Below are 72,089 nucleotides of genomic sequence, written 5' to 3' on the forward strand. Positions count from 1 at the left end.
AAAAGAGGTATCCTTGCTCTCTTCCTATAGCTTAGCGACGGCCGCAGAAACAGACGTCCAGCTTCCCTCTTGGTATTGGGAATATCAGGACGTTTTTTGTGAAAAGCTGGCAGACACTTTACCCCCACATATGCATTACGATTGCCGCATAGATCTGGTACCGGGGGCGTTGATACCCTGTGGACGCTTATATGCATTGACAGAGGCCGAGAACACCCACTTACGGGAATATTTAGACAAGTACCTAGAGAATGGGTTTATCCGTCCCTCAAGATCCCCGGCAGCCTCTCCCCTCTTTTTTATCCCTAAAGCCAACGGCGAAAAGAGGGCTTGTATAGACTATCGCGCCCTAAACGATATCACGATAAAGAACAGATACCCCTTACCATTGATACCTGTACTTTTAGAACAAGTCAAAACAGCCGTCATATACACTCAGCTTGATTTAAAAGGGGCATATCACCTAGTAAGGGTAAGAGAGGGGGACGAATGGAAGACTGCCTTTCGTACACGCTATGGTCTGTATGAATATACAGTAATGCCTTTCGGCCTGTGCAACGCCCCGCTGCTTTTCAATACTTCGTGAACGAGGTGTTGCGGGAGTTCTTGGACAGGTTCGTAGTGGCCTACATCGATGACATTCTCATTTACTCTTCCTCGGTTGAGGAGCATCGGGCGCATGTTTGTCAGGTGTTTGAGGCGTTACGAAGAAACAACTTGTATTGTAAACTCAGCAAATGCGAGTTCCACGTGGATAAGGTGGAGTTTCTAGGGGTAATGCTGACACCCACCGGGCAAGAAATGTCCGATAGGAAGATCTTGGCGGTAAAAGACTGGCCCAAACCTACCAACGTGAGGGATGTCCAATGTTTCCTTGGATTCGCGAATTTTTACCGCAGGTTTATTAACGGATTCTCTAACATGGTGGCACCCATTACAGCCCTATTACGAAAGAATGTATTGTTTTGCTGGTCTGCAGAAGCAGAACAATCCTTCCAATGCCTAAAAGATGCCTTTGTCACCGCTCCGGTGTTGGCTCACCCTGACCCTGAGCGTCCCTACATTGTAGAGGCGGACGCCTCGGATATCGCCATAGGAGCTATTCTTTCACAGAGGCATAAGGTCACTGGACAACTACATCCAGTGGCCTACCTGTCCAGGAAACTAAACCCTGCTGAAACCCGATACACCATAGCTGAAAAAGATCTCTTAGCCATCAAAGAAGCCTTCATGGACTGGAGGCACTGGTTATTAGGAGCCAAACATGTAGTCACGGTCTATACCGACCATCGCAACTTGCAATTTATGCGATCCACCCGCATGTTATCTCCTAGACAGTTGCGCTGGATGTTGTTTTTCTCAGAATTCCACTTCATAGTGACGTATCGCCCCGGGACAGACAACAGAAAGGCCGACGCCTTGTCAAGGCAGACGACCCCCCTAGAACCCAAGACAGAAGCGCAGCAGGCGATTTTGGACCCACAGAAGGTCATCGGAGTGCTACATACGGATGCCTTCCTCCAAAAGATAAGCATAGGAATCAAAACCAATTACTGGAGACAATGGTTGAAAGCACATCCACAATGGAGCCTCCACCAAGGTCTCCCGATGAAAGGCAACCAATTGCTTGTACCAACCCAGTCCTTGCGTAAGGAGGTATGGCACATGTGTCACTCTACACCCAGCGCTGGCCATAACGGAGTCAGAAAAACACTCGACCGAATCTCACGACAATTCTGGTGGCCATCCGTAGTGAAAGACACCACGGACATGGTAAAGCGCTGTGAGACTTGCGCTAAGGCCAAAACAGATCATGGGAAGACTCAAGGTCTATTGCAACCTCTACCCACACCATTGAAACCGTGGGAAACCATATCCATTGATTTTATCGTGGGTCTTCCAAAGGACCAAGGCTGTACCTCCATCGTGGTGGTGGTAGACAGCCTCACCAAGATGGGACATTTCATCGCGTGTGCCAAAGAACCAACGGCAGGGCACTTAGCCAAGTTACTTCTAGTCCACATTATAAGAGTACACGGACTCCCGGCAAATATCGTTTCAGATAGAGGCCCTCAATTTACAGCTAAGTTCTGGAAGGAGTGGTGTAAGGCGTTACACATGAAGTCCTCCAAATCAACTAGCTTCCACCCCCAATCCGATGGGCAAACGGAGCGACTAAATCAGAATCTAAAGCAGTATCTACAATGCTATGTTAAAGACAATTCTGATTCTTGGGTTGAATGGCTCTGTTTGGCCGAAGTGGCATACAATAGTGCCAAGCACCAATCTACACAGTTCACACCCTATTATAGCAACTATGGCTTTCATCCCCGTTTTACCTCTTTGATCCACCCCGTGGTAGGGCCTGAGGTACCGGAAGTCAGGACCCGAACCAAACACATCCGAAGGGTCCTACTGAGCACGTGCAAAAACTTGGCTAAAGCCAAAATAACGTACAAAAATATGGCGGATAAGCACCGTAAACCAAATCCTCCTTATCAGAAGGGTGATGTAGTATGGTTATCCACCAAAAACATTCGATTCAGGAGATACAGCATATTCAACCCAAGATACATTGGGCCCTACAAGATCAAGAAAGTTATCTCCCCGCGGGCTATGATGCTAGCGTTGCCAAAAACGCTAAAAATACATCCAGTGTTTCACGTATCGCTTCTAAAGCCATCCTACACTCCGGTAAAAAAGAATCCTTCTCCTGTCTGGATAGACAACCAACCCGAGTACGAAGTCCGGGCCATCCTCGACTCCAAAATGCGGGGGTCCAAACTCTGGTATCTGGTGTCTTGGAAAGGATACGGAATGGAAGACGATTCGTGGGAACCTGCCACAGGGGTACATGCTCCCCGGTGTGTAAAAGCCTTCCATGCGAAACATCCCCACAAACCTGGCTCCTGGCAGAGGTCTCGGGGAGAGGGATGTGCTGTCATGAACACTCACCGGACCTCTGCCCCCTCGACCTCCCTCATGGAAGACACGGGCCGTTGGTATCGGGCTGCGAACCAGTTCCGCGAGATGCGGGTCAAATGGGGGACTATCGCAGCCGCCACGGAACTTCAAATCCCAGCAGCCTATGGGCCGGCGACGCGCGGGTACAGGAAGTGACGCGGCGCAAAGAGCCAGGAACCCATTTAGCCGGAAAGCGAGGAGATACGCTCGCAGATTATCCTGGAGCCTGACCTGAACCTCGTCGCTGAATCGTGGTGTTCCCCGGGTGCGGTAAGGGTGTCAGTGACACCGCCAAGAGTCCTTTCGTGCACACGTTCGTGCTTTCCTCGAACTGGTAAACAGTAACTGCCTAACTGCCAAACTGCTTGATCGTGAGACTTTGTCAGGGAAATACTTCTCCTACATGAGTGAGTGCGTGGAGCGCTCTGAAACTAGTGACACTTACCAGGTGGTATGACTTAATACCACGCTGTGGATTTCATTGCTCAACATTGTTCTGCCTTATCAGATGTCAAAGCTCAACGCCTAATGTTATACGTGAAGCCTACCATGTACCACTGATATGTGTGTGTGTGTTTGTGTTGTCTTCTAGCTGGGGGTTTGTAGAGTGGCCGCTAGGCTGCAGCATAAGACCTTCTTTCCCCGGTGAGGCCTACCAGCACACCCTTTCTGGTGGGTACATGTGTTCACGCCTTATAAAAGAATCTAAGGTATATTCCTCTGTTGTACAAACAAGGGGGGGGTTTATGTGTTGTTTGTTTATCAACAGTTGTGCCCTTTGGGTAACTTATACAGACCTGAGGCGTCCTTGAGCACCCTGCATCTAGCTGGCCTTGAAGAGGCTTTGACAAATCTTAATCGCCCTTCTTCCGGCAAAGCTAGCTTTGGTTCTTTTCCTTTACAGGTAGACCTAATCGTTTAAAAGTGACAAGTGGGTGAGATTGTTGTTTAAGATAAAGACGGTATTGCTAACCAAGCCCTGTGCTTCCTTTACAGATCTCCCTCCCCGCTGTTCCCTTCCTTTCCTTCCCCCCGATTGATCCCCTTAAGCTTCCGTGCCTTTACGGCAACTCGGAATTAGGGTTGTCAATAGGGGGGCCCCCATTGAGCAACGAACCGATCCTGAGAGGCCTTCGCGGGACCTGACAATCTTCTTTTATATAATAAAACCTTTTCCAGTCAAGGGGAGGGTGGTTAGGCCTTATAGTTCTTTTCCCACTGTCGGTATATGATGACATCCCCCTTTTCCCCTGTTGTATAGTTCCTATATACCCTATACAGGATCTGCGTGTTTGGATAACATAAACTGTGGGATTGATGGCAGACTGATTCTGTGCACCCCCACCGGATACATTAGCCTGTCTGTATCAGATAGCTCACAGTGCCACTAGAATCTCCTTTTATCGGGGAGAGAATAGTTCTTGGCAACCTCAGAACATGACAACCCTGATCCCCCCAGGATTGTGGAAACAATGTACTACTTTTTGCTCAGTCACTCATGCGCACTTAGTTTGTCTCAGAGATACACAAAATAAACAGGCTGGGCATTTCAATAAGTATTTATTGAACAGTTGTTATTCTAGTGTAGAATATATGAGCTGCAACAACCATTAGACAGTAGCAGAGATATATGATTAGAAGCACTAAGAAAGTAAATGAATGGTATAGCTCTACCATCATGCAATAATCATGAATACATTCGAGTATATAAAACACATGATAAAAGGTGTGTACTCCTACAATGTCTCCCTAACTAGATATACCTAAATGTACCTAGCATCTATGTAGGTGTTATGCCAAGACTCCCTCTAGGATCTAGTCTACCCCATTACCTGAGAATGAGAAAATGTGAGACCCTGTCCTGGTCTTGAGTTACACACCCCATGGGAAGATCGTTTCAGGAATCCCTTTGGAGCCAGAAATAGCGCGGGGGTGACTGCTGGTGCCTTGCCCTGCCCTCATCCGCTCACCTAAGTGCCGCTGCTGTCCCGCTGGGTGTCCCTCTGCCGCTGCTGTTGCCGCAACGTCATTCTGCGGCCCCGGCGAGGGGAGACCACAACTCCCAGGCGCCCTAGCGCCATTTGACGTCAGCAAAGCGCCCGGAGGCGCTCAAAAGAACGCCGCTCCTTTGGTGGAGCGGGAAGATCGTTTCAGGAATCCCTTTGGAGCCAGAAATAGCGCGGGGGTGACTGATGGTGCCTTGCCCTGCCCTCATCCGCTCACATAAGTGCCGCTGCTGTCCCGCTGGGTGTCCCTCTGCCGCTGCTGTTGCCGCAACGTCATTCTGCGGCCCCGGCGAGGGGAGACCACAACTCCCAGGCGCCCTAGCGCCATTTGACGTCAGCAAAGCGCCCGGAGGCGCTCAAAAGAACGCCGCTCCTCCCGCGTCGCGGGACGCGCGCGGGCGGGCGCCGGACGAAGCCCGGACCAAGGGCGGGCCCGTTTGAGCCCGTTAGAGGCCGTGTAAGGTCGGGTCGGGCCCACCCTCTGCGAAGAAGTCAGGAGAACTTCACCAAGGTCAGTCACGCCAACTCAATCCTTTACAGTGTAATAGGTAGCCAAAGAGACTTGTAAAAGATGTCTGCTGTTCCCGACACGAGACGGAAGTCCCTGGTTGGCACACTTGATCAATTCCTTGTAAGGGTATCATCCATTCTGGACAAAGAGATTGACTACACCGAAAAACGTTTGTCGCTGGGTTCTCTCACAGACAAACGCTCCTCACTGGGGCATCTCACTCATGCTCATTCCCCGATGCATAATACAGATCAGATCCCAGATAACGATGTGAGCATAATGCTGGTTGCACCGGGTAACGACGATGATGATTCTTCCCCACAGAGAAATGTACCTCATTGCATTCCAGACTCTGAAGGAGTCAATCTCAATACCAGACAAAAAAGGGGTCAATTAAAGTCGCTACGAGAAACTGGTGTAACTGAGAGCGTAAAGACTCGCTCTACTATGAACCCTACACATAAGAAACCCTCCCCAAAGAGCAAGGAAAGTACGAAAACAGAGAGATCCAAAAGGAAACGCAGAGAACCACCAAATATTGGCCTAACTGCAAAGTCAAGGAAAATTACTCCAGCGGACATTGTTGAAAAATCAACCACATACCTAGAAGTAGCTTCGGAGAATGGGAAAGAGAGTGACCAAATGTTTCATGTATCAGCCCCCCCTAAGGAACAGCACAATGTGGGTGATGATTTCTGGGGAAAAATAGAGGCTATATTCTATAAAACGTGCCAACCAATCTATGATAGACTGGATGGGATTGAAAATAGACTGTCTTGTTTGGAGCTGCAGTATTCGGCAGCACAGTCTTGGCAGAAAAAAGCTAGTAAATGCCAGGCATGTGATAAATCACCAACAGTTATGCCCCCTAATAAGAGTGCCACTATTACCAATGCTATACCCACCACCTCTCTATCTAAAACAAATACCAACTCACAAGTGCCGGGTCTGGTTACCCGGGATACCACCAAGACCACTACACTAGGCAGCATAGCGAGTGGGGGGAATGGACCTGCAGGAGTAGATAGTAGCCCAGTATTAAAACATCCGGGTAGGGAAGCATACAGTAATTCGGCGACAAGAAAACTCCCAAACATACACCTCCCTTTAGAGTCTAGACCCTACGTGATAATACTGGCAGGAGTTAAGCCCTTGGGTACAGACACTAGGGAGGATTACGGCGAACTGAGGAACAAATGTGTTTATTGGTTAAATTGTAATCGCCCCCTGCCTCCAAATGTCTCAACAGAAATCCTCTTTGTGCGCCGAGTAAATTGGGTTGGTCCATCGAAGAAAACGATAGAAGGCGATTGTATTATAATTAACTTTAGAGATACAAAGGCAGTGGAGCACATCTGCCAATGGCGAAATCCAAGTTCCTGCAGTCCAATCCTTTCACTGCCTTTGTCCTTCTTCCATTGCGATCACCAACAATGCAATTTAGCGGGTTGTGGCCAGAGAGATCATAACTGGCGGCCTAGTAACCCCAGTGAACCTAATATGCAGCATAAGACAATTGGGTCCTCCGGATTGGAAGACTGTGATTGACGACTAAATCCTCACCGTAAAAAGAATAGTACATGTAAACCTGCTATAACCCCTGGGGAAAAACGGGTAGTATGTACTACCTTAACAGAGAAAGGTGAGTTCAGAAACAGCCCTTCCATGGAAATACCATTGGACCAGCACCAGAAGGGGGTAAAACCCCAATTAACAACTGAGACTGGGGTGATGGTATTGTCAAGTTGCACTGTAGCCTTAGTTGGCTTTGATGGGAAAGCCGTCTCTGGTGATACATCCAACGTGAGAACTACTGTTAGTAATGACTTGCTCTACCTGGAAAGAGAAAGCCCAAGTTCACCACGACTGAGCATAGGACTAGATAATGGAGGCTGCATTGAGAGTGGCCCATTGACCATAATATCTTGGAATATAGCCGGCCTAGGCCCAAAAATAGCAGATCCTGAATGGTTAGGTTTTATATCCAAATTTGACATATGTCTCTTTCGAGAGACATGGTTACTAGCCCCCCATGTATGCAATGGATTCCTTAACTTTCACATCCCAGCCATGAAAAGCAAAAGAGGCCGGCCGTCTGGCGGGCTAACTATATGGCTAAAGCAAAACTTAGGATGTCGAGCAACCCAAAGTCCTCGCATTAGTGACGATATTTTATCTGTAAAGATTGTCCCAAAGTCCGGGATTAACCTAGAAATTTTTAATGTCTATGCGCGAGGTCTCCCCGGGGGAAAAAGGTCTCCAGTTGTTCAATTACTGGAAGAAACAATCGACTCCCTGCCCCCTAACATCCTGCCTATTATAGCAGGTGATTTCAACACATCGTTTGAACAACTGTACTTAGATGACATATCACAGCTTACCGAGGAAGAAGATGTTAAATGGGGAATTCCACCACTCGAGATTGTACCAGCAAAAAGGTGGACGGAGGCCGCAATTCAATTAAATGGCCTCTGTTTAGGCAAGCACATGAGAGCAGCGAACGGCAGAAGTCCGTCCGATAAACAAGGTGCAAATACTTTTGATAACGGACGTAGGGCTAGTAGGATTGATTATTTACTGATCCATATACAACTCTGGACCCACTTTAAAGACATGGAGGTAATTAGTCGGCAAGAGAGCGATCATCATCCATTAGTCTCGTCATTTAATGCGTCCTTGCTTGGTTGTTCACCACCAGTGCAAGCTACGTATGAGTCTGAGCACCTCCTGTCTAATAATACACGCTACCTAAAATGGGACCGGATTGCTGAGGACCCAAAGACTGTACAGGCAATAAATGGAGAAGTAATCTCTGCTCTAGAAGTATTGGGTGTACAGGCTAAGGGCCCAAATCCACCTCATCTAGTGGCAGAAATCCATACCAGGCTTTTTGCGGGCCTGCGGAAATATTTTCTTAAACCTACCTCCGGTACAAATCCCAAACTTCATAAAAAAGAGGGCTGGTATAATAATGAGTGTCGGAAAGCCCGGATAGAGCTTGGCAGTGCACTCAAGTTGAAAGACACATCACTTGTAAGGACTGCCAGGTCCCGTTATGGGAAGATATTGAAAGAGGCAAAGGCAACCTGGGATACTGAAATGTGGAAGGACCTACTGGATGCTTCCAGGGATAAGAATAGTAAAGTTTTCTGGGATACATATAAATGGGACAGGGGTGGCATTGCAGAGCGGCCGCAAAACAACGTGGCACAAAATGCTTGGGTTGATTACTTCAAACCCCAGTATGCCGCACCGTGTGAAATCAGTCCTTTTGAGACCTCCCCATCTGTATGTTACACAGAGGCCCTATTTTCAATAAAAGACGTAAATAGAGCTTTGGATAAAGTGGTCAGAGGAAAAGCCCCTGGCATGGACGGAATCCCTGCAGACATGTTTGTTAACAATAGAAGTCTTTGGTCTTGCTACATTTTGCAACTTGCAAATGCAATTGCCCAGGGAGCCGTCATCCCGTGTTCATGGAAGGGCGCTGAAATCGTCCCAGTATATAAAAAGGGGGATAAAACAAAGGCAAGTAATTATAGGCCAATCAGTCTAATTGACTCGATCCAAAAGATTATAGGCCGCTTGTTCCTCCACAAAATCCAACTCTGGATCGACGACCATGATATTTTGAGCCCAATGCAGGCAGGGTTCCGTTCCCGGATAAGTACCATTGACCAAGTCTTCCGTTTTGTCAACATATACTGGAAGACCGTGGTCTTGGGGAAGGGTGCCCTTTATGCAGTATTCGTGGACCTAAGGGCCGCCTTTGACCTGGTCCCAAGGAGCAGGCTATGGCAGGTTTTGGGGGAAATGGGTATTGCTCCTGAGCTCCTTTCCGTGATTATCCGTTTACATGAGGGAAACGTTGCCCGAGTGTGGTGGGGGGCATGGGGGAGGTGACCGAGGACTTCCCGGTCGGCAGGGGAGTGCGGCAGGGGTGCGTCTTGGCGCCGACCCTGTTCTCACTGTTTGTCGACGGGGTGGCCGGTCGCCTCTCTCTGACCCCGACCGATGCACCTGCTTTGGCCGGCGAACGCATCCCTATCCTCATGTTCGCGGATGACACGTTGATTATCTTAAAGACCCCCAGTGGCCTATCGAAGGCCCTCCGGTGTTTTGAAGAATTTTGCACTGTAAGGGGTCTGGAAGTCAACACGGGAAAAACCAAATTTATGTCATTCAATGGATCAAAATCCTTCAAGGGGAAAATATTCATGAACAAGTTACCCTTGGAGGAGGTTACCTCATTTACTTACCTGGGGATAACTTTACAAAAAGACATGCGCTGGGATTGCCAACTTGACCGCGCCGTCTTGCAACACAAACAAAAGTCAGGGGCTCTTCTATCTAGATTTAAAAACTCACTCACTAAGCCAATCTCTCCAGCTCTAGAAATTTATGGAACGTCGGTCCTGGGCTCATGCCTTTACGGGGCCGAGCTCTGGGGCTTTGCCAATTTGAATAGGCTGAAGGTCCTAGAAAATGCTTTTCTTCGCAAAATCACAAATCTTCCACCTAGTACGCCATTGCGTCCCTTACTATTGGATCTTGGCAAAAAACCCCTAGAACATCTGGCGAGGTTACGTCCAATATTATATTGGCGTAGACTCTGGTGCACAGATGAACTCATGCACTATAGGAGTGGTTTTGTGGATATAATTGAATCCGACAGGTCCCAAAAAATAATCTGGTTGCTTGAGATCAAATCCCTACTAGGCAGTTTAGGCCTGATTGAACTCTGGAAAAATCCTACACGTGCAGTTTTTCCTTCCAAAGAAAAGCTGAAAATGATGTACTGGGAATGGGTTTATAAACTAGAAATTGCCCAAGGCCTTTCCTCTCATCTAACGTCCCGCTTCCTAGAGTTTAAAGTCCAACCCCTCAAAGAGAAGTTCTGGGACATCATTGAAAAAATCACTGATCGCAAGCTATACTTTCAACTGCGGGTGGGTACATTACCCGTTGCAGATTTCACCTCTAGATGGGGGGGAGCAGGCATTAACAAGGATAGGTGCTTTAGATGCGTAGATGAATGCGAAAACATAGGTCACGTACTATTCTTTTGTCCAATGTATGTAATACCGAGGGAAAAATGGATAAAACCAATTTGCAAGTCCATGGGCATTAGAAGATATGCTGTCGCCCTTCGCATTCTGTGCACCGATCCTGCACCCCCGATCTGTGTAGCAGTAGCTAAGTTTATAGGATGGGCCTGGGGCATAAGGTTAAAAGCTCTGAAACTCAATGTTAACTCCTTACCCATAAGCAACTCAACATCTTGTTAACATCACCCGCTGCCGTTATTATAAGTAGGTAATCAAGGTGCCCACAATGTTATATTATGTTATTCCCTGTGCAATTTAAGCTGATATGAGCTGGTTCGAATTTTATGATTGTGGTTTTTTATTCTTCTTAAAGCATGAATTAGCTTGACAGACATTGAAAAATTTAATTGGAATTTTACTCATTTTTTAGGTAATTTATATAACTGTAAATAATGTTTGTAAATGTGCTTTTATGTCTTAATTGCCGAATAAAGCTGATTGATTTACACACCCCATGAGGGATGTTAGACCACTGCTAGCTGGAGTGTCTGCATGCAGGGACCTCAGTGTCTCCGGTCAGTGCGTCACCTGGAAAGTCACAGTCTCCTCCTTCTTCCTAAGCAAGATGTGACGTATTTATACCCATAGGTCTCCCCAGGGGTCCTAACTTGCTGTGTTACTGTGTCGGCCTAAAGGATAACGTCGGGCATGAACTTTATACAGAGATATTATACAGGAGATGGTAATCCTGCTGTTAGTCCTGCTGTGCTTTCAAGAAGCCTCATGCATAATGTATGAGAATCGAACTAGGGAAAACCCTCGTTCTGACTGCAGGGTCATATCTGGGTAAAAGGTCAGTCCCCAAGAACCGTTATGTATGTAATGAAGGAAAGGATATAGGTGAAATGTTATAATGTTATCTGAGCCTATATAGGATACCTATATGGAATATAACACCCACTCCTCTTCCGACTGGACGACATATGTAACTAAGTTCCGTATAACTAATCTAACTAGATAGTTGTCCGCATACTCAAAAAAAGTCTCAAAAACATAGATTTTGCTAAAATGTTTAAAAACTTCTAAAACATATTTCTAAAAAGACGTAAAAATGTTTACATCTTTCAAGCCATCGCTCTAAAGTGTCCGTAGCTATATAGTCCGAACCACTATAAGCATTTAAAAGCCATGTATGCCCAATAATGAAAGGAATGTCAATTTTGTTTTTGAGTTCCAAATCGAGTTTGTTTTAAAAAAGGTTGAATTTCTTCCCAGCACACAACAAGCCAAATTAGTCAAATGGCTGGTAGACGCAACATTTCCGTTGTTTGCTTCCACAGTAGACGGCCCCTGTAGCACCTTGCAGAGAACGTCAATTGAGCACAGATGATGTTGAAGTACCGGGGATTTTAGGACTCCAGCGGTGCCAGGGATAGCACCCTATGACTTCGGGTTATCCTGTTGCTGTAGTATTATAAAAGACGCTCTCATGGTAATGTAACAAAGAACTTGGCAGAAGAAGCTGAAATATGAAAAAGACATCTTTATTAAACTCAAATGAGTGAGACTATGTCGCACAGAAGCCTTAGCAACTGAATGAGGCAGTCTGCAGAACAAAAACCAGTCTTCTATTTTATACAGAATATTACACTTTGGGCAACACCGCCCCTGTTTTACAAGTGGTCATTCACATATTTTGGCTTCAAAAAAAAGGCAGAGTCATGGTGACAATCCCACATTCCTGTTCAACCAGCCCACAATTATTTACCCAGCGAGGCTCAGATCCCACATCAGATATCGATAGGCCCCAATAAACATGAGCATCTCCTGTTTGGGAAACAAGCCATAAAGCAGGAACAGTCAGGTGTGAAAGAGATTAGCTGGAGGCTCGTGTTTAATGTACAGGCTTTATGGTGTGTCAAGCCCTGATGCTAATCACAGGTGGCCAGAGGACGGGGAGCTCGTGAGACCGGACTGACCTGGGGCAGCAGAGCCAAGCTGCCCAGGTCATAGAGAAGTCAAAGGAAGGCACATGTGCTCTAAAGGCCCGCATTTGCTTCATAATATGTAGCCTATGTGAGGGCAACCATAAGATGGCCACCTCTCTAAGATGGAACCCACGTAGTGATGTATAATATCGTATACATAGTGCATTTATCAATGAAACGTTATATAAGGCACTTGTACATACCACATTGGCCATTCGCGGTTTGCTAATACCGGAAGAGACAGGGGTAGGGCCCTGCCTCCTACGCGGTCCCAAATTTTAAAGTACCACAGACCCTCCTTTTGCCCTTACATAGGCAATAACTATACTCTCATCAATCCGAGTCTAGGTCAATATTCATGAAGTCATGGAGATGTTGCTGTAGCATCATCCTATTACTTAGCTCGTTTTCTGATACATGTTTCCTTACACATGTAGTAGCACAAAGGCCACATATGGCGGGACAAAATAAGGAATACCTCTGTCTGTAGTAGGCGGCATAAGATCACACACCCAATAATTAGTGATGTTCACTACTAACTAATGTTGATGCAGAAGCTGTACAAAAGAATTGCTTACGAATTCTAATCTTTAAACCTGCCCATGTTCAGGATAGGGTGAAAAGAGTACAAAGAAGCAGTGGTAGGAAAAGACATAGGTTGGGAAGCGGGTGCAGAAATCAATTGAGTAGAGAAAAACATTCCCACCCATAAATGACAATGTCATGCTTGAAAAGACACTAGAAAACACGTTATTAAGAACATATAAACAACGGGAGAAAGTAGTAACCACTATTGCAAATGAAATAATAGTTTTTCACAACCCTAAGCAAAAAGCAAATCCCAAAATTATCTAGTAACATTTTTAGGGCTCAGTAATTTCAGTAATTCTTGTATGTTCAGGTGAAACAGTGGTGACCCTCATCAATGCTCTAAGGTGAAAAGGGGGTACTCTTTCCACAGAAAATGGACTTTATTCTGCTTATACTAAACAGAATAGTACTTTAAAACAATGCCAGCAAAAAAATCTGTCTCCTTAACACCTACTCTATACAATCACACGGAAACCTCTTGTGAAACCACCTATGCCCAGAGTCCGTTCAAAAAGCCTCTCTGGCAGGCTTCTATTGTCCATCAAATCTTCTTCTGTTGTTTTCTTTTGCATGGGCCTCTTCATTCAAGCCTTACATGAGAAAAGTACTGCTTAGTTGGAGTGCCCTCCTGGCAAACACCCACAGCTCACTCGAGAGTCTCAATGTCTCAAGGCAGTGCGCCAGTATCTTTCCTTTGCGGCAGGCACTACAGGTAGTGTGCTCTCCATTGATCAAGGGCATAGGTCATCTCGTGCAGACCTGGGACCATTCTCAGGCTCCAACACTCATCATTCAGTGTCAGAGGACGCTCGGGCTGTTCTTCCATGGGCCCTAGAATTAGTGCCTTTTGTCAATCTCGGATCCGCCGGTGCACTGCACTTCCATTGGAGCAAAGGAAAGGGGGGTGTGTGGCCAAAAACTCAGGCCCAGGGGCTCAAGGGACTGCACACTGTCAGAGGTTACCAGCACATGACAGGTGCTCTTGTGCACTGAAATTCTGGTTCTGTGGCAAAACCAGCTCCTCCATCTTTTCTGATGTTGAATGCCTTCTGATGAAGCAAGTGCAATGCTTTAAACAGTTCATTGTATAACAAGGGGACTGCAAACAGGTGGCCTGCAGTCTTTCAAAGGAGTGGCCACACGCCATGGGACAATTTTGGTCTAGAATACACTGTCATTCTCACAAAGCAATACAAATATAAAGGCAGTAGGTAAAACAGCATCTCTAATCTTTTCAATTGGGTTTCCGTGTGAGAGCCTCCATCATTTAAGGGTAGATAACTACACGAGAATTCTGTCTACATGGATGTCTTCACATATGGTGGCATTGTGTAATGGGGCAAACACATTTTTTTTTCAATGATTAGGTGTTCCTAAATTCCTTATCTAGAACATCTCAATAGAGAAATCACATGGTACAGATTATCATGGGCATGTAGAAAACTTTCACATCAGGTGCAATATGCAATACACAGGCTAATAGTCAAATATGCAAACAAAAGACAAGAACTAGAGGGTCCTGATATTTGCATGATTAGAACACATCTGATCCCACCAAAAATTAAAGCAGCAGGAACAAAAGGGTAAAAACCACATTAAAAATAGACATTGAAAATTCGTCATGTTCAAAAAGTAAACGTAAGATATCTCCTTTTGAGATGGAAAACTTGTCTTACTATTGAGTCAGTTAACCAGTCTATCGCTACTCTGAGAGTCAGGCTGGAAAACATTGAAGCAGGCCTAAGGAAAATTCTTGGAAACCAGTCTGGTCATACAAAAGGGAATTATACATAATATGGGGAGCCCTGGTGCATCACTGCAGTCTGGAAGTGTGTACAATACACCTACAATAATAAATGGGCTGACTGGTGAAAGGAATACGGAAAAGGGAATTGGAACTAGGACACAACTAAAATCCACAATAACTAAGCATGATGCGACATCGGTCAGGGGAGAAACAACAAAAGAAAAAAAAATCTATAGGAAGCACAAAAATTATTTGGGTGATAGTCAGGCATGTGACACAACATCAAGAGTACGGATGATACACAAAAGGCCGGAGTTACACACATTTTAACTCTACCGCTGGTGACTACACCATATACGATACTCCTAGGTAATATTCCAGTTCCTTCTTCAGGAAAAAATGAAAACCTGTTTTTTTTTTTTTAGGAACAAGAGCCATATGCTACTTAGGAAACAGAACATCATAAACTAATGTAATATAGAAATTAGGCCACCTTGAGTCACAGATCTATAATTTCATCCTTAGGTCCAATCAAGGATACATAAATGTAAGGCTGCCTGTTCCTTTAAGGGAAGGGGCAGTAACGTGACTAACTACAGGTGACACACTTTGATCCTGTATATCTCTTTTATTTCCCTTCAATACAATTATAGCCAAATAGACATGCACTGGTAAAGTGTTGTCTCTCATGTTCACAGCATGAAATATCATTAGCTGTGGAATTTAGTAACCAGAACAAGTTCAACCAATTGTTGCGTAGCGATGGGCATCGTCATGACCATCCCCTCACAACACAGGTAAACTTGTAATAGTATCAAAAGCAGCAACAAAAACAACGAAAACATGCAAAAAAAAATAAAAAACGCACAAAACGTCAAGCCATCAGATATACTTGCTGTATATCAAGCACAAAAAGCATAGGCAAATTTCAATAGCATATGTGAGTAAGCGGTGACACACAAACACCACGTCATGTACTTTATGCACTGTAAAACTGCAGCCCAAAACCCAATATTTGGGCCTGTTTAATTTGTCAGGTTTAAAATCCTTACCCTCCTTTTTGACAGTAGATCCCCAGTCAATGGAAATCTGCTGTCAAACATAACTTTACTGTCTCTCTTCTAACATACAGGACCAGCAAGAACAATTCATGATAGGACCAAATACACAAAAATAAATTTCCATTACTTAACTGTTACCCTCTTGTTGCAACATCAAGCCACCGTAGTTTTACCTTTCTGAAAGTAAAAATCGTTACATGACACTCCATATTAATTTGGCACCTACAATTTCCACTGTGAAAAAAAAAAAGGTCTTAATTGGCAATGCGTTCTCACGTAGGCATGTAGCCTTAAAAAACTTTTTGAAAAAGGCTGCATCTTGTTTTCTGTCTAAGACTTAATGCAACACTTCGTTTTCTGTTAAATAACACAAATGTATCAGTTCTGCAAAGCATTTAACATGATGTTTGGGCTTTCAAAGAAAACCCCTTTTCTATATTTTCCCTTTGGAATTAAGTTCTTTAGTTTTAGTGATGTTGTTATGGAGAAACCAGAAACCCCAGCTTTAGAGGCCCGTGTGGCAAGGTCATTCTGCATTCCACAGAGGCAAGGCCCTAATTTAAAAGGTCATAAATGTCAACTCCATTGTTTACGGGAAAGATAGCATCTCAGCAGCGTGACCGAGCCAGCCTCTGCAGCTCTCCCAGCCCCCAGCTTCTGCCACTCTGAATTTGTCAAAGCCAGAAGGCCTTCCTAATTCCTCCTAACTTGCAATAATTCACTCTATTTTGAAAAATAATTTCTCCTTTTTAGGCGCTAAAAAAATTATCCCTATTCCCAGATTGTTAAACTACATGTACTGTGAATAATTCGCAAAACTTAATAACACACATACCAGTTTTTAGAATAAATGCTTGTTGCAATCCTATGCAATGGTACACATTTCATCAACTTTAAATTAATGAACTTCTCAGTAGGCCCAGCTGAAGTTAGAACCTTCAACCCTGATATTAAAACAAGCCGTTGTACTGGCATATTAACTCATTGAATCATAAGAAGGCACAACCTGTAAATATATATCAAACCTAAATGTATGTATTTACTGAAGCCTGAGACACTTTAAAAAGTACTCTGAATGAAAGAAAATGCAGTTAAAACAGCGCTTTTACCCAAATTCGACTTTGATATTTTAGGTATTAAAAAATGAGTATCCTACAATTTTCTTGCATAATATGCATTACCAGAATGTCCATTACATAACCCATGAGTCAGGCATTGGAAATAATGACTTATACTTTATAAAAATGAGCTTGTTTGCGCCTGCGCCAAGGGAAAATTGTACACACGAATGCTTGCCATTTTAGTGATGCAACACAACTCAAATCAAATCAAATTTTAATGCTAGGAGGCCATAGTATGAGTATTAAGCTTTATAAATATCAAAAAACGATTTTGAAAAGCACTTATTGTTTTTTAAATAATTTTTCCATGATTAATAATTTTCTTTAAAAAAAAAAACCAATTATTCGTTTTTGTGATAATTCCATGTATAAAAAACAAGCTGCATCCCTTGCCTATCATTTTGGACACATTTAACTCACAAGCCTAAGCGCATAAGCCCAATTTGAAACGCGTCACATTTTTGCGCCACTTTCATTTAAAAGGACGGTTATGCAAAATTCCACCCGTGTTTAACTGGGAAAGTGCTGGCTGAATGAACATTCCTATCAAATATACTGCAGCTGAAAAGTTTGCCTGTGAACATCTAATACAATGCATCTAAGGAAAATGCTGTAAATTTATTTACTTTTGCAAAAATAGATAATTTCGTTTTTGGGACCTTATTTATATCTATTGAATGTGGTTCTAATTTTATCCTTGAAGCATTTAACGGCAGTTTTGTGTATGTGCACAACTGCTCATTCTATAAATTAAATAGCAACACATAGCTATTTTAGCACATCACATTGTTCATTTCTGGATTTTTCCTAAGTTTCTACTTAACATTAATTAACCAACATTTTGCTTAACAGACTGAAAACATCAGAAGACCCACAAACACATATTGAGCTCATTTCAGACATAAACGGAAAGGGGGGTCAAACAGACAATACAGCGTGCTTTAGCCATTTTTCATAAATAGCACCGTCGCAATTTACTTACGGAAGTTGCACTAATGAGAAAACCACATAGACATTTAAACACACAGTTGACTTGCAAATCAATACGCATGACAGAAAGAAAGAACAGCTCACAGACTATACTTGAACCAAACCATTTGCAAATACTAGTTGTAAGTCATATTTACAAGAAACGCTTCTCAATAGTATTCCAAAAGGCTGCATAAACAGCCCAACAAACAGCTGTATGTCCAAGAAGTAGTGAGTGCGCTCAATTCACTAGCTTTGCCTAGTAGAACACCACACAAAATCGTTCTGCATATCTTTATTCATGAAACTGCGCAGAACGAAGGATCCTTGTTTTGTATTATGTCATATTTTAATTCCCTGGGGATACAAAATCACCAAGGAAGAAATATGTTTTCAAATCTAACCGATTTTAACTATGGTACCGTCCAAAAAAAGCAACACATTTTTCCATGTGAGCTTACAAACAGGCATGCAACTAAACCAAATGGAGAAATATCTCCTCATTACCTGCCTACACAAATTGCAATTCGCATATCCAAACCTATACAAACCAAAAGTTGGCCAACACAAATTTCTACATTTCAAACTTGCTAAGATCAGGCATCTTATAGCTCACTAATCTAACTTCAAACTTCAAGGGGTTATCTCTATCAATACACTCGCAAATATACGAGACCCTTGGCTATGGTAATTGCAATGACCAAATTAAAAACCAAGAAACCAATCCCCCGGCTTTGGTAATTGCGATAACCAAATCAAAGACCCAAAGAACCAAAGGAGTGGGAGCGACCCACTTATACTTAACTCTTACTTTTATTAATCAAAAGGTTATCCAAATTCTAACTGTCAAGTTCTTCATAACAAAACGTCTTTTATAATACTCACGCCAAAAAGGGTTCTAATCGGGAGTGACATCTTTTGGAGAGTCAAAGTCAGAAAGATCAGAGATATACTGGGCTGCAGAGACAAAGAATCCCCCAGAACCTCGGTACCTGCTTAGTGTATTTCTGTCCTGTTCTCCCCAGTAGATCTCTGTCCTCTGACAAGATCGCTCCTCCAGATAGTCACTTGTATTGATGCCGCGCTGTCGGGCGCCAACTGAAGTACCGGGGATTTTAGGACCCCAGCGGTGCCAGGGATAGCACCCTATGACTTCGGGTTATCCTGTTGCTGTAGTATTATAAAAGACGCTCTCATGGTAATGTAACAAAGAACTTGGCAGAAGAAGCTGAAATATGAAAAAGACATCTTTATTAAACTCAAATGAGTGAGACTATGTCGCACAGAAGCCTTAGCAACTGAATGAGGCAGTCTGCAGAACAAAAACCAGTCTTCTATTTTATACAGAATATTACGCTTTGGGCAACACCGCCCCTGTTTTACAAGTGGTCATTCACATATTTTGGCTTCAAAGAAAAGGCAGAGTCATGGTGACAATCCCACATTCCTGTTCAACCAGCCCACAATTATTTACCCAGCGAGGCTCAGATCCCACATCAGATATCGATAGGCCCCAATAAACATGAGCATCTCCTGTTTGGGAAACAAGCCATAAAGCAGGAACAGTCAGGTGTGAAAGAGATTAGCTAGAGGCTCGTGTTTAATGTAAAGGCTTTATGGTGTGTCAAGCCCTGATGCTAATCACAGGTGGCCAGAGGATGGGGAGCTCGTGAGACCGGACTGACCTGGGGCAGCAGAGCCAAGCTGCCCAGGTCATAGAGAAGTCAAAGGAAGGCACATGTGCTCTAAAGGCCCGTATTTGCTTCATAATATGTAGCCTATGTGAGGGCAACCATAAGATGGCCACCACTCTAAGATGGAACCCACGTAGTGATGTATAATATCGTATACATAGTGCATTTATCAATGAAACGTTATATAAAGCACTTGTACATACCACATTGGCCATTCGCGGTTTGCTAATACCGGAAGAGACAGGGGTAGGGCCCTGCCTCCTACGCGGTCCCAAATTTTAAAGTACCACAATGTTCCACGCTGTACGCAGCCGGTGCTGGGGCAGCCTGTGCGCTGTCCAAAGCCTGGGTGTCAGTGGAGGAGCCGATGTCCATACCAACAGGTGCAGTTACTACCTGCGGTGGCTCAAGGAATGCCGCTATCAATTATTGGAATACACTGGGGACATTGCAGAACATGGGCCGTTCTCGGGTCCAGTAGAGCGTTCACATCCTGTTGCGCACATGATGGGAATGTCAAACAAAGGTCTAACACACAGTCTTCTGTGCAAAACAGGCATCGGAGGACAGGTAAGATGCAGTCCATCCAGACTGGTTGCAATGACAAGAACCAAGATGCACTTAGTTCTCTTAGGCGAGGCATGCCTTGATGTTCTACCATGTGATCACGGTATTTCCGCTCCAGGAGTGCTTTTTCCATCTCCTTGGTGACTGGGACGTCCATTGCGTAACAGATAGAAGACAATCGGGATACCTGCTATTAGAAACAGGATTAGCGGAAGTCCTCCAAAGATGTTTCCGAATACAGAGTGTATGAAGTTTGGTATAACTCCAAGTACCGTCTGAAAGGTGCCTCGAAGTCCAAAACCTATGGTCTTAAATAGGTGGACAATGCTTGTCGTTCCAGACATGTTAAAGATACGATTTACCATTTCTGCGAAATGGAAAGGGCAGTTTGTATGGATAAGCCCCTGTATCTCTGCTGAAGACCTTGCGATCTTGAGATCAAAAGTCTCTCGAGCGGAGGTTAAGGACACAGACTTCTGTAAAAGCATGGCATGCTTAGAGTATCAAAAAGTATTAGAGAAACATTCAGTGAAGACTATAGCGGTGCCTCCCTGACTGTATGTGTCAGTGTAAACAATACTTGCATACAACGAGTAACCCTGGAGCTCACGGTTACCAGCTATGCAATGCCCGGAAGCATTCGGCAGCAGCCTTGATTGTTCAGCATCAAGTAACTCCTATTTGAAAGAAGCCTGAATGCTGGAGTAATCACTGCAGCTGGGGAACCCCTCAGATGACAGGACAAGTTTGCTACATAACCATTACAAGCCCCCTGGAGTACTAAATCCTGACATATGAGTGATCCAATTAAAGCGTTCTCACAGTTTGCACCGCTTAGAAACACTTCTTGATCCCCACACTGGCATCGAAATATGTATGGTAATTTCCATGATTCCTTTATGTATTCCTTACCCATTTTTTCATATCTGCCTGCCTGCTTTTGTTCAAGGCAATACTGGAACTGAGAAGTAGTGATCGGTAGAGTTATGTGGCCATGGATTAGCCATTCCGTGGACGGTGATTCTTCCACTGTAAATGGTAATCTATCCAGTTTTTCGATACACAGCATTGTATATTGTGCTCCCCTTTGTGCCATTTCTATCTGTTTATCTGTTAGATTGTATTCAGAAAGATTGCAGCATCCAGTTTAACAACATGATAGAACGTAATTGAGATTGCCCGTGTTGTAATATGGCCAAATTGTGTTCTGGTATGTCTATCGCAGAAGATACAATGTTGCCTAAGGAGTATATCCTGGAGGTCAATGTAGTTAACCCATTGTCTACCACTGCAAGAGATTTTTCTACGTTTATACGGTCTATTTCCCGTAATCTCTCTGTGGCCTCTTGTTGGGATATTGTCCATATTTCATTATAGGCAGCATAAATGCCAGCATATATGAAATGTTTCTGACGTGGTATCCTGGGACCTAGTAAAAAATCCCTAAGATCTACATCTTGTGAGAGTAAGGATACGTGTTGTTTCATCTGTGTGAGTGTTGATGTTTCTAGCCAATCAAGGCACAACTTCCCAACACTGTAGAATGTCACAACCCGTGGATTTTCTCTTTGTACTTAACGTAGATCTGATCTATGGATACTAAATCCTTCAGTTCTACCCAAGAATCTTGCCTGACAACCATTGGTGTCTGTGGGTCAAATCAACCATTTCTTCCAATTGAGGTCTGATCTATTGTATTGTATGATGTCATCTAATGTAATCCCTTTTGTATTGTTCCGTTACCCTTGGTGTGTGATGGTAACCGAGGTGTGTTCAAGTCTTTGTTCTTGGGTAGTCCAAGGCAAGATGTCTGTTGCACTGTCTTGTTCAAAAACATGATCTGTTGAGGGATGAGGCATGCCCCAAATAAAGCTTCTGTTCCCTGCACCTGCCATTCTCTAGTACCCTAGGCTGATTTTAAGTCTATGGTGTCTTTCCATAAGTTGTAACCTTGTTCAGACAACTGGGCAATAAAGGATGCAGAGTAAATCTGGTTGGTGTTTGTCAACATATTTTTATGTGCTGATGTTGGTGCAACCTCATAATAATATGAGGCTGGGTCAGACATATTAAACCCTGAAAAATATGGAAACGTTTGTGAAAATGTTTTTGAACTGCCCTTCTGCGGTGTTGGACAATGTTCCCACTGGTGGTATGTGAACACATTTCTAGGATTAGCAGATTTATGTAAAAAAATGATGACCATATTGTTGAAAGCAATACATAGATTCGAAATCTGATGTGCTTTCCAGTGTTTCACTATTAGAAAATGTGGCAGATTTTTCTAAATCAGACAACATATTATTTACAGTTTCAAAATCCCAATCATCAGAAAATGTACTTGAGGTATGATATCACTTAACGATATTTTAAATATATGTGGAATCTTTAAAATTTCAGTGGGGCCAAATACATCGAAATCAACCTTGTCCCAAACTATACCATATTGTATAGGAACTGCTGTAATGTTCACTGATGACAAGTTTCTTCGTTCTAGATGAGATGATTGAAGTGGTTTTAAAATTAAATTCACATTTTGGGCTGCAGAGCTTTGCCCAATGTATTGTCCATTAATAATCATGTTAAAAACTATTTCTAAGCCTAACCAGAAAAGAAAGAAAAGTATCCTAGAAATTACTCAAAGTTCTACCCAGGTGAGTCTTTTTGAGAAGGTTCAGAAAGGCTTTAACTTGCTCCTTGCGTGATTGTTGGGCTGGCATCGTTTCACTTGGATCCAAAGAAAATGTATCAAAGTTTATGAAGTAGCCAGAAGCAGTTCGATCAGCTGTTGGAATTGCATCAGGATTTGTTGAAATCGTAGTTTGCTCTTGTCGAGGTATGTTGAAGTAGAAATCTGTATTTGGTAGAATAGCGATTTGTTTGTTATTTTGAGTTTGATTTTGAAGTTGAACTTCAAGTTCAAGAGGAACGAGTTCCATAGCATTGTTGCACAGTCCTTCATTCCTTACAGGGGACTCTTCGAACGTGATGAGTCTTTCCATTTGAACTTCTTGAATTGTAGCGAGAGGAGGGCGTCTGCTACTTTGGAGTCTATGTGGCCTACTGCTCAGTATAGGCCACATAGTGTGGTTTGATTAGGTCGATTGAGACAAATCTTTTCTCCTTTTTTGCGGCAAGAGGCGGTAGAAGTACAATTCTTGTTCCTTCAATTGCTAGGAGCGGTACAGGCTTTCTGTATGATGCAAAAAGAACAATTGATGGACAGAATGCAGAACAATGTCATACATTCTCCCCAGTACAGAGATCTGGGACTAAATCCATAATTTTGTTGCTTATAAATGCTTCTGTATGATGGCCCAAATTCTTTCTTGTCCGCTATTTTCTCTCTGACCAGATCCCCGACTTTTGGGATCCAGACAGATCTTGCCGTGACTGATTTGACTTCCCCAGTGGCAGTCTGCTTCAGGTGGACATTACTTTGTTGTGTCCTGGATTCATTTAAATCCTGTAAAACAGCCAAACGATCATGGATGTCAGAAGGCTTTTCATCCTCCACTGCGCCTTCACAATCAAGTACAGGTACCCACATTCTCGTCCCAAATAGGACCTCATATGGAGTGACACCCCCCCCTAGAGAACTTCTTGGCATGTTGTTCAAAGCTCGGAGGACTCCATACAGGTGTTTTACCCAACTTTCACCCGTGCCTAATACTCTAGTTGTTAAAGATTGCTTTAAGTCTCAGTTTTTTCTCTCCACAACCGAATTTCCCTTGGTATGGTACGGAGATGAGTACCGCAATGCTACACCCAATCCTCGCATGGCCTCCTTGTAAGCCCGAGAGCTAAATGCAGGACCCTGGTCAGAATGTAATGTGCCAATTGTGTATGTCTCTATAAAGACTCTCAAATATTTTATAATAGTTTGAGCCTCAGCCAAGCGCTGGGGCCACACCCATAGGAATCTTGAGCAGGAATCCACTGCAACCATGATATACCTGTAATCGCCATCTCTTTGTAAAGGTCTGCAGTGGTCCAAGTAAACACACGCTATTGGTTTGTCTGATATTAACCATTGTGTCTGCGCTGGACGTGTTACGGTGTAACCATTCATCTGCTGGCAGATGTCGCATTTCAAGACATAGTCTTTAGTCTGCTTTGTTAAACCAGGCCACGAATAGCATTGCTTCAACATAGAAACAGTCGCCGTAACTTGTGCATGTGCAGAACCTATCCCTTTGTGTGCTGCTAGTATTAAACCTAAACTACGATCCATGTTTGGAATTACTCTATCTCCCACTCCAGGAATTTGAGCAAATGGAATGTTATTGCCATCTAATTTGTAGGAGTATTTGAGTGGAAACGTTTTTGGTAATGTTTTGCTGTTTTTGCATGAAGCAATGACAGCTACAATAATCTCACCGTCTATTCTTGTTTTAGAACAAGTGATTGCAGCTACGGAAGCCTTGCGTACAGCCCCCTTTGCGGCTTTATCAGCCAATGAATTCCCTTCAACATGAACGCCATCATGCTGATGACTCACTGTGTGAATTACGTGAGCCCTCAGTGGTTCGGTTTTCAACTCCACTAACTGTTCCCATAGCATTTTATGCTTAATTGTGCCACCTTTTGCATCTTATCTGTAGATGCAAAACGCATCTCAGCATTTGTGTAAAATATGTGATTTGTATGCGATTGGTACTGTTTAACCTTCATTATATGTCAGATAGGTGTACCCAGATTGACCCTCAATTATACGTATTACCAGGTTGCGTGCGTTTACGCATGTTTGTAAGTATTTGGAAGATATCATGTCAGCTTGTAAGGAACGTAGTGTATCTGTGTGTTTCTGTGTCCATTGTCTTACTGAAAAGTCAGGTTTTATTAAATCGTAGAAAGGTTTTACTCTTTCTGCGTAATCTAAAATGTATGTTCTACCAAAATTTAGGAATTCCAGAATTGACTGTAGATTTCTTAATGATTTTGGAGGTTGGAGCAGTGCACATTTTTCTTAAAACTTGCCTGCCAGGCTTTTCCCTTCACTTGAAAGCTCATATCCTAAAAACAGGACACTGAGGTGGGAAATTTTTGTTTTTTTAAAGTTAGATTTGTAGCCCTCTAATGCAAAACCCCAAATTATGGTATTCACTCTGTTCAAGTGTTCCTCTAGGTCATCGTCCGTCATTTAAATATCATCCACATAGGACAATGCCTCTTCATCCAAATTTTGAAGTAACTAAGTTACTCTGGCTGAAAACAACCTCAGGCTGTTCTTATACCCCTGGGGTAGTCAACAAAATTGACCCTGCGTCCATAGCACTGAGAAGCCTGTTAAATACCTGCTTTCAGGCGCTATATTTTGGCAGAAAAATTCATTGTTGTTTTATATTTTTTCCACACAATTTTATTCATTAATTTGGCACTGTGTGCATTTTGGACTGCAAATGTCTTAGTGCAAGTGTTTAAATGTCTATAATCTAAAACTCGACGATATGTATTGTCAGGTTTCATGACTAGAAACAACGGATTGTTCATTTGAGAGGTGCAAATTTCAATCACCCCTTGGTATTCAAGTTGATATAAGATCTCCCTGACCTGGTTTTTAGCTTCTTGCTCTATTGGATACTGCCTCTGTGTAGTTGGAGTATTTTTTAAAGGGATGATGTGGTGAGTTGAATCCTCATAACACACAAGATGATGGACGGAATGTTGCACATTGGCAAAACATTCACCCCCAGTCACAGATCTGGGTTAAATCCATCGTTATTTTGCTCACCACACCAGCCCAGTTCAGACATGGCCATATGCAAATCAGTCTTGACCCTGTGCCTCAAGGGAACAGTCCAGCCCGAACTGCCAAACCATGTCTTCCCTGGACGGGAATCAAGCATCCTAGGACCGGTTTCGGGGTTTCACCCCTCTTCAGCTAGGATAGCTTGACTCCAGTGGTGTAGTGAGCACGCAAACCACTTCTGGGCATACCCTTCCCACATAGGGAGAACAGCAAAACACACAAGATGATGGACGGAATGTTGCACATTGGCAAAACATTCACCCCCAGTCACAGATCTGGGTTAAATCCATTGTTATTTTGCTCACCACACCACCCCTCTTCAGCCAGGATAGCTTGACTCCAGTGGTGTAGTGAGCACGGGACCCACGTCTGGGCATACCCTTCCCACCTGGCTGAAGAGGGGTGAAACCCCGAAACCGGTCCTAGGATGCTTGTTTCCAGTCCAGGGAGGACCTGGCTTTGCAGTTCGGGCTGGACTGTTCCCATGAGGCACAGGGTCAAGACTGATTTGCATATGGCTGGGTTCAAACTGGAACAGCATGGTGAGCAAAAAAACGATGGATTTAGGCCCAGATCTCTGTACTGGGGTGAATGTATGACATTGTTCTACATTCTGTCCAACAACTGTTTCTTTGCATTTGTCACCCCGAGTGGGAAGGGTATGCCCAGACGTGGGTCCCTTGCTCTCCATGCCACTGGAATCAAGCTATCCTGGCTGAAGAGGGGTGAAACCCCGAAACCGGTCCTAGGATGCTTGTTTCCAGTCCAGGGAGGACCTGGCTTTGCAGTTCGGGCTGGCCTGTTCCCATGAGACACAGGGTCAAGACTGATTTGCATATGGCTGGGTTTAAACTGGAACAGCATGGTGAGCAAAAAAACGATGGATTTAGGCCCAGATCTCTGTACTGGGGTGAATGTATGACATTGTTCTACATTCTGTCCAACAACTGTTTCTTTGCATTTGTCACCCCGAGTGGGAAGGGTATGCCCAGACGTGGGTCCCTTGCTCTCCATGCTACTGGAATCAAGCTATCCTGGCTGAAGAGGGGTGAAACCCCGAAACCGGTCCTAGGATGCTTGTTTCCAGTCCAGGGAGGACCTGGCTTTGCAGTTCGGGCTGGACTGTTCCCATGAGACACAGGGTCAAGACTGATTTGCATATGGCTGGGTTTAAACTGGAACGGCATGGTGAGCAAAAAAACAGTGGATTTAGGACCAGATCTCTGTACTGGGGTGAATGTATGACATTGTTCTACATTTTGTCCATTAACTGTTTTTTGGGGTTGAATCCTCATCCCATCTAACATGGTTCTTGTATGATGCTGGAACCTGGGCTACTGCCCACTCCTGCACATAAGTATGCTGTAAGTGCCTGGGAATATGGTCTGAGAATGCTGGTAGAATTACCGTTTCTCCCTTAGGGCAATCCATGACGAATGCTGGCGGCCAATCTCGTTCAGCTAACAAAATGTCATAGCTAAACGTAAAGTTCTCCCAAAAGAGACCTCTCACTGTTCTACTTTTGTCCCCCTCCATTTGGAGTGTTATTTCATATATTTTATGTGGGACACTTACCCTAGTATAGGGTGTTTCTACCATGATATAATCATTCAAGTCCGCTATCACCAGACATTCGTAAAGGTTCTGGCGAGCTATTGTTATTTCTGCTGCACTGTCTAGCATCGTCAGAGCCCATTCACCCGTCCAGTAGTCGAGTCCTCAGAATTCTGGGCATGTCTGATTTTTAGACCTGCAACCTTCTTCTTTTTGAACTGTGGCTTTTGCTTTGGTTTTTCTTCTTTTTTAGAAGTGTAATCTTGAGCATGCTGCTTGTCTCTGGACTTTGTACGCTCTTCTTGTCTTTCTGACCGTCCTTCCTTCTCTGAGTTTTTGGATGAACCCTGAAAGGAACGAGAGGAACGTGTATCAGTATTCTGGTACCTGTGAGGTTTCCTAATATTATCTCTATTTCTAAGATTATACCTCTTTTCGGAGGGCTCCTGTGGAGGAGATCTACTTTGGGATTGAGATCTGTTTCCTTTAAAAAAAAAAATATTGTCCCACTTCTTCTTTGTAGAATTAGGTGTCTGCTTGGAAGTGTCTTTTTCAGAACTGCCCATCAGTTGTGGTTTCAAAGCTTTCCCACCCAAACTGTCTCTGTCTAATTCTGCATTTGCAGTTTCAATTGTTTTGGGTAGTTTGTGTTCCTGTTCTAAAGGACTGAACACCCTTAGGCGATGGCGGATAGCCACCGAAGCTGCTTCCCCCTTAATATTAGCTAATATTATAGCTGATACCTGGGCATAGTTACCTAGTAACTTCATCCGTAAGTTTAGGGCAGGCTCTGCTCCGTACTCATTTTGTATTTGTCTTAATACATCAGGTACTACTGCTAATGATTGGATACCATGAGTTCTGGTATACATGGCAGCAACGACTGTACCCCAAGTGGTACAGTCCTCTACTTGTGGTGTTATCCCCATGGGCAAGCAGATTATTAGCATTCTGTGTTTTTCATACAGGGTAGTATTCGGGAAGACTGCCTCGAGCTGTGTTATTTTCGGAGCTACCCAGAATGGCATATATTCACATTTCGTAGGCATTTTGCCCATTACCGCGTGTAATGTATGTGGTGTGATTTTAGCTGTTGTACCCTGAGCTTGAGTTCCATTGGTTGCAAATATTTCTGGTTGCACTGTAAATGTCCTCATGGTGAATTACGTCAAGTTCCTATAGATTTTTATTAAATCTTTGTGTTGTATGAGTAAGTCTCCTGGTGGCATTGCGTTAATGCCAGGATGTGGTGTGGAGGCCGCTAATATCGGCCATGTTACCCCCTCTCCTCCGAGCGGACCAAGTCTTACTCTTCTTCCTATGTGGGGTAGGGCGCCTTTAAACCAGTATAGGTGTTCCTGGTACGTGAGCAGAACTTCAATGTCCTCAAACGCACAGTTTCCCACTGGTGTATCTCCTTCTGTGTAGGAGTGAAATGTTTTTGTTCTTGCATTTGCTGCTGGGAATTTAACCCACAAATAAAATACCTCTATTTTGCTTGATTCATGTGCCTCAATCACGAAAGCTACTAAGCCACCCCTAGGTGTCAATCCATGCTCTAGCAGTTTCAGGGTTACTGTATTTCAGAATTTTCCTGCAATCGGAATTACGTCTGTATCTTCTTCTCCGGCTGAGAGGTGCAGATCCACTTCTGTGTTATCTCCTGTCTCAGTCATTTTTGTAAAGAAGGCGTTTTGTCCAAGGGAACTAAGATAAGGTTATTTTATGCACAATTTTGGGAACACTGTGTCCTTCAAGCTTGATTAACCTATAGCCAATAAATAGGATTTTTTAGCCTACTCGGCTGTGGCGGAGTTTGTGCCCACCCACTCCAGACGGCTCTGGTGTTTTGTGAGTAGGGGTCTCTCAGAATAGCACAACTGAACTACTCAGAATCTACTGTTAAATAAGTAGCCATCCAACGTTGGGGGCCATGTCGTGTAGTTCCTATATACCCTATACAGGATCTGTGCGTTTGGATAACATAAACTGTGGGATTGGTGGCAAACTGATTTTGTGCACCCCCACATATGTTAGCCTGTCTGTATCAGCTAGCTCACAGTGCCACTAGAATCTCCTCTTACCGGGGAGAGAATAGTTCTTGGTAACCTCAGAACATGACAACCCTGATCCCCCAGGATCGTGGAAACAATGTACTACTTTTTACTCAGTCACTCGTGCTCACTTAGTTTGTCTCAGAGATACACAGAATAAACAGGCTGGGCATTTCAATAAGTATTTATTGAACAGTTGTTATTCTAGTGTAGAATATATGAGCTTTAACATCCATCAGACAGTAGCAGAGATATATGATTAGAAGCACTAAGAAAGTAAATGGATGGTATAGCTCTACAATCGTGCAATAATCATGAATACATACGAGTATATAAAACACATGTTAAAGGTGTGTACTCCTACGATGTCTCCCTAACTAGATGTACCTAAATATACCTAGCATCTGTGTAGGTGTTATGCCAAGAATCCCTCTAGGATCTAGTCCATCCCTTACCTGAGAATGAAAGAATATGCGACTCGGTCCTGTTCTCGAGCTGGACATCCTGCGAGGGATGTTAGACCACTGCTAGCTGGAGCGTCTGCATGCAGGAACCTCAGCGTCTCTGGTCAGTGTGACAGCAGGGAAGTCTCGGTCTCCTCTATCTTCCTAAGCAAGATGTGATGTATTTATACCCATAGGTCTCCCCAGGGGGCCTACCATGCTGTGTTACTGTGTCGGCCTAAAGGATGATGTTGGGCCTGAACTTTATACAGAGATATTATTCAGGAGATGGTATTCCTGCTGTTAGTCCTGCTGTGCTTTCAAGAAGCTTCATGCATAATGTATGAGAATCGAACTAGGGAAAACCCGCGTTCTGACTGCAGTGTCATATCTGGGTAAAAAGTCAGTCCCCAAGAACCGTTATGTATGTAATGTAGGGAGGGACATAGGTGAAAGGTTAACTGACCCTATATAGGGTACCTATATGGAATATAACAGAACTATTACAGTGACTCTGCCAATTCTTATTGTGGACAAGTATGACTGAGTGAGCGAAAGGGTATGTCTTGCTACCGTGATTCCTGAGAGAGTCAGGCGTGTTGTGTTCTGGGTTCTCTAATCATTTGTAGCTACGTGATTATGTAGGAGAACGAGTGAGACACTATAGCTAGTCGGTTTGGGGATATTGGGTACTAAGGTGGTAGGAAAGTACAACTCCTGTACACCAAGGTCTTGTTTTCCTGCGCATAGTTCTGTGTATTTGCAGAATCCCCACAGCAGTAGATATTCTACTCGAACAGCGGCTTCCTCAATTCGAGCAGCATATTTCTCAACGCTAACAGTCAGGACCTATGGCGACTGACCTCGTTGAGAAATTCCACCGTGGGGGAGGTCTAGTACGCGATTTTTCTTACTCGCCAACATTGGCGAGTCACGTGAGAGAAAAAACTCCGCTCCACATCACTTCTCAAGGTTTTGCTAAACTCCGTGCAGGGCATAGACTAGGCAAAAGTCAGCGAACTCCGCTGTTGGAGTGAAATTCTTCACCCACCCCTCGTTAGAACTCACTGAAATAGAGACCAGCTGCTGGGTCCAAGCAGATCCAGTTGGTACGACTCAGATATGCAGTTGCAGAGAAAACGCACCTGGAAACATGTTGTGGTCCCGTAGCTCAAACAGGAGGTCAGTCAACTGACCCTTAGAGACATTTCTGGGGTCCTGGGTGCAAAGCAAGCGGGTCCAGTCCTCCTTCAGGTTCATCAGACAGCAGGAAGCCCTTCTCCTTATTCTTTACTGGTCTAGGAAAGCTCTGAGGAATGGTCTATATTGTCCACTTTTATGCCTAGTGACAGTCTGTGGGTGGAGGGCAAGCCCTTGTCCACCCCCCTAAACCAGTTCTGGTCAGTTCCTCTACCCCCACTGGGTCTGGTGCCAGCCAGTCTAGAGAAATAAATGGGAGGCTGCTCCAGATGTGATCTTCATCTGCCTGTCATAAGGTAGGCATTCTTTAAAGCTCAGGAAGGGGATTGGCACAGTGCCCAGGACATCCTGTCAAGAAAGTAGTCTCCCACCCCAAACACAGAGCCCTTTAATGTATTGTCTGTGACCAATATGCATCTCACCACAGCGAAGACATCAGGGGCCAGGTGACAGCTGGACACTGTCAGGAAAGCCTTTTTAGCTTTAGGCAGGAAAATTAAAACTTTCTAAAAGTGTCATTTTCAGCATAGTAATATAAAATCCGCCTTGATCATTAAGTTGGATTTCCAATTAGTATTAAAATGAGTAATGTTGGACTTGGCCCTTTTTGCAGGGTTATTCCCAAACATTTTACTTCTTCCTCCTATTTTTTCCAGACCTGTTGTTGTTGGTTTTAGGACTCTGAGCACTTTACCACTGCTAATCAGTGCTAAAGTGCATATGCGCACTGTGTAAATTGTGAACATGATTGGTTATTCATGATTGGCATATTTGACTAAATGCTGCTAGTGAGCCTGCAGCACTGATTGTGCCACCCACATGAGTAGCTCTGAAAAGGTAACTACTGCAGTTTCTGTGTGCAGTTGTTAACTGCCATGTCAACTTGGCAAGTGCACCCACCTGCAAAGTCCTAACCTTCCCTTTTCTTACATGTCAGTCACCCCTAAGGTAGACCTAAGGTAGCCCCATGGGCAGGGTGCAGTGTATGTGAAAGGTAGGACATGCCCTGATGTGTGTGGCATGTCCTGATAGTGAATTACTGCCAATTTTGTTTTTCACTATTGCAAGCCTACCTGTTCCCTTAGGACTGAATGGAGAGTTTGTTTATAACATCTTATAAACATAACTGCCCCTGGGAGCAAGATGTAAAAAAAAGAGTTTAGGCTCTCTTAACTCAGAATTTCATATAACACATCTTTTACTAAAGATGGATTTTAAATTGTGTGTTTGAAAATGCCACTTTTAGAAAGGAGGCATTTTCTTGTGTAACCATTCTGTGTGCCTCTGCCTCTTTGTGTATTGACTGTCTGGTTTTGGAGGGACAGAGGCTGGGGAAGTGCATTCTCTCAGACAGCCACCAGGAGTTGGGGGGGGTTGATGTGTGTCCTGCCTTTCCTAAATGAGTCCGGGCTGGGCTGAATAGACCTGGGCTGCATTCAAAGTAGGGGGAGGAGTTCTCACTAGCACCTGAATAGGCCTGGTCTGCATTTAGAGTGGTGGGAGGAGATTTCCTTGCACCTGAAAAGGGCCTGTCTGCCTTACACAATGCTGTCTCCACGTCCTGCTGGCAGCTGCACCAGAGAGGGCAGAACGGGGTTGGACTGGGCTCAGAAACCCTTGCAGCTCAGAGACCCTTGCACAAAGAGAACAAAGACATTTTGGGGTATAAGTATTAGACCTAAATCCGCTGAACTTTAGACTACTTCTGGAATCAAGAGGAGCCTTTGCCAAGGAGAACAGCTGGAGAAACTGAGGAGAAGTACTGCCCTTGCTGTTTGTCTGGGGTTGGCCTGCAGTTGCTGTTTCTGCCAAGGAAAAGAGACAGACTTTTCTGTGTGCTGTGTCCCCTGCTTGAGGAAAGTGTCCAAGGGCTTGAGTAGAGCTTGCCACCTGTTTTGAAGTCTGAAGAACACAAAGACTTCTTCCCCTGCTCCCCTGACCTTCCTTGCTGGGAGTTCTGACCTGCCAAGAGGTGCCTGTGACTGTGTTGGGCCTCCGGAGGTTGTTTCTGCTATTGGGAGCTGGAAAAGCAACGCAACGACAAGGAAATCGACGCATCGCTCTTCTTGCGACAGTTTTCCGATGCAACACCATGCTGCGAGAAGAATCTCCCTGCATCGCCGCACCTGTTGCAGCGGCAAGAATCGACGCATCAAGTGATTTCGGCTGAAGAGGTCAATGCAGCGCTGCTCACCACCGCCGCATTGTTTGCCGACGCAGCCCGGATTTCCACGCATCGTCCCTTTGTGTTTTCCCCGATGCATCACCCAAGGAGCAGAGTCATGCCAGACCCGGCGCATCACTTCCTCATACAGACCGGACCCGACTCATCGCTCCCTTGTGTACAGCGGAACTATCGCATTGCACCCACAAGGGTCACAGGAACCGACGCATCACTTTGTTTTTTTATGCTTCCCAGCGCTGCGGCTGTTTGTTTTGGTGAATTTTGTTGCAATCACAGGTACTTTGCAAGAAATCACGCATCCATAGTTTTCTATGAACTCAGTTGCTAAAAATAGTCATCATAGTTAGCTACGGGGTGAGCAGGGGTTATCTAAAGTGTGTATCCCCCTTACGCTGACTAGAAGCAAGGGTCCCTATTTGGATAAAGGTGCCTATCTCTGCCAACTAGAGACCCCCATTTCTAACAGTGGTGGTCAGCCGTGAGGATTTGAACTTGTATTTGTACTTGACCCACAGTGATTGGCATACATCACTAATTTAGTGCAGACCACTACGCAACCACATACTGTGATTTATGTTTGGTTCTATTTTTGATCTTACCCTTGAGTTATCCATGCATCATGTCTCAGAATGGTAAAGCAGCATGTGAGGTTGCAGATTTGGAGTTTGACTTTGAATTGTTAAGCAGTTACAAGGTAGAGCAACTCAGGCAATTCTGCAAAAGCTTTGGTTGTCCCATGAAGAGCCACTTTAGAAAAGAGGAGCTACAGAAGGCCTTAGGGGCCTGGTGGGAGTCCAAAGAAGCTGGGGAGACAGATGATGCAGATGTGGATGGAATAGTGCCAGAAGGTTGTTTCAGATCCCAGGATTTGCCCGTTGAGAGAGCAGCCTCTAGGGCTGGCAGCAATCAGTCTTCCAGGAATTTTTCTCCAGAAGATTTGGAGGAAAGGCAAAGGGCCAGAGATCATGAGTTAGAGGTCATGAGAATAAAGGCAGAGGAGAGCAGGAACACTTATGCCTTGAAAGAGAAGAAATTCATCTTGGCACATGAACTGAGAATGAGAGAGCTTGATGAGGAGCTCAGAAGGCTTGAGGCCATGAGTGTCTTAGCTAAGAAAAAGGATATGTGTTTACCTCATGAAGTGAGCTTAGTTGGGTTGGAGGTGAAGTCCAGCTCAGGTGGTAGCAGCAAAAATGGAGTATCTAGTGCTAAGGGAGAAGTACACAAACCCAGAGTCTGACTTGAAAAAGGAGGTTGACATACACCAAGGGGTTCAAGGTTATGAGGTAGCTCCAGTGGTGTGCAGTGCCCCTGAGCTGGATTAGGGAACTGGCACAGGGGTTCATATTCCTAATGGTGGGAGGGACACTCTACTGACTCTAGATGAGAGGTGCAGGGAGAGGGGTTCCTCCATGAAAGCAGCCTTGATGTGTGAGTGTGGAGACCGCCCAAAAGAGTATGGGTTGAGTGACAGAGACAGTCACACACCGTCTTGCCAATCTCAGGAGAGTGGTGTGGGGTACTTGTGTGAGGCACTGGATGGTGAGGCAAAGGGTTGCTTGGTTAACACATCTGTGGGGCTGTGTGATTCAATTGTTGGAGAGCATATTTGAAGTCCCTGTTTTCCAGAGCTATGCCAACAGCCGGTGGAGTGTGAATTCTCTGACCCCAGGGAGCTTGCACTGAAGGCGGACCTTTTGGTGGATTCCAGAGGGTCTTAAGAAGCTTTTAAGAGTGATTATGAGGGGGGTGGCTTAGGTTTTCCCCAACCAAGTGAGGTAGGGAAGGTTGGTGGTAGCCCAAATAGGTTGCAGTGTGGTGGGAGGGGTGTAGGGTCCCACGCCCTGTCTCAGAGGAGAAGGAGTGGGAGTGGGCTGTTCGCCAAGGTGCCTGAAACCGAGTCCTAGGGCCTGGTTGTTTCATGTAGTGAACACCAGAAAGGGGGCCTAGTCTGTGCCGGGAGGCCATCCCCTGAGGGAGATGGGAGATCCCAAAGTGTCAGGTGAACTGGGGGGACTGCTGTAACAAGCATCCCAAAAGTTCTGGTGTCTGACAGCCCCGCTCCAGGGGGAAGGGTGCATGAGTCTAGAGAAAAGGGTGAGGGGGTATGAAGTCCCTAGTGGACGGACCAGTGGGTCAGGGGTGGCCAGCTCTGAGGTCAGAGCACCCCAGGACTGACCCTGGTGAGGCCACTGCTGGCCTGGGGGGTCTTCATGCTCTGTCAGATGGACAGGAGGTTGGAGACCTGCACCAGGCGGACTCTCACACAACTCATGACAAGTGTTTTTCCCTTGGAGGGGGGTCGGTGTACTCCCCTGGAAGTCCTGGCTTGTCAGGCACAGGTTCCGCCTAAGGGTATAGACCCTGGGTTGGAGGACCAGGTTCAGAGTGTCCCCCCTGACCTGAAGGAAGGGGCGACTGCTAACAGTGCCCCTACCAGTTTGTCTTCTGGGGGACCTGCTCCGGGTAGGGGGCTGCAGAGCACCAGCAAAGAGGACCGGGTGTGGGAGAACCCACCCCAGTCCCGTGTCCAGCCGCAGGGTACAGATCTTGGGCTGGTGTACCAGTTGCAGGATAGCACCCCTGAACTGGAGGGATGTTAGAAATTGGATTTTTGGTCAGCTAGGGCATGTGCCAAAGTCGGGCAGAAACCACCATTCTAGTGAGGATAAGGGAGTTACACTCCTATAATTACCCCTGCTCAACCCCCTTGGTAGCTTGGCACGAGCAGGCAGGCTTATCTTAGAGGTAGTGTGTAAAGCATTTGCACATAACCAACAGTAATACAGTGTAAGCACTACAAAAGGACACCACACCAGTTTAGAAAAATATCCAATATTTTTATACATTTAAAACAAGACCCAAAACGATAAAAATCCACAATACAGTACTTAAAAAAAATATTCTATCATCAAAATATGCTTGAAAAATAGTTCCCTGATGTCGATAGCTCCGTCCGGGGCTATCAAGGCATCGTGAGCAAACAAATCCAAACAGTTCTGGCTGACAGCGGCGTCGCGGACCAGCTACGGTGTCGGGAAGCCCCGCAAACAGTACCTTTTAGTAATGCAGGGTGTAGGCGACCTCTTGTTGAGCTTCCGAAAGCATGGCGTCTGCAGGTGTCGGTTACGGAGGTTGGAGCAGGAGTTGTCGGGGCCCTTGAAGTCACACGCGTTGCAGGTTGAACTCCCCTCTGTTGAAGGCAGGAGTGCTGGCTTCAGCAGGTGTCGGGTGCTGCGGTGTGAAGTGCGGTGCTCTCAGGTCACGGTGTGAGCAGCAGCTCGGTGGCAGCATCAGATAGCATTGTCGGTAAGACCAGGGTTGCGGTGCGAGGTGAAGGCGGTGCTTGTCCCGGTGCTGGCAGGTCACCGTGCACGCAGCGGCATCTTCGTGGCTGAAGTGCTTTTGTTGGCTGACGAAGTGGAGTCGATGGCGCCGGGAAGAGGTGTGGCGCAGCAGCCAGGGCGACTGACGCCGGATGCTGGGGATCACAGTTCGATCCCCGGCACCGGCGGCAGGTCAGCCCAGCACCATGTGACTCTGGGCAATAGCTCGCTTAATCTTCCAGACGGCCCCCAGTGCCGGGATGCCTATGGGTAGCTTTGCGCTTTACAAACACTGGATTTACATTTTTGAAGGCTGCGGTGCGGGATGAGGGCAACGCGGCCTCTAACTTTACGAGCAGTGCCCTCGAACCATGGTGCAAGCAGCTGCTTAGATTTCGGCGTGGATAGGCATCGTCGGGAATACCAAGATGTCGTCGTGAAGTGGGGCGGTGTGGAGTGCGGTGCCCACAGGTCGCGGTGCGAGCAGCAGCTTGGTGGCAGCATCAGCAGGTGTCGTCGGTGAGACCAGGGTCACGGTGCGGTGTTGCGGCGGTTCCCTCTGTGGTGCCTTCAGGACACGGAGTTGTCAGTGGCGTCGTAGACATTGTCGGGTCGCTTTTATCTGTGTTGCAGCACAAAACACACAGTCCCCAGTGCTAAGGGCAGAAGAGCTTGAAGTCTTTGCTGTTCCAGAGACTTCTTGAACAGTTGGCAACCTCTACCTCAAGCCCTTGGAGAAACTCACAATAGTAGATTGCAGAAAGTTCCGTCCAGTCCTTTCACTGCCCAAGACAGAAGCAGCCACTGCAGGCCAACACAGCAAAGCACACAGCAAAGTGGTAGTTCCTCCTCACAGCTTCTCCAGTTCTTCTTCTTGTCAGTCTTCTTGGTCCAAAAAATGTCTAACTTTCAGGGGTCTGGGCCCCAATATTTATATCCCCAAATCCTTTGATCCCTTAGGAGGAGAGTGTCTGTGCCCAGCCAGAACCAGTTCTGCCTTCTCTGGTGTGACTTCCTGGCAGGAGGTGGAGACGGCATGATCAGAGGTGGACCAGGCTCTTTGAGGTACAAGGAAATCTCCTCCCCCCTCCCCAATTGCAGCCCAGGTCTATTCAGCCCTTTCCTGACCCACCTAGACTATCTGGAGCCACTCCTGCTCACCAACCTTCTGTCATCCAAAACCCAGACAAGCAATCCACATTCCAGCAGAGGCACATGGGATGACTGAGCAAGAAAATACCTACTTTATAAAAGTGGTATTTTCAAACATAGAATGTAAAAATCACCTTCACTAAAAGATGCATCTTTAGATTCTGAGTTCAGGCATACTAAACTTTATTTTCCAACCTAATTCCCCAGGCCAGTTATGTTTATAAGATCTTATAAACAAACTCCCCATTCTATCCTGTAGGGAACAGGTAGCCTTGCAATAGTGAAAAATTAAATTGGCTGTAATTTGCTATTAGGACATGCCATACACCCGGGCGTGTCCTACCTTTCACATACACTGCACCCTGCCCACAGGGGTACCTTGGGCCTACCTTAGGGGTGCCTGACATGTAAGAAAAGGGAAGGTTAGGGACGGGCAAGCGTGGGCACTTGCCAGTCAACATGGCAGTACCAGACCGCACACAGGCTCTGCAATTCCAGGCCCGAGTTAACTTTTATGGGCCGTTCGTGTGGGTGGCACAATCCCGTGCTGCAGCCCACCAACGGCATTTGATTCACAGGCCCTGACACACATAGTGTACTTTACTAGGGACTGACACATAAATAAAACAGGCCAATCATGGAAACACCAATCCATAACACATTTTACCACAGGAGCACTTGCACTTTACCACTGATCAGCAGTGAGAAAAGTGTGCAGAAACACTAAGCCAGCACAAACAGAGTCGGAACCGGGAGGTCAGAAAGCAAAAACTCAGGGGAAAAACGCCAAAAGATGCCAAGTCTAACATGGGAGAATTGTGCAGAACACCTGCCACAGGTGCCCCGACAATTCTGGAATAGAAGAGGACTACTCCGGGTGGGGATGCAGAGCCCCGGTGAGGGGAACAGGGTATGGGAGAGCCCACCCCGTCTCCTGTCCAGTTGCAGGGTATGGACCCTGGGCTGGTGGGCCAGTGTCAGGATGCCATACCTGACTTGGCATGAGGGAGAGTGGACAAAAGGTGCCAGGCACCTGGGGCTACCACCCCCCACTTCCTGACACCACAGAGGTTAGAGAGGACTGAAAGGTATGAGGCCTGGCTCTCATCACTGACAGTTGTTAGTGGCCACTCTGGCTTGCTGTCCTGGAGGACAGAGTTGCCCCTGGGAGGGGAACAGGAGTCATACCCCAGGGGTGGACTGGGCCACAGAACTGTGTTGGCCATGTAGGTACTGTCTGCCTGTTGGGACACATCTGTGAGCAAAAAAAAGTTTAGGCGCTGCACAGATGGGTCCACAGGTGAGAAGAAGGGTCCCTCATGGGTTAGCTTAGTGGGCCCTGAGAGTATGGATAGAGGGATCCAACGTGGTTCAGAAAGGCGTAGAACAGGAATGGACATCTGCTGTTGTTGGCCAGGTTCCATGTTCTATCACACCAAGCAGGGATGTCCATTGGGGTATGGATTGGTCTACCCTGGCTTTAGGCTGCAAGGGGGTTGTGTTGGACTTGGCTCTTTTTGCAGGGTTATTCCCAAATGTTTTGCTTCTTCCTCCTATTTTTTCCTGACCTCTTGTTGTTGGTTTTAGGACTGTGAGCACTTTACCACTGCTAATCAGTGCTAAAGTGCATATGCTCTCTGTGTAACTTGTGAACATGATTGGTTATTCATGATTGGCATATTTGACTTACTCCCTAGTAAAGTGCACTAAGTGTGCCAAGGCTGGTAAATCAAATGCTACTAGTGGGCCTGCAGCACTGATTGTGCCACCCACATGAGTAGCTCTGAAAAGGTAACTCAGACCTGCCACTGCACTGTCTGTGCGCAGTTGTTAACTGCCATGTCGACTTGGCAAGTGCACCCACTTGCCAGGCCCTAGCCTTCCCCTTTCTTACATGTTAGTCACCCCTAAGGTAGGTCCAAGGTACCCCTGTGCGCAGGGTGCAGTGTATGTGAAAGGTAGGACATACCCTGATGTGTGTGGCATGTCCTAAAAGTGAATTACTGCCAATTTTGTTTTTCACTTTTGCAAGTCTACCTGTTCCCATAGGACTGAATGGGGAGTTTGTATATAACATCTTATAAACATACCTGCCCCAGGAAACAAGATAGAAAAATAAAGTTTACCATCTCTGAACTCAGAATTTAATAACACATATTTTACTAAAGATGGTTTTTAAATTGTGTTTTGAAAATGCCACTTTTAGAAAGTAGCTACACCAAAGGGGATGATGGATGGAGCGTTTGAGCTAATCAAACACTCACCCCCAGTCAACTGATCTCGGTTTAATCCATCATCATTCTTTAGCTCACTCCACCACCCCAGTTCAGACATGGCCATATGCAAATCAGTCTGACCCTGTGCCTCATGGGAACAGTCCAGCCCAAACTGCCAAGCCATGTCTTCCCTGGACCATAAACAAGCATCCTGGGACTGGTTTCGGGTTCATGACTCTCATCAGCCAGGCTATCTTGAATCCAGTGGCAAAGTGAGCAAGGGACCCACGTCTGGGCATACCCTGCCAACATAGGGCAAACAAAGCGATACCAAAGGGGATGATGGATGGAGCGTTTGAGCTAATCAAACACTCACCCCCAGTCAACTGATCTGGGTTTAATCCATCATCATTCTTTAGCTCACTCCACCACCCCAGTTCAGACATGGCCATATGCAAATCAGTCTGACCCTGTGCCTCATGGGAACAGTCCAGCCCGAACTGCCAAGCCATGTCTTCCCCTTTGGCATCACTTTTAGAAAGCAGGCATGTCCTTGTTTAACCATGCTGTGTGCCTCTGTCTGTTTGTATATTGACTGTCTAGTTTTGGAGTGACAGGAGCTGGGGAGGTGCATTCTCTCAGACAGCCTCCAAGGGGGTGGTTGATGTGTGTCCTGCCTTTCCTGAATGAGTCAGGGCTGGGCTGAATAAACCTGGGCTGCATTTAGAGTAGGGGGAGGAGTTCTCACTAGCACCTGGAATCATCCCGGTCTGGATTTAGAGTGGTGGGAGGAGATTTTCCTTGCAACTGAATAGGGCCTGTCTACCTTAAACAATACTGTCTCCACCTCCTGCCGGGCAGCTGCACCAAAGAGGACTGAACCGGTTTGGACTGGGCTCAGAGACCCTTGCACTAAGCGAACAAAGACATTTTGGGGTATAAGTATTAGATCTAAAACTTCAAACTTTAAACTACTTCTGGAATCAAGAGGAACCTTTGCCAAGGAGAAGAGCTGGAGAAACTGAGGAGAAGTACTGCCCTTGCTGTGTGTCTAGAGTTGGCCTGCAGTTGCTGTTTCTGCCAAGGAAAGGAGAAAGACTTTTCCGTGTGCTGTGTCCCCTGCTTGCGGAAAATCTCCAAGAGCTTGAACAGAGCTAGCCTCCTGTTTTGAAGTCTCAGGAACACAAAGACTTCACCCTCAGCTCCCCTGAACTTCCTTGCTGGGAGTTCTGACCTGCCAAGAGGTGCCTGTGTTGGGCCTCTGGAGGTTGTTTCTGCTGTTGGGAGCTGGAAAAGCAACACAACGACAAGAAAATGGATGCATTGCTCTTCTTGCGACAGTTTTCTGACACAACGCCGTGGTGCAAGCAGAATCTCCCCGCATCTCCACGGTGCAGCCGAAACCGACGCAGCACATGTCGCCATGGCAAAAATCAATGCATCGAGGAATTAAGGCTTAAGAGGTTGATGCAGCGCCACTCGCCGCATCATTCGCTGACGCATCCTGGATTTCCACGCATCGTCCCTGTGCGACAAGTTCTCTCTGACGCATCCACCGAAGAGGAGTAGTCCCCTACATACCGGACCTGATGCATCGCTCCCCTGTGTACAGCGGAATTGTCACATCACATACACGAGGGTTCCAGGAACCGACTCATCTCTTTGTTTTTTGATGCTTCCCATCGCTGCGGCTGTTTGTCTGCGTGAATTTTGTCCCAACCACAGGTACTTTGCAGGAAGTCACGCATCCATAGTTTTATATAGACTGAGTTGCTAAAACCTTTTGAATGTCATTTTTCCTAATACTTGTATGCTGTATTTTTGTCGTTTTGGTCTAGTTAAGTTTAGATAAAGATACTTTATTTTTGTAAACCGGTGTGGTGTCCATTTGTGGTGTTATCACTGTGTTACTGTAAGTGTTGGTACAAATGCTTTACACATTGCCTTAGGGATAAGCCTGTCTGCTCGTGCCAAGTTACCAATGGGTTGAGCAGAGTTATCTAAAGTGTACATCCCCCTTACCCTGACTAGAAGTAAGGGTCCCTATTTGGACAAAGGTACCTAACTCTGCCAACTAGATACCCCCATTTCTAACAGTAAGTGTACCATATTTTCAGTTACTCCCAAACTGAACTTAGCACTTATTAAATGTAAAAGTTTAACCATGTGTTAGCGCATGGAAGATCCTGCCTTGTCACAGTGAAAAAATGACTTTGGAGGTGCCAGGACATGTAAAACATTAAATATACATGTCACACTTTTTAAATACCATGCACCCTGCTCTATTGGCATTTAAGGCCTACTTTAGGGGTAACATAAAAGTATTAAAAAGGAAGGTTTAGGCCTGTCTAATGGTTCGTTTAGCCAGGTCGAAATGGCAGTTCAAACTGAACACCTAGACTGCAGTGACAAGCCGGAACAAATGTTTTACAGTACTTTATTAGGTGGCACAGTGATCGCTGCACTCCACTAGTAGAATTTTCTTTACTGGCCTGGGTAAAGTTTGTACCATAAACTAGGAACCCATAAGTAAATTAACCCGTTAACCCTGCCGTAAATTCCGCCACGGTGCGGGTGATTAATTGCGCGGGTGGGGCCGCGTCAGCCAACGGACGTGCGCAGCACTACCTCGGTAGTGCTCGCGACGGCCATTGGCCAACGCGCGCACGTGAGGGGTTGAAGGTGCCAATCAGGTGTATGCCAATTTGTGCATGTTTAAAAGGATGACACAAGCATGTGATCCTTTGAAGGACATGTATGAATGTGATTTGTATAAGAAAGGCAAGATGTTTGCCTAGTTGTAAGGTTAGTTCCAAGGCCAGACTGGCCATAGCGATACCGGGCATTTTCCTGGTGGACCACGGAAGGGGTGGGGTGGATTTCAAGTGATGGAGGCTGTTTTTGTTACTTGGGATGCTTTTGCAGCAGTGCAACAATAAGTGCCCCCTGTAAGTAACAGAACCAGCAACAGTGCTAAAGCGTAATCAGTGCTGCTTCTTGCTAGCCCCCCTACCCTCCCACCCCCCATGGATCCCGGTCGGGCAGATTTGCCAGGGCTGGTTTGTGTTGGAGAAAGGAGAGTGTTTGGGGCAGCAGTCTGCATGGTGCAAAGATCAGATCAGGCGTCATAGACAGGCAGGCTGGAGCTTTGTGTTGGCAGTTCCCCACAGGCTGTCGATGCTGCTGTGCGAAGAGACAGACAGCCCAAAAGCTTGATTTAAAGAGTCTGTGAGCCATACAAAGGGTCCAGGACCTGAGAGGCACTGCTTGGGAGTCAGGAACTTGCTGAAGACTGGTCCAGGAGATGTTGTGGAGCCTTTTATGTCTCTGAGGCTCAGATCAGGAGGCCAGCAGACTAGCCCTTTTAGTCACTCTGGGGTCCTGGGTTCAAGATGAAGTTGCAGGTCCAGTTCTTCTTCCCCTGGCAAGAGGGCAGCAGGTTAGCACAGCAGGGCAGAAGTTACTTCAGAGCAGTATTCTAGCAGAGTAGCAGTCCTTTTAGCAGCACAGCAGTCCTTATTCCTGGCAGAGTATCCACAGGTCAAGCAGTGTACTGAAGAGATGGTGTCAGAGGCCCTTCTTTTATACACAGTTGTGCCTTTGAAGTGGGAAGATGCTTCTAGCATCATGACTTTGAAGTTCACAAATACCCTGCCTTCCCTGCCCTGACTCCAGATTAACTACAGGGGGTATCCAGCCCTTTGTGTGGAGACACAGCCTATTGAAGTACAAGTGAGGAAACAGCCTATTCAAGTACAAGTGGGGCTGTGCCCAGCTCCTCGTTCCCATGCTGCCAGTGATGACCCATCCAGTCACATCTAAGCCCTCATTGTGTGTGGATGTCCAGGAGAAATACCCAGAGCTCAGCTTCCAATTACACTTAGTCATGTGACTTTAGTCAACTTTCTAAAAGTGGCAATTTTAGAATTGTAATATAAAATCCACCTTCACCAGAAGTTAGGACTTTACATTTTGATTCCAGATACACAAAACTTGAACTGTTCATCTCTTTCCATTTGGAAATTAAACTTATAAAATGTAATAAGGCAACTCCAATGTTATCATATGGGGGAGATAGGCTTTGCAGTAGTGAAAACTGAATGTAAGAGTTTTTCACTACTAGGACATGTAAAAGTGAAAAGTACATGTCATATTTTCAGATACTTTGCAACCTGTCCTCTGGGCTGTCCAGGGCCTACCTAAGGGGTGACATATATGTATTAAAAATGAAGGTTTAGGCCTGGCAAAAGGTTTTTGCCAGGTTGAGATGACAGTTTAAAACTGCACACACAGGCTCTGCAATGGCAGTCCTGGGACCTGTTGGAAGTTCTGCGGAAGTGGGTGGCACACTAGTAGAATTTAATTTACAGGCCTTGGGTACATGTAGTGACACTTTACCAGGGACCTAAAAGCACATTAAAGATGCTGATGGGGTAGAAGCCAATTCCACCATGTTTAGAGAAGAGAGCACAAGCACTTTAGCACTGGTTGGCAGTGGTAAAGTGCACAAAGTCCTGAAACAGATACAACAAATTCAGCAAAAAGGAGGAGGAGGAAGGAAAAAGGTGTGGGGTTACAATGCAAAAAAACAGAATGGTTGTTTTCCGTCATATTTTTAATTGAAGTGTTCCTTCTTTGCACTGGATATTTTTTTGTAGTGTTTGCGTGTGAGTGTATTGTAATTCTTGGGATTAGATATTGCTGAGGTTTTTGCTGTTTGCATTGATTTTAATCAACTGACTTGTCTGTGGTGTTTGAAGGCAAAGCTAAGAGTCTGACCAGGGCTGCCACTGGCTAGTTGAGCAGTTGGTATTAACTGATCTGATTCCGCTCACTGAAGCAGAATGAACTCAGGGGAATTCGACCATAAATGTAAATCAAACAATTGAAACAGTTGGTTTATTCTTGCTGTGTGAGTAGGGATGCAATCTGTGAGTCAATGTAGCATTTGTTGTGAGTGGATTGTATCAGATGAGTATTTGGAAGGTGCCCAGAGGATTGGCAATAGTTCAAGAGCAAAGTCTCCTATAAAGGGCTTTGAAGTATGTGTACAATGGTCAGGTGGTACTTGTAAAGTGCTGCAGTGCCCCAAGAGGCTCCCCTTTGCCTGATATTTTAAACATTCAGGGTGGCACATTCTTTGGCACTAATTCTTTTACTGTCTACCTAATCTGATGGTATCTATTTCTTTGTGATTAAGTGGTTGCAAATGTATTGTTGGATACTATACTGTTTGTGTTTAACTGGATGTCTCCTGGTAAGCATGCTGGAGAGCAGGCAGTGAAGGTGCTGTTAATGTTCAGCCTTTGCTGGTGGTGGATATTTTTCCTTTGTTAGTATATTGAGTTGTTTAGCTTCTTGTGTCCCTTGGTTTTATCAAATCGTGAGATACATGCAAATTAATTCTGGGGAGGAAAGGGTACTGAGTATTTGGGTATTTTCTTTGTAATGATCGGTTATGTGTTATTGGCAAAGGATTGTATGTCACAATATCGACTACAGAAATATAGAACTGCACATCTACCTACTCTAAATTTCGATTACCATTTGATCTTAAAGGTAGCTATGCATGGGGAAGCATATATGCAGTATTGTTGCTGTACATCTACTTACCTTTATGATTTACTGCAAGTTGAAATTGTGGAGTTAACATATGTGCAAGTCCATATTAAAACGCCATATTTTGGTACCACGCAGCTGTGATAGGTTATGAATGCTGTATGTAATTAATGGAATTTGGTGAGTGATGTTTTACGTGAGTGTTGAGGAGTAGTGTTGCAGGTGCCTTTGTTTTAGTGACACTGGATGAGTGATTTGTTTTTTTCAATATATATATTTTTTCTAATTCCATCGCCAAAGCGAAAAGGAGCGGTGACAGGGGACAAACCTGTTGGGTACCTCTTTGGAGTTCTAGACTATCAGAAACCTGATTTTGAAGGCAGATCCGAGCCGTTGGTTTAAGTTTTAGCCATTTAAAGTAGTTACCTTTTAATCCCATCCAATAAGCACCATCCAGATATAATCCCATTCAACAGAATCGATGGCCTGCCGAATATCTAGGCGACATAAAGCCCAGTCCACCTCCCGTAGGCTCGGAGCATGCCAGACATGCGCATGTCTGCGCAAATTGTGTGTAGTGTTCCGGCCAGGGATAAACCCAGTCTGGTCTGGGTGGATCAGTCTGGTCATGTATAGTAAAAGTCACACTGCTAAGACGCCACTCATGATTTTCTCATCGTTGTTCAAAAGAGAGATGGACCGATAGGAACCCGGGGAAAGGGGATCACTGTCTGGCTTAAGATTCATGGATACATCATGGTGTCAGGGAGGGCACCCTGGCTATAGCCTTGTTAAACACCTCCAAGAGGCAATCCACCAGCTGCGGGGCATACATTTTATAAAATTCAGCGGGAAGACCGTCGCTCCCAGGGCACTTTTCCAATTTCAGCTTCTTAATTGATGCAAATATTTCTACCCTAGTGAGTGGTGCCCTCAGTGTCCTAGCATCTTCTTCCTCAAGAATTGGAAGTGTTATACCATCCAAGAAGTCCTGTAACGCCAGCAGCCCGGCCTGAGCTACAGTGGAGCATGTTTGGCGTAAGTGATTCACAAATTCCAGTATAATCGCGTCTTGGGTGCATACCTTCTGATCCATGTTGTTGTGAAGCTTCAACACCGGTACTTGTTCCGTCTCTGTGCGGATGAGTGGATGAGTCATGCCAGGTGTGCACCTGACCTGTCCCCCTCCATATATAATCTCTGCCTGTAGGTGGTATATTTGTGCTTCTCTAACCATGTCCAAGCTCCGAGGAATTCACCTCGGAGTCACGTCCACTCTGTCATGTCAGCGGGAATCTTATATAGAGTAGCCTCTAGGGTCTGTAATCGCTGTTCTAAGGTATCAATATCAGCCCTAAGTTAATGTTGGACACCATAGGTAGTCCTCATGCAGACTCCTCTCATAACAACCTTCATCGCTTATCATTCCGTGAATCTAGCAGCTGTGGATCCCCAGTTTTCCCCAAAGTAATGAGTAAGGGCCTCCGTCACGGTCTTTACATATGGTGGGTCTGTAAGTGCCTCGACAAGAAGCCGCCATAGTGGGATAGGTAGACGACCTGGTCCGCTGGACATAATCAATAACAGTGACGCATGGTCGGATAGATATCGTGGTAGATAGGAAATGGTCTGCGTTGCAGAGGAAAGGCCAGCGGAGAGACAACAATGGTCAATACAGGAGAAGGTATTGGCCGTGGGAGTATAACAAGAGAACTCTTTTTTTGTGGGATTGCGGGCTTTCCACTCATCCTGAAGCTACATACCTTGGAGTATACCAGTGAGGGATCTCATCATGCGGGGTTTAGTGTACTCTCTAGGGGGTTCCCTATCTCATTTCCCGTCAAATATACAATTGAAATCACCAAAGAGTAGGATCACAGCACCCATGTATTGCGTCGCAGCCTTCAGGACTGTTAGGTAAAAATCGGGGCAGTCCAAGTTGGGCGCGTAGACATTGATAATGCACAGTTCTCTCCCTTCCCACATTCCAAACACGATAACGTACCACCCATCGGTATCCAAACCATGCTGGAGGTGTTGAAAGGGAACCCCCAGTGCCACCCACACGAGTGACCCCACGCAAAACCAGAGTATGATGCGGCATATATCTGTCCCCCCATCTTTTCCGTAGGCTCGTTAATGTGTTCCCCCATATGTGTGTTTCTTGTAGTCCTGCAATTGCTATTTTATATCTCTTTAGGAAAGCGTGTATTGCTTATCTAGACCTGCCATCCTTCGCACGTTCCAGTTGAGGAAATTCAACGTTTGTACTGTCATGATGATATGATGTCAAGAGCCTGACATATGTCCGTCCGAGTGCAGTGTGTCTCTCTCATCTTCTCTTCAGCCTGTGTGTGATAGAGTAATCTTGTGTGACCTGAAAAATTCCCCCACAAACAAACCAACTTGTAAGGGCTGAACAAACCCATGCCCACCTCCTTCCCTTGGGCAGTAGTATAGATTGATATACGCATCTCATGATCCCTACATCAAACAACACCCAACGCCCCACACCACCCTCTTCCACCCCCCTTAAACTCTTCAATGTCAGTATATCTTGCTTAATGCCATGACTCAAGCCAACGTTGTCTAAAATGTCAATAATTGTACCTAATAGATGCTGTGCAAGAGACCTAGTGACGTCAGGGAAAGAGATAACTCTCAAAACTCCCCGACGGCCCTAGTCTCAAGTTGGGGCATCACTACTCCTGCGGCTGCCCGTGCTCCCACCCTAGTAAATACTCAGCTGGGCCCCGACCCATACTCTAATGTAAGGTAAGGATGGGCAAAAGAAGGAAACGCATTACAAAGTTCGGGGTGTTACACCCGCTACCTAAAAAATGTAGTTCTCCCAGGGACCCGCTAAATATCTCCTCGGACCAAATGTGTCAGATCGCCATCCCATCCACAATACAAGACACCAAAGAAAACGTATCGGTACAATTCAGCAGTTAGCATTCAGTGCATGGAGTTCGTTCAGGGTCACTACCCGGCCCAACGGTCCCCCGCTCAATGTCCGGCGTCGTGTCCGCTGAATCCTGGACAACTCCATGTCAGAGGCCTGTAGCATGCTGTCCCGCAGGATCGTAATGCGTCCCAAGGTCATCATTCTCTTCTGAGAGTTCTGACGTGTAGGCTGTCGTCGGCCTCTTAGAGAGGACTATGAGGAAGGCGTCCCAGTGGAACTCGTGGATGGAATCAGTCGTTTCCCATCCGGGGCTCTGACATCTAACCAGTCACTCGCTGCTGCTGAGAAAAAGAACAAGCCTCGCTCCTCACTCTCTACCCTCAGTTTCGCCGGAAACATAAGTCTGTATTTTCAATTCAAGTCTCTGAACCGCCTTTTCACTACAATTAAAGTTTTTCTCTGTTCTTGGACACTTTGGGTGTAGTCCAGATACACTGGTAAAGGATGTCCCTCAAAGAAATACTGTTTGCCGCTGCGTAAAATTTGAAGCAAAAGATCCCTGTCCCTAAAGTTAAATAGTTTTGCGATTATGGCACGAGGAGGCGCTCCAGGTCTGGGGGTGGGGCACAAGCGCTCTATATGCCCGTTCCACACTGAAGAATCTCGGCAGTTGTTTCGGGGCCATCTCCTGAGTGATGCAGTTCTCTAGAAACAGACCCACGTCCGGCGTCCGCTCTTTCTGGGATTCCTACAAAACGCAGGTTTCCCATCCTGGAGGGACCTTCTGTGTCCTCCGCCCTATCGTCGAGCCTGATCACTTGTCTCTTCAACTCCGCCACTGTCGCATTAAGGCTTTTAACCTCTTCTTTTAGGACATCCGTATCTTTCTCCGTGGCCGTCACTCTATCAGAAACTTTCCTGAGATCACATCTCAGCATGTTAACGCCTATGGGCACAGCATCATTCTTCCTGATCATATCGTCCCTAGTAGATTGAAAGGCCAAGATAACACCCATCAGTGTTGGTGCGTTCTCAGCAGCCCCATACATTACCATTACTTGGTCTTTGTTCCTGTTCTCTGGGGTGTGGGATAGAGGCTGGACATAGTTCAATATTTTGCTGGATTGCACTTTTGCAGGTTTGTCTTTCCCCATACTGTCCACCCAGCTGCAGCAGTGCGTGTAATGTGTTGCTTCTCAGCCGTCCAAGCCTCACTAAGGGCTCAGTGCTCTCTCACGTAAGGAGATCTCTTCCTTGACACATATATGCGGGATTCCTATATTTATGCAGGTAACTCTGATATCTCTCTTGACCCCGTAGTGAGAACGTCCCGTCCTCTGCAGTTCACCGCTGATTCCCAGTTTTGCTAGTTCGATCAGCTCGCGATGATTTCACGAGCCAGGAGCTCTCCTGTCAACCACCACAACAATTCTGCAATATATCCCCTTGGTAGGTCTGCAATCACACTTTTCCAAGATCCAGAAGACTGACTCAGGCTATCGAGGGAGGGGGGTTTCTAGATAAGAATACACTCTCCCAGGAGATTCCACCAACATCAGACGGCCTGTGGGCCAGGCAGAAACTATCCTCGCTCAGTCAAGCCTTCTCCCCCAGCATTCAACAGTCATGTGTCACAGCTCCTCAGGGAACATACAATGCGGCTCCGGATGTATCGGCTCTTTCTATTTCCACCCGTCCGGCCTCAGTCCGTCTTCCGTTGGGGAGTTAGCACACAGTACAGCCCCAGCAGGGGCTCAAGTGGATCCCAGGATCAGCTCCGCCCGCCAGGCACTTTACCAGTTCACAAACTGCAGTCAGCCGTCTTGGGGCCAAACTCTGCGTCAACCGGTGTGGAAGCATCCACCGTCCTGGTGTCTCGGAAAGAAGGTGGCACCTCCCCTCAGGAAAATGAGCCTGTCTCTGCTCCCACAATGGTATCCAGCACATCCGTAGGCCAGGCGCCTCTGCGCGTTCTCTTCAAGTCAATCCCAAGATGGAGGCTGACAACCACCTGGGCCGGGGCTCCGCTCTCACTTCCCTGGGGTTTCACGGCTCCTCTCTGCGCCCGTCCTTCAGCTGGTGGTGTCATGGGTCCCTGGTGATCAATTCCCCTGCTATTCGGAGTCAGGATTCTCCAGCATATTTATCTATTCCTGACAGCCGCAAGGAGCTCTTCCCGAGCACGTCTATGCGGCCATGATGTCAAGCCATGCCTCCCGACACTGGATGAGTGAGGTAACTTTTTAGTTAAAAGCTGTTGCATGTAATGGGTTGGATACAAACATTGTCGTCCGATATGGTTTGCTTATGATGTTATAGGAGCTGTGGGTGCATTATGATGTAGGTGACGGTGTGCGTGTGTGGTGTAAATTGATGTGGGGCAGTGGTGTGATATTTGGGCTTCAAGTGACTGAATCGAAGTTGCGTTGTTAGTGATTGTGCTAATGTAACAAGTTCCCAAGGGTGAGCAGTTATTGTCATCAAAATGTAATTCGATTGTAGGTACAATCGTAAAAGAACATGAAACTATAAATACATTCTTATATCAGACTAAAAGATTAAAAAAGCAATAAAAACAACAGCATTAAAATACAGATAACAAATCAAGCTTTGGGGCCACACCAAATGAATCCAGCCTACAGCGCCTAGATCTTACAGCAGCACTCAAGAAATTTGAGACCCCAGAGAACGTGAACATTAGGCAGTAGCTGCGGATACATAAGTGCGGGGCGAGCTTGAGCAAAGTCCATGGCTTTCAAAATTGGAAGAAGGAAACGCATCCTGGGGACGCAAAAATATTTACACAACAATACAAAATGTAGGGTATCCTATGGAGACACATTGTTGCAGAAAAAGGGCCCTAAGGAGCCTGAACGGGACCAGCCACTCGTCAGTGGCGTGACACAGGCCCCAGCACCCCCTGCTGTGCAGGGGGCACCAAGTTCCAGGGGGCCCCTGATGGAGCAGGGTTTTTACTTTAAATTCGAATACCTGTTTCATTTTCTCAGGTTATAATTAAAAGTACCACTGATTAATTATTAACTACTAAAGATATGTTAAAGTCGTGTCTAACCAACCTTATTAACAGAAGAATTACACGTGGGAACGCTATTGCATGGCTATAATAATAGGTGAACTAAGTTGGTGAGCAATTGACGAATTAGAAGTTGCTTATGTGACATTATTGTGTTTTGCGCTTATAATTAATATGCATTAATGGCTTTTGATGTCGCAAATGGCTAGATAAATACACACACATAAGGGTATTAGCAGGGGAATAACACTGTATAATCATTTCTGTCCAGTAATTCTGTTTTATGTTCTATTTTGCTTAAGTTAACCAATGTGGCCTACCAGAAAATAGCTACCACCCGCAGCCTGCATTCGAGTTGATGGAAATTTTTGCAAGGAAGCTTTGCGCTGTCTGTGACCTTGCCCACTCGACAAAACTGAAAAGCCATGATCATGACGACAAATCTAGGACGGATGCCAAGAGCCCCTGAACATGAAATTTGTTTCAAATACGAATGCTGAACTTATGAACTGATGATCCCACCACTGGGATACAAATTATCTAAAAAAGACATCCGTAGAAGTATCGAATTAGTCATGGACATCTAATTTTTCTATTCATTATTTGGGACAATCGAAGTGTGAGAAAATCTTGCACAGTATCGCAAATGTACCAAGATGACATTATTTCCGCCATTTCATCCGTATTGAACAATAAATTGTAACATTACAGAATGTAAATTTTAGTATAAATATTAGTAGACTAGAGAGGTCTAGCGCCACTTCTTCCCGAACTGATGATCCGAGGTCCCTATGCTGACGGAGAGGACGGTGACTCTACATGACGGATAGAAACTCTGATGGAATTACTGAGGACCGGTTCTGACTTAGGATCTGACATTTAGAGAGAATAGGTAAATATGAGAGAAATGACTTTGCATTTAATTGGCTTTTCTTACAATTTTAGATAAACATATAATTCTGTTTGAATCTCTGTGTCGGGTGGTTATTTCTTGTCATGTTTATTGAATTTATTTGCATATTATTGGAAATGTTTTTGCCAGATTTATAAGCAACTAGTAGATGCCACTGACCTCAAAGTACATGCAGATTGGATAGGTATCAGAAAGTGTTTCCCCTTATACATGGCACGGATAAGAGTGGTAGGATGAATGTTGGTGTAATGGGCCCCACCAGCGTGTGATGTGTGTGTGCGTGTGCGTCTGTGAGATCACTCCGTCCGTGGAAGTAGAGGGGATTCGGAAGCTCCGATCTGCACCACCCCCTCAGCACAGTACACTGGCCAGAGAGCTCCTTAGTGAGTCTGGTGGGGGGCCCAGCACTTACCTTGCAGGGGGGCCTCCTCAAGTTTTGTTCCGCCTGTGCCACTCGGGGAGGCTAGTAGATGATGTAGCAAGCTAAACCTAAATCTAGACACCACAAATCTGTCCCTTTCGTTGGATATCAGGGAAGGGTGTGGCTTCCTGCCCTGTACAGATTTTAGTAACAGATGACTGGATGAGCAGTCAGATGAGTGGCTGACTAATTTATATGGTTTTGGTTGAATAGTTTTGTAAGTCGCCCTATGTGAAACTGGTTTATCTAGTTGGGTGAGTAGTGTTGTGAGAAGCTTTGGGTAGGAGATATTATTTGTATTGTTCGGGCATGGTGCTGAGGGTAGCTGTTAAACCCTCACAACTGTTGTTTAATGATTCATGAACACGCTGTGCATTTGTTTTGCTTTTAGTGGCTTGTTGTAAGTGGTCTTTTGAAGGCTGCAGCTAGATTATGCAAAGGTCGGTGGTAGGAGAGATGCGTTATAAACAGCTGTCACTTAGTGGGTTTGTGAGTAGCTGTGGGTGAGTGAGGGTAGCGTGAACGGCTGTGCAAAACTGGACATAGAAGTAGCACAGTATTATTGGTGTGAGTGCCGAGAGTTCCTGAGAACTGCTGTGTATGAGCGGTTGTAATGGCTTCGGCAAAGTACTAGTGTGAGTAGATATTCATGAAAGTGGATCAGAGACGGGAGGGGTTGGAGGCACGTGATGCAGGGATGAGGGGACAAGTAGATGGCGAAGATTCTATAATACATTTTTCAGTCAGGGATGTTCCCGGGCCAGTTATAAGCAGCTAAACTTGCTAGATTTAGAAATATATTTGCAGTAATTTCTAACATGAAAAATAAATCTGCCATGATCTTTCAAAAACGTTCCAATGAATAATGAATGTGGTGATTGAGCATAAGGGGAAAAGCTGTATTTCATTTCTATATCTGAAAATCCTACTCTGGTCCGTTTTCATATTAATAATTTCTTTCAACTGGTAACTTTGCAAAAATAAAAACAATTTAACTCCCGGCTTTTCAGTACCTGAGCTACTGCATGTGACTCTTCTGCACATTTCTTGGGATAGCAGTCTGACCAGTTCGGTTGTACCGCATGTCCAGTTAATACTGCTAGTAGTGCTTCTGTGATAGAAATTGGGACTGGACACAGTTCAAAATGCCAGTTACTGTTAAGCAGAGCTCCACAGTGAGAGTTAAACAAGCACTGGCAAAGTCAACAAGTCTGGGTATTAAGAGGCTTGTGCCGACATAAATGGTTTGCCAATGGTGGCTCATGTTTACTTGACTCTTCTAACATGGTCATAAGCCGTCATGGAATGGTAAAATAAAACAGCCAAAAAGGCTGCTGGCGCATCTTGGTGTGTGCACAAGCATGTGCACACATTGTGACCACCTTTGAATCCTTAATATACAGTACAAGATGGGCACTGTGTGGATAAAAGTGTTTTGAGGAAACAGATCGCTCGAGATCTTGGGGGACCAAAAAAGACCCTGGGGCATATTATCAATGGCTCATCGCCGCTTTAGCGGTTCTTTTAGGCCGCTAAAGTGGCTAAATTTGTATCTCCCTATTAGCAAGCTGTCGCTAACAGGCGTTAGCGACAGCTTTCTGCCGATAGCGACCGGAATTTCCATTGCCTCGCATGCCAGCGATATTTATCGCTAATGACATGCAAGGTAGGCGTTCCCTCCCAAAATTTCACAAAAACTCACGCTAACACCCCTTCGCCCTATTATCAAGGATGGGCCGGACCCGCGAAACGATAAAAAAACTCACGCTAAGGCCATTAGCTGCAGGAACCTAAGACCAGAAAAAAGCAGGTCTAAAAAATAGTGATAACACTTGGGGACTCATTAATGCAGCTTTTGCTGCAGGACAGCGCTGCAAGCAATTTTGCAGCGCTGCCCTGCGAAAAAACTACAGTGCAGGAATGCACACAATCAATAAGATAGTGTGCATACCTGTGACCCAGTCATAAAAAGTGTTGCTGCGCTGCGACAACACAGCGTTGCAACACTTCTCACTACGCCCTTCTTGTGAAAACATGGATGCGCTGTAATCACTGGACAGCACTCCATGACGCAAGTAATGACAGAAACTTCAGGAATCCTGACATATCCGCCTGCGCTAAAGTCACGTATTGCTGCTGTTGTGTCACAACCATGACGCAACTTCAGCAATGCATGGGGCCAACCTATCCCTATGGCACTGCCTCACCCTCACGCCTGCCATTAGGCAGGCGCAAGGTACTGACGCAGTGCCGTTCATGAGGGGTGCCCGAATGTCGGCGTCGTTGGACATCCATCTGTGGTGGTTCCGCGCTGCTGTGTCATCGTTTGGGAGCATCGGTGGAGTGTTGGTGCGGAGGGAGTTGTTGAGACGTTCTGCAGTGGCCTTGCTCCATCTGCGAGGGGCTGCGATGATGGTGCTGGCGTCCGGTGGGCAAGGTGAAGACGTGATTCATTCAATGATGGTAGTGCCAGGAAAGTCCGTTGTTGTGGCTGTAGTTGAAGTATCCGTTGGCGGAGGTGACCTGCTCGACTGTGTGTCCTGCAATGTGGCCTGTTGAGGTGACTTGCTGCTTGCGTCTTACGTCGGTGACAGGAGGGGGTGGTGCTCTGGTCACTGGAGTAGCCCAGGTGGAACTTGAGTTTACAGAGTTGTATGTCGTCGGTGGAAGGGAGACCCTGGTGTGAAATAAGGTCTACAATGGGATTGGAGAATGAGGGGCCTGCACATGAGGGTGCCGCAGAGGATGTTCTTGTGCTTGGTCCAAATCTGGGAGTTGACATGGTCCATTGTCACCCTTTGCACATTAGAGTGCATGGTCAGTCGGAGTGTGCCTCTGTAGGTGACGGCAATGCCTCCTCCTTGATGGCCGGGGTGCCCCTTGAGGGTGAAACCGCAGTCCTCAGTGATGGCGAAGGCGATGTCCGGTATGGAGCAGAGGTTGGTCCTGGCAGGCAAGGTGGCGTGGAGGATGCAGGCGCCGTTGCGGTGGAGTGTCGAAGAGGAATGCACCTTGGTGCTGAGCGCGGTCCAGGGACAGACGGACGCAAACAACATAGCCCATGGGTTGCCCTTTGCACGGGAGACAATCATTACAATGCAGGCAGTACATCATTAACAACGCAACTACGACAACGCGGGTACCTTAACATCGCACTTGAATACAACGCATTCTGACGTCAGTAATGGGATAATTTTGGGGTGTATTTGGGGTAAAATATGAAGAATTGGGTGTTTTCTGAGGTAAACTATGAAAAATTGGGGGGTTGTTATGGGGTAAAATATGAAAAATTGGGGAGGTGTTTTAGGGTACAAAAATAAATTTTTGGGGTGTGCATTTGTCTCAAATGTGATTTTTGGGTGTCTTTTGGGGGTTCTAAAATGGAATTCCAGGGTTCACGTTTCGGTTTGCTGTGCTAAGGTTAGTTTTGGGTTGCACTCACTGAAGTGGGAACAGTGATCTTCATGTGTCTGCTATGCTAACACCTACTCTACTGTTGCAATGTGCCTAGTGTTGGTATGCATTGGGATGGAATGCGATGTCATGGCATGTGTCGCAACCACGTATGTGCCTTTGACACGCAAGTGGTATGCCCACTGTGCATGGGCACACACTGGCCAACATTGAGAAGTGTGGGGGGGTCTGGACAGCTGTGGGGTGGTAAAAGCTGTAAAGAACACTGGATGGTGCATGGACGCGGGGATTTGTGTGTGAGCGGGTGTTGTTAAAAATTAATTGAGGGAAATCCTACCTCGAATCCATCTCTCTTGTCTTCGTAGCTCCTGCTCGTCTGCGTCTGCTTCTAAAAAAATGAAGTAGGCAGCCAGGCTCCCTCCCCTGAGTCAATCACAACGCTGCGATGCAGCGGTGGTATTGGCAGTTGGCAATGGGACAAGTGATGCAGCCAGGTGCTGGAGGGGTGGGCATGTTATCCACACAGGCTGTAATGCAGCCTGCATTGCGAACAGGGAAGAACGCATGACTGCTTTGGGCGGCCTGGGTCAGCTGACCAAACAGTTGTTGCGCACTTGAGTATGCATACCCATCCATCCATGCCCTGCTCCGTGTTTGGAGCAGCCCACACCCCTCAAGGATATACAATATGATTACATCAGTTAGTTATCCCTTGTTATTCCCTTTTTGTATTTTTTTGGGCTTCTCTGAGCCCACACTTCACGCTTCCCGCCACTGTTGCCCCCGCGGCCCCTGCAGCCCTGCACCCCTGTCCTCGCCCATTCCCGCCTCCCGGGTGATCTGTCGTCCACCCTCCCCTAATTGATGGCGGACGCTACACGATTGCGCAGTGGACGCACGCCGCTGGTGCACAGAAGCCGTGCCTAAGCCAAGCCCGTCTGCGCCCGACCGCGACCCGTCCGCGACCAGCGCCAGAAACCCCGGATCCAGGGCCACCCACTGCTCCAGCACAGCCATACTCCTCGCACTCAACCCTGGAAAAGTCAGAGACTTCCAACAGGCCTTGCCAAACACGACCCACGGCCAGTTCTCCTACCTTCACTGCCGTCAGAGCTTAACCACCACCCCAGACTCAAACACAGCTGACGCCAGCACCAGTGACACCCTAATATGCATCCTCCTCAACGTGCGCTCTGTGCTCGAACACGCCGTGAAAATCAGAAATATACTCAACTCCCTCTCACCTGACATCGCCTTCTTCACGGAGACCTGGACCAACGCCTCCTCCGCCCCGACATCAACACCGCCATCCTGGACGGATACAAGATCCAGAGGAAGGACAGCCACAACCACCGGGGAGGGGGCCTCACCATTGCCCACAAGAGCACCCTCCGCCTCCTCACCTCCAGCTAAACCTTCCCCTCTGCCAAATACCTGCACTTCCAGATCCAGACCAGCCACAACTCCACACTCCGAGGAACCCTCGTCTACAGCCCCCCTGGCCGCGGGACACACCAACCAGCCCACCATCTCCACCTGGACGCCAGTCACAGCCGAAGACACCGCCTCGACCATGAAAGGCATCCACTCCTGGTCCCCCACCAACCCATGCCCTCCTTCTACCACAGAGCCGCGTTCGCTATCACACATGTTCTAAAATGCACCATCAACACCACCTTCAAAACCGGCACCTACACAGACTGTTGGAAGCATGCAGAAGTCTGGCCCCAGCTCAATAATACCACAGCTGACCCCAATGACCTTCAGAACTACTGGCCCATCTCGCTCCTCCCCTTCGCAGACAAAGTTGCTGAGTAAACAGTCAACAGGGACCTGACACGATTCATTGATGACAATGCCATCCCCGACCCGACCCAATCCGTATTGCCAAGCAACCACAGCAATGAGGCCGCCCTACTCGCCACCACAGGCGACATACGCACCCTCCTGGACCAAGGCCACTTGGCAGCCCTCATCCGACTTGATCTTTCACCTGCCTTTGACACCGTCTCCCACCGCACACCAGTCACCAGACTACACAACGCCGGCATACAAGGAACAGCCCTAGACTGGATCCGATCTTTCCTCACCGGAAGAAGCCAAAGGATCAGACTGACACCCTTTTTTTCAGAACCCATGTAAATCACCTGAGGAGTCCCAGGGGGGTCATCTCTGAGCTCGACCCTCTTCAACATCTACATGGCCCCCTCTACGCATTTGTCCAACAACATGGCCTCAACATCGTACCTACGCTGATGACACCAAGCGCATCCTCTCCCTCACCAAAGACCCCACCACCGCCAGACTCAACTTCCAGTAAGGAATGTCGGACATCGCAGTCTGGATGAACAACAGCTGCCTGAAGCTCAATACTGAGAAGATAGTAGTCCTCGTCCTTGGAACCATGCCTTCAGCATGGGACAACACCGGTTGGCCTCTGCCCTCAGAAGCCCACCTACCCCCTCAGACCACGCCAGAAACCTCGGCATCGTACTCGACCCATCCCTCACCATGAAACAACAGGTCTACGCTGTCACCTCCAGCTGCTTCAACACCCTCTGGGTCCTCCACAAGACCTTCAAATGGATCCCCCCGGAGTCAAGGAAGACAGTCACCCATGCACTCATCACCAGCAGACTGGACTATGGAAATGCACTCTACGCCAGCATTTACAAGTCCATACTCCACAAACTCCAGACATTGCAGTACACCGCCGCAAGACTCGTCCCCGGCACCCCCGGCACAAACACATCAGCCAACACCTACATACACTCCACTGGCTCCCCATGGAGAAAAGAGTCACCTTCCAAACCATCACTCAAGCCTACAAATGCCTATGGAAATGCACTCTACGCCAGCATTTACAAGTCCATACTCCACAAACTCCAGACATTGCAGTACACCGCCGCAAGACTCGTCCTCGGCACCCCCCGGCACAAACACATCAACCAACACCTACATACACTCCACTGGCTCCCAATGGAGAAAAAAGTCACCTTCCAAAACATCACTCACGCCTACAAATGCCTACAGAACAACGTAACCAAATACCTCAACAACAGAATCAACTTTCACGTACCCAAATGAGACATCAGATCTTCCAACCTCGCACTGTCCTAAACCCTGCGCATCCACAGAGCCCGAGCAGGCCGAAAATCCTTCTCCCACATTGCATCCAAGACCTGGAACGTACTACCGACAGACATCAGAGGTGCCCCCTCCCTGATCACCTTCAGGGAGACCCTCAAGACCTGCCTCTTCGGCTAACAGATCTGCGGCCATGCCCTCAGTGCGTTGAGACCCTCACGGGTGAGTAGCGCACTTACAATTCCCATGATTGACTGATAGATTGAGTTGTCATCATGTGATGATTGTTCCTCTACTGCACTGCTTGAGGCGGTGGGGCAAAGCTCTTCCGCCATAGCAGTAGTGCCGCTACTGGGGGTGCGTCATCTACATGTGATAGGCATGAGCGACTCACCCCTGGCCCTCCTGCTCTACGCGTCCCACCTTCTTCTTACCTGGACATTGACCCTGTGACGCAATCCATTGCTCTCTCTCCAAGTCTGTGACTCAGCCAGCAGGAGCCTGAGCCAAGTGTGATTTCACTGGGCTGGGTACAGTAGTCACCGCGTAGTCCGCTGGTGGACCTCCCGATGCAATTGATGCAGCAGGGCTCCCTTAGGCGTGTAGTTGCAGCACTCAGACAACACAAGTTGGGCGTATCACAGAGGCCTCACCCTCCACTGGGACCGGCCATCCCAACATCATCTGTCCTGTGATGCAGGGAGACGGCACCCACCGTTGGTAATCCACTCCGTGCACCCTGGTGTAGTGGTGCATTGTAGTATGCGATGTGGACCTCACTACGTTGGTGCGCAGCAGCGCCTCTACCATTGACTGCTCCAAGGTGCGCAAGGCGGACTTCTCACACAGGTCTGCAACGTGTCTCCATGCGAACTTCCAGACTTCACCACCAGGTACGGGCGATCGTCGCACATCAATGTCTCCTGCCATGGGTCATCGACTCCACAGCTACTCCATATCCCACTCCAGGCACCAGACGCAGGTTTAACAGGCATTCAGGCACCATACACAGGTTCAGGAGGCATCCAGTCACCAGACGCATGTCCAGAAAGACATCCAGGCTCCAGGCGCAAGTCCAGCAAGGCATCCAGGCGCAAGATGCAAGTCCAGCGGGGCATCCAGGCTCCAGACGCAACTCCAGCAGACATCCAGGCACCTGACGCAAGTCCAGCAGGCATCCAGGTGCAAGACGCAAGTCCAGCGAGGTATCCAGGGTCCAGGCACAAGTCCAGCGGGGCATCCAGGCTCTCATCCTGGTAATCCTGGATGTTGGAGTGCTTGAGGGGTTTGTTTTCGGGGAACTATCACCTGTAAGCGACGTGTTGATAATACGTCGCTAACAAGGCGAATTGAAAAGGTGATAGACGGCGATAAGAAAACGTATTAGTTATTGCCAGTCCTTGATAATACCCCCCCCCCCCCGTGTTTGTATGGGAATGGTGTGATGTTTATTTCCTGAAATGCGGTGAGCTGATACAAATGATGATGGACAACTCTGTTAGCCAATAGCTAAAGTCATCTGACCCACAATGGCGAATGGATGAAAGGGGCTGTCCAAAAACCTTTATGTGCAGCTGTTGCTGTGTGTATGTGTATATGTACGTTGTGCATTGTGATGTGTGATTACATGATCTGTTGCCAAACAGAAGGCAAAACGTAAACTGAGAGAAAACGAATTGACCCTGTTCTCCATGTAAGAAGTCAATGAGTGCAAACATAGCCTACGGTACCGACGAGCAGCTGGTCCGAATGTGCACCTGTGCTGGGGACGATAATCCCGCATGCGTAGTGCTGGGTTAACAAACCTTCATTAAACAGCAGGCCTCAGCAGACTGAGAATGGGACGCAGCCACGACTTCCATAACAGTGCAAAGTTACATGTTGAACATCACATGATAACCATTATATGTGCCAATAAAAGCGGAGGGATTCCTGGAACCACGCTTGCTACCACCTCCAGTGCAGGTGCACATAATTTACAACAGACTTTGAACATGAAGGGGAGTAAAAGAGGGGATGTAGCAAAAGTGCTATCGGTCCTAAGCAACCTAAATTACGACCTATTCCAAATGGTTTCACAGTAAAAGGCAGCTATAAATTGGAATGTGCTGTAATGGATGGCGTTCTTTGACTTGGCATCCATGTTCTTTGTCAGCACGAGAGGAGTGTCCGCGCTCTCTGTGTCATGTAATGCAATAATGCTCGTTATTGTTTAACTTGTGTTCCCACGTGCACAGTACTAGTGCGAGCAGGGATTCCGTTACAGCGACAGAGAGCTGTGTGATCTTAGCCGGCAGGACGTGCTGTGTCGTGGGCATTTACATATTGAAAACATCTACCTTGTTTTATCATTGCTGCCTGCCTCCGCTTCACTCATTTCAGTATGTAATGTGCTACGTTTTGAAAATGTCAGAGCGCAGCATTGCCAAATGTGGCCTTATACCGCAATCCACTATTGTCTTGTATATATCCCCCAATGAGCAGTGGCGGCCCCTCCGCTTAGGCAGAAGAGCATCGCCCCACTGCCAGGAGCAGCACATAAAGTAAAAAATAAAATGATAATAACAGAATGTTTTTATCATTTTATTTTTCCTTCTGCTGTGGCAGTGCGTGAGGGGGCGGAGGGGAGCTGCAGGGGAGGAGTAGTAGACACTCCTCTGTGCAATGACTGATTGGTCGGCCCTCTTGGGCCCCAAAACAGTCATGCGCACTCCCCAGTTCTCCATGCAGGGTGCATTACAGCCTGCATGGAGAACATGCCCACCCCTACAGCCCCAGTCTGAGCGCCAGACTAATCATTGGAGCATTGCGATTGGCTTAGGGGTGGGAGCCTGACTGCCTGCTTCCTTTTCCAACCTGGAGTCGGACACAGACGAGCAGGAGAGAAGACGTGGGACCCGGCAGCGGGGGCAAGGTACGATTTTTTAAAATTATTATACTTTTTTAAAGCAGCCACTGAGCAAGCCTCCCCTCGCCCACCCCACCAGCTAGCCATGCCGGCCGGCCCTGCCATTGAGATATAAGTACCCCTCACAATCCACACTTCTCTGGCTTCCTTCTGCTCCTTAAATCCATCCTCCAGCCCTGCTTCTCGTACAGTGTGTGTTAACCAGCGTGATTGTTGGGAAATCCGCGCCTCCAATCTTACCGATCAAGCACACCCCTAGTCATTGTTTGTACTAAACGCACATCCGGTTTTTCAGATTTTTCTTTGGCCTTAATGAAAAGGCAGAAGTTAATCTGCACTTTCTACTCTAGTTTTGGCAGAGGGCGCAAATGGAGAGGTTTTTTGCTTTGTGCAAGATTCACTGCAGCTGCTATTAATCCATTTTGGAGCCCGTGTGTCTTGTGTAGGGGATTTAATAAGTAGATAGTCCTCTCTAAAAGACCTGCAGAACTCCTCACAAGAGAGGCTTTCAAAGAGGACCTTCCACAAACAAAGACCAGAGCCATGTTCTTCCCATTGAAAAGCAGATGCAGCCTGCACCTATACTAAAGGTTTGTGTGCACTCGGCAGGCAGGTGATAAACCTTTGAGATATGAGATAAAAGGTCCTTATTTATTGTGTGAGTCTAGAAAAACATGGCAATATGTAAAATATGTGACGTTTTCCGCGGAAGTCATTCTTGCAGAAAACAAATGCAAAGTATTCTATTAATTTCATTTTCATGCATCACAGGCCCCCGAGAAGGGCACTTAGTAAGCCAAGTGTTGTATTCCATGTTTGGAATACTCTTGTGTTCTGTGCTCCAGGTTCGAGCGTTCAGGTTCGGAGATAGGCAGTTGATGGATATCTCCGGACCTGAGTGCCACGTTCTTCCTGAGGCTGCGTGTTTGGCAAATAAAGAACCTTACTTCTTCATCATCACTAAAATTCCTGTGGTATTTTATATACTGAACTGGATTTAACATATGGCGACGATCGGGATTTTGCCAATCACCCGTGCAGCATCCAGCTACATTTCGGCGGACAAGTGCTAATAGAAGGAATCATATTTTAACACGGATCGCAAAGGAAAATAAGTACAACCGGAAAATACCTCAATCTTTGGCACAGGTTGTATTTCTCCCTCTATTTTCAAACTGTGTGTATTCAATTCGACAACTGCCTTCTATCGAGTGTGGGCTCGAGCGCATTCCTGTGAGCGCTGCTCTCACACGTTCTTTTGTTGATCTGCAATATCCGACGTGAGCGTCATACGTAATTAAACGTGCCGCCATCTTCAGATATTTTTATGCTGGGTCCTAGCGCCGCAGAGCGCATTGCTTGCTGAAATTCATTTGAAGCCATCATTTTGCGCGGTGACGCGCACACCTTATATTTAAAATACTAAGCTTTGAAATTGAACATTATACACCTTCGGCGCACATCTGAAAATTTAAGCTATAATTATTAAACAAGTTTTGGAGGTCGTTTTCAATTGATTTATCTTCTGGAAAATTTTATGATTGTGAGTTATTTATAATTCCACCATGGCCACAATGCAAAATATTTCTGTTCCTCCACATTTTTTAGCAGAACCAGGTCCAATTAAAATAAAATGGAAACAATGGTTCAAAGGTTTTGCTAGCTATATAATAGCTTCAGATGGCACAAAATTTGACCCAGTCAGGAAATTGGCGCTGTTATATAACAATTTAGGGTCTGAAGGACAACGTATATTTGATCATTTACCTGTTGTCACTCAATCTAATGAAGGTGATTGGGATGTTTACAAGGAAGCAGTTTGTAGACTCTCGAATCATTTTAAAGATGAAACTAGTGTTATAGTGGAAAGGCACAAGTTTTACACTAGACGTCAATTTGAATATGAAACCATTGAAACTTTCTTAACTGAACTAAGAGTCTTAATAGCTACATGTGAATTTGATGGCAGTATTGATTCTTATCTCCGGGATCAATTAGTAGTCAACTGTTTCAATAAAAAGGTTCAAGAAAGACTCCTCTGCTGCAGAAATCCCTCTCTTGAAGAAACTCTAGAATTAGCCAAAGGGATTGAAAGATCTGTAGTTGCACAGAAAGAACTAAATAAAAAAGAAACCTCTATTGAACCTGTTATGGCGATTGGTGCCAAATCCAAAGCTTTTAATCTCAATAAAACTCATGATATAAAAAAACAAAATGTATGCTATAGGTGTGGCTCTTCTACTCATTGGGCCAATGCTAAAAATTGTCCAGCTTTAGGTAAACTTTGTGTCAATTGCAACAAAGTTGGACACTTCTCAAAAATGTGCAAAGTCCCTCGTAAGGTTGCCACCATTGGAAATGTTGAAAATGATTCAAGAGTTCATGACTCTACAGTTTGTTCCATTATATGTACAAAAAAGATTATTTTAGCAGTGGATGCAGAACCTTCTGAAAGTGGTCCGTTTTGTGACATTTCCATAAACAATATTGATTTACAGGTGACAGTGGATTCTGGTTCGCCTGTCACTTTCATCACTGATGTTCTCTTCTTCAAACATTGGAGTCATGTACATCTGAATTCCCCAGATATTCACACCATTGCTTTTGGAGGACACAACATTGATATGTTAGGATTTTTCAACGACTACATTAAATTTCAAGACAGATCTATTTTTACAAAAATTTATGTGGCAAAGAAAGGTTACAACATATTAGGTTGGAGAGATCAAGGTAAATTTGGAATGGTTCTCAGACCGGGCACTTCCTGTCCTATATCGTTAATTGACATTTCGAATCCAGACAATGATCTTCAACAGCTTTTGTCTCTTCATGAACTGCTTTTTCAAGATAAACTCGGTTCAGTACATAATTTTGAACATAAAATTATATTAAAAAAGAATGCTATACCTGTTATTCACAAGGTACGAAATGTACCCCTCTCGATAAGAGATCAACTTAAAATACATCTTGAAAAGCTAGTATCGGAGAAAGTAATTGAACCAATAAATTCTTCAGAGTGGATTTCTCCGATTGTTTTGGCGAAGAAAAAGGATACCAACGACATCAGATTATGCATTGATTTGAGATCGCTAAATAAGAACATTTTAGTTGATTGTTTTCCTCTCCCAAAGATACATGAAATGTTAGCTCAACTGGGTGATGCTAAATTTTTTTCGTGTTTAGATCTTAGATCAGCATACCACCAAATAGAACTGGCAGTGGACTCACGTTCACTGACTGCATTTAATACTCCTTTTGGTGCTTTTCAATTTTTGAGAATGCCTTTTGGCCTTGCTTCGGCTGCTTCGGTTTTTCAAAAATTGATGTACAATTTATTTGGTGATGTTAAGAATGTTTTAGCATATCAAGATGACATTCTCATCTTTTCCAAAACAAGGGATGAGCATATTGAAATTTTGCGTGATGTTTTGAACACTCTTGAGAAAAATGGGTTTACAGTAAAAAGAGAAAAGTGTAGGTTTCTTCTTAACAACATTGACTATTTAGGCCACCATATTTCGGAATTGGGTATCCAACCTAAATCAGATTTGGTTAAAGCAGTTGTAGACAGCTCCACTCCAGAAAACAAGGATCAGCTTAGATCTTTTCTTGGACTCTGCGAATATTATTCGCGCTTCATAGACAGTTTTTCTTTACAAACGGAGCCTTTAAGGAGACTACTAAAGAAAGATGTAGAATTCACTTGGGATGAAACACATTCTGTAGTTTTTTCTAATTTAAAAAAACTAATTGTGAAAGCTCCTGCTCTTCATTCATTTAGAGATGACATTCAATCTATTCTCACAGTGGATGCTAGTGGTGTTGGTGTGGGTGCTGTACTAACTCAATTGGTGGAAGGTGTTGAACACACCATAGGGTTCGCTTCAAAATCTCTTTCTCGAGCTGAACGCAACTACAGCACTATAGAAAGAGAAGCACTAGCTTGTGTGTGGGCTGCTAGACATTTTGAAACATTTCTTTGGGGGAGGAAGTTCGTTTTAATCACGGATCATAAACCGTTGGTTTTTCTTCTATCTAAAAGTGATCATGACAAACTTAGTCCCAGGTTGGTCAGACTTCTCTCAAAGATGTATGAATTTAATTTTTCAATTAAGCACATTCCTGGAGGTAAAAATACTCGTGCGGATTTTCTTTCTAGATGTCCTTTGTTGGACGAAGCCTCTTCCGTATTGTGTGATGACAATGAATGTGTAGTAGGTTTAATTGATGGATTAGTAGTTTTGGATGGGGCCATTACTTATTCTGAATGGACACAATGCTCTGCGGCAGACAATCTGCAGTGTTTGATTAAGAAATTCATTGTCAAAGGCTGGCCACAGGAAAGAATGTTAAGCGAAGGTTTAAGACCTTTTTATAAAATAAAAGAGGATCTCACTAGTGAAGGTGATATTGTATTGAGGGGGAATCTTTTAATTCCTCCTGCTAAACTAAGGCTTAGGTTAATCAATTTTGCACACCAGGGTCATCTGGGTATGACAGGTACAAAAAAACGTTTGAGATTATTTTATTGGTGGCCTGGGATGGATGTGGAGGTAGAAAATTTTGTAGGTCATTGCAATAGTTGTGCTATGTCTGACAAGTCCCTAAAAGTTCGGAATACACCTCTTCATCCTGTTGACTTCCCGGATGGTCCATGGGAAAAATTAGGCATTGATTTCATAGGGCCAATGTACAATGTTGATTCCAAATTAAGATATGCCTTAGTTGTTGTCGATTATTTTTCAAAATGGGTGGAGTGCAAATTTCTTCCACAACCTTCCACGTTAGCTGTTATTGATTTATTGAAGGATTTATTTCATAGGGAAGGAATTCCTAAGAATTTAATTTCTGATAATGGTGTCCAGTTTAAATCTCATGCTGTTTCACATTTCTTGGAAAATTTAGGCATTAAACATTTGACTGTTGCTCTTTACAGCCCACAAGGTAATGGGATGGTAGAAAGGGTAAATAGAATGATTAAGGAAACTATCCAACTTGCGTCTGTGCAAGGGGATAACATAATTGAGGCTATCCAAGATAGACTTTGGAGTTATCACAACACTCCTCATTCTGTCACTGGTACACCACCTTTTGTTCTTCTCAAGGGACGTTTTGGCTCGTCTAAGTTGTCTCCTTTCTGGGTTTTGGAACAAACAAATTCTTCTGGTAATTTACCAGACATCAACCGTGTTCGTCATTCAGTAGAAATGGCACAATCTAAAATGAAAAGGGTTTATGATGCAAATAAAAAGGTCACAGAACTCCATTTTCAGTCGGGAGATCTAGTTAAAGTTAGAAGACCTTTTGGTTCTAAAAAGGCCAAGTCTAAGTTTTTTCCTACCACCCGCATTGTTAAAGTTTCCAAGAATGCAGTTTTGGTTGAAAATGGGAAATGGTGGAGTAAAAGGAATGTGGTTTTAATAAAGAATAATGTTCAGTATGACCTTAATGGGGAGAATGATATCAATGAACATTTTTCTTCTAATCTACATTTTTCAAAGAGTTCCGTTGGGCAAAGCTGTATAACCAGAAATGACAATGTTGTTACTCATGATGTGGATGTTGGTGAACACATTTGTGAAAATAATGATTCAGATGTTCTGTTTACTGGAAGGGAGGAGAGTTTAGAGCTTCCACAAGGAGCTCAAGAAATTAGAGGTAGCTCAAGAGTTATTCGTCTCCCTCATTATTTGAAAGACTATGTATTACATTGATGTTTTTTGTAAGCCCAATTTGTTGTTTAATTATCATTTCAGGTTATATGGAAATTGTTTGTTTGCATCCACCATTTATGGGGTTTTATGTATCATTCCTGTTATTTCTTTAGAGTTTTTATTTTGATTCATTTTCACTGTATTTGGGATCATTTTGTGTTTGATGTTTAAGGGGGAAGATGTGTTGTATTCCATGTTTGGAATACTCTTGTGTTCTGTGCTCCAGGTTCGAGCGTTCAGGTTCGGAGATAGGCAGTTGATGGATATCTCCGGACCTGAGTGCCACGTTCTTCCTGAGGCTGCGTGTTTGGCAAATAAAGAACCTTACTTCTTCATCATCACTAAAATTCCTGTGGTATTTTATATACTGAACTGGATTTAACACCAAGGCACCCTATGCCAGCTTTATTGATATTGTAATGCCAATGACGTGGTTTTACAACCACACACACCATTGTAAATAAACTGTCCTGGACTGGACAGACATCTTACCTGGACTGTCACCTTAACGCCTTACTCGCATGAATGTCTACTAATACATATCTAGCACTGATTAATGCCAAGAAGTTCATATTCAAATGCTTGAAGGGGTCACACTGTTAGTCGCTTGAGGTAGATTCAGGCCCAACACCACTTCTCCATAATCTGTGATCTCCCTGTACACTCTTCAAACAGTGACAAAGCATAGAGCAGGGGCGTAGGAGACACTAAAATTCTGGGGGGGACAGGGACAACCTTGTGCACTTTCCAGTGACCCTATACAAATCACCGCCCGTTAAACAAAAACAATCGCATACTTTCGAAGTGAAATATTGAGAAAAGCAGGCATGTAGTCACAGTTTGCATGTATGCTTTATTGTTATTTACATTCATATAGTAATGAGACCAAATGTTTTAAAAAAACATATATATGAATCTTGCATCTTAATGCACAAAGCAAACAAAGGCCGCTGACTTAGGGTGGGGGCGTCGTATTTGCAAGTGCATTAGGGTTTGAAAAGTACTAGCTGCTGCATTCCTGGTCTACAGCAATTTTCAGGCAACAATAAAAATGTGAAGATAACTTTGGTGATTAATGTTCTTTTTTTTTAGAGAGATCGAAGGCTTGTCTAGTGAAAGTTTTAATTCAATAGTTTAGTGAGTTACTGCTTTTGTCTGAGATATTCTTTTGGTATTTGAAGTTTATAAGTTAAAATCCTAACATTGAACAGTGAGCTATTAACCGTCATCAAAGAGCTGCATAAAAACTTCACTGTATAGATTAGAACGTTATGATTTTTCCCCAGTCTTTCCCTATCCTAAAGTTGGAAAATGGGTTCATTAGGATAGAAATCAATTCTGATTATTGAAGAGAACCCCCCAACCATGGTGTTATGTTTTACATTCTGAGTTTGTGTTTCTCTAGTGTTGCAAAGCCGCCCTGGCCACTCCCCAACTTTTTGCTGACTGGTACTGGTGGTACCTGACTGACTGACCCTGGCCTCTGCCTAAACAGCCAGTGCTATTCTGAAAGAGGCACTTAAAAATACAGTGAAAACACCTACATACGCTAGGGTGCACTATGGGTTAGGGTACCCCTATGATTGGCATGACCTCTCCTATAAGGCCCTAGTACATAAAAGGGCAGGGGGATTAGAACTACTTTTAAGTCCCTAGAATATAATAAGGCATGGCAGTTTAGAGGCCAGCAGCCCTTTCTGTGCTTGCATGTGTGCACTGCTGAAGCCTGAGGTCAGTTTAAAAGTAGCCCTGTGTTATAGGGCTGCTTTTAAAATGCAAATTGTGCCCAAACTCGACTTTTGGGTTTGGGGAACTTACAAATTGATCAATTACAATGTTGGGGCACAATTAAGTGGAAAAATGTTTTCCACTTAACTATGGCTGTATCATATTTGCCACATAATACATCATCTGCTGCATAATCTAACGATTTCCTCCAAAACAATTTTGTAGCTCAAACGGATCCCAAATTACTAAAAAGAAATGTGACTTGTGTTGCTGTGAAGTTTAGGGCCCTTTGCAAAGGTTTTTTTTTTGTAAAACATTTTTATTGGCATTTAGAAACAATAATACACGCAGGCACAGGCGGTATCGCCATTATCACAGAGACTTACATATCAGGAGCGCCCGGTCACAGCCCTTTCGGTCTTGCAGTCTCGTGGGCCCTCAGGCCGTTCGCCTCTACCCTGAGTGGGGCTGCAGGTGTGTGTCTGGGACCAGCCTCTGGGTATGCCCTACTGGAGCGCGCAGTGATCGCCTCGCCGCAGGGATGCCGTGCAATGTGATTGAACCCCTGTGAGGGGTGTCACAGAGGCTATAGGAGTGCAGCCATTGAATAACCGTGAACTAACTGGGGGCAGATAATTAGGGAATGGGGGTGCACTATGTCGCCTATCAGAAATACTTGTATCTATGCGCTCGAGAGCTGGACCATCGTGTGGGAGAAGGTTGGGGTGGTCGCGGAAGTGGAGGAGGGGAGGGGGCAGAGGGGGGTGGGAGCATCGATCATAGCCTATGAGGAATCTGGCGGTGGGACCTGTGGTGTCTGCCTCTGCGAGGCACCGGGTGCTTGGACTACCTGCGCATTTCCCAGGGTGGGCTCCGGAGTTGCGGGCGCCCCCGGGGGGTCAATCGGTCCTGAGCTCACCACAGCCGCTGTTTCCTGCGCGAAAGCGTGAATTAACATGGCCCAGGGCATGGAGATCGGGTGTTTGCGCATCCCCCGGGCCTCCTCCGTTCTGAGTGTGGTTTCCTCCGCCTTGCCCCACTTCTTGACTGCTCCCACCCATGCCACTAGAGGGGGACCTCCCGGCTCCTTCCAATGCATAGCAATGCATCGTTTGGCGAGGAGCAACACCAGGAAAGCAAATCTCCTCTCCACTTTCTGAGGTTTTTGTCGCCCATGAATACCCAGCGCACACGCCTCCCATGTGTCCAGGTCCTGGAACCCTGTAACCGTTTTGAGGGCAGTGTGAATTGTGTGCCAGTAACTGTAGAGAGTCGGACAATCCCAAGGCCCTTTGCAAAGGTTAGTAAAGAAAACAATTCCTAAGAAAACAATTGGTCCCAGACACTCCTAATGACACTCAAATTAATACCTGTAGGAGAGTGTAGTATGCAATCAATTCATACAACCACAAATGTGTAATGTAAAGGCACATTCAACAGGGAAATCTCATAGATAAGAGGCCAACTAAAGTCAATTAAATTGCAAACATCAATTTCATCATCATCATCACCATTTAGTCTTTATTCAATTAAAAATCCTAAAAGACACAGCATCAACAAATGTATAAGCCACATCAATAAATTACATAAAACAAGTATTAAATACACCAAGACTAGTATAATAACAGTAGTCAATAAAACAGTATTCACACAAAAAACCCAATAATAGCTTTAAATTTGCAGATATTTCCTTCTTATTGCCCAACACGTGGACCAGAACTTTGCCACAGCAACAACAATGACCTCCTTAGTGTCACACTTGAGGATACGCAGAGCTGTTTGCGCTGAACTGATGCCTAACTGCTTGCACAGGGGCTTGATCCACTTCATACGAGGAGCTCTGTATGCTGGGCAGACAAATAACACATGTGGAATAGTCTCATGGATCCCTGGGTAACAGTGACAGGAAGTGTCCGTGTTTTAACCCTGATTTTTGCCCCAATTTTTAGTAAAACAATTTAAGGGTAAACTTCCAACTCTGAATTGATGGTACAACTTGCTATCACTGTTTCCAATAATAATGTCCCAATAGGGTTCCAATGAATAATTGACCTTATGGTCCATAAAGAGATCAGTTAATGAATCCCTAGTAATCTGGGCGTGAGACTTAAATTGAAACATCTCAACATACAGTCTCTTAAGCTCACTCTTCGATGGGAAGGGAGTCCCTTCTGGATCTAACCAAAGATGACCTAGATTCATAGCCATAAGGACTGCTCTGATGTGATGCAACCAAGGGATTTTATGGGACTTG

The sequence above is a fragment of the Triturus cristatus genome, chromosome 11 (genome assembly GCF_964204655.1).
Source record: "Triturus cristatus chromosome 11, aTriCri1.1, whole genome shotgun sequence".
Lineage (NCBI taxonomy): Eukaryota > Metazoa > Chordata > Amphibia > Caudata > Salamandridae > Triturus > Triturus cristatus.